Genomic DNA, 60,948 nt, shown 5'->3' with positions numbered 1-60,948 from the left:
TTTCGGTGCCGAGTCAGATCTATTTGGTTTTCGAATTAATTTAGGGTCGTCATTTCATGTCAAATTCGGGTTACAAGTCAGACCAATCAGGTTGATTTTTCGAGTTCGGACCAATTTTGCCACGCGCGTCTAATGAACGGGAAACAAACCGGTCTACTCCACGCATATTTTTTATTTCTTATACTGTAGTATTGTTGCATTATTGATTGTTTTTTGAAGGTGGGTTGAACTTTATATCATGTCAATTGTCCCAAACTCCCAATAATACACCTCCTATATAAATATGAGTGCAGAAGATGTATAGCACATCCACATGCATGTACTCCATCATCAAGAGCTAAACCAATTGAACAATGGAGTCTCTTATTTTCCAATACCCTATTTTCATAACTTTTATAGCCACCTTATTATTAGCCTACGTCATAAAATCCATGCAAAACCCTAGCTCATCAAAATTACCACCATGCCCTCCAAAGTTACCCTTCATAGGCAACCTCCACCTCCTCTCTTCCAAAAATACCCTCCCCCACCGCCGCCTCACCGAGTTGTCTAAGAAGTACGGCCGAGTCATGATGCTACAACTCGGCCAAGTACCGACGATCGTTGTCGCATCGGCCGAGATGGCGAGGGAGGTGATGAAAACTCATGACGCGGTGTTTTGTAACCGGCCTGAGCTCATGGTGGGCAAGGAAGTGTTCTATGATTGTAAGGACATAGGGTTGGCACCCTACGGCGAGTATTGGAGGCAAGTGAGGAAGATTTCGACGCTCGAGTTGTTTACCTTGAAACGAGTTGACTCGTTCCGGTTCATTAGGGAGGAGGAGACTTCAAATATGGTGAAGGCAATTGGGAAGGAAGTTGGGGGTGTTGTTAATCTTAGCAACAAGTTCTTTGTCCTTGCTTGCGATGTTATGTGTAGGTATGTATTAATATCGTTTTAATTTAATTTTTCTCTTCCAGTAATTACTATATTCGTTCCTAAAAGTTCTTTACACCTTATAATACACTACAAAAAATTGTACCATTAATGACGGAAAATCCCGTCGCTAAAGGCCAATAATCGTTGATTAATGACGGGATTTCCTGTCGCGAACCCGTCATAAAAAGGGACCGTCATTAATGGAGAATCCCGTCGTTAACCCGTCATAAAAGACATTTATGACGGTTGTTCAATTCCCGTCTTTGTTTGGTTGTTAGCCCCGTCGCAAAAAGGCTTTTGCGACGGGATTTTTGACCCGTCGTACTTAGGTTGTCGTTAAAGATACAAATTCTTGTAGTGATATGTGGTCAAAGTATAAAAAAAATTCACTGTAAATTTCCGCTATTATATATTTCCTCTGTTCTTATTTATTTATATATATGACACAATCGAATTATAAGACACCTCTATTTATATGACACAATTATTTAATCACATTTGTCAATACACGATTTCAAACATTAATATATTCAATTATGGATTAGAAAAAGTTATAAAAAAATTGATATTTAAAAAATATTTATTGAGACGAATCTAACAAGACCTCGCACGACTATGTTTTTTCTTAAGTATAAATCACAAAGGGAAGTCAAAGAAGGTTGTGTGAATAATGTTCAAAACTCAATTGTATCATGTAAATAAGAATGGAGTACTTGTTAGAATGAAGTACATCGAAGTGTTATCACGTAGAATTAATTTGTTAGATTGGTATCGGTATGCATTTTCAGAATACTTTTTTTATAATTTGTTTACATACGTAATTGGATATATTAGTAGTTAAATATTGCATCGAAAAAAAAAAAATATATATGTCCAAATTATACACTCAAGAAATTGTACCATTAACGACGGGAAATTCCGTCGCGAAAGGCCAATAATCGTTGATTAACGACGGGATTTTCTGTCGCGGACCCGTCATAAAAGGGGGTCGTCGTTAATGGAAAATCTCGTCATTAATCTGTTATACAAGACATTTGCGACGGTTGTTCAAGTCTTTGTTTGGTTATTCGCGTCGCAAAAGACTTTTGCGACGGGATTTTTGATCCGTCGTTATTAGGTTGTCATAAAAGATACAAATTCTTGTAGTGATAAGTGTAAAAAACTACTCCCCCGTCCCAGATTAGTTGTTACACTTTTCTTTTTCGCCCGTCCCAGATTAGTTGTTAAACTTCTAAATTAGGAATGAACCCATAGTTATTATATTGTCTCTCTCTTCCCCTAATTTTTTTGTCCCCACACTCTCTCTCATTCAATTAAAGAAATACTCCACTAACTCCTATCACATCTACTTTTTCAATAAAATAATAATTAATAAATTAACAATCAATTATCACCTAAAACTTTGTGCAAAAGTAAGTGTAACTACTAATCTGAGATGAAGGGAGTATAAGGAACAAAGGTAGTAGGTAGATAGCCCTTTATTTGTTGTTGCATACGTATAAATGTTGAATACATTTCCTCAATGAGTTTTACGTACTATGTATAAAGTATTATTTTAGGAATGGAGGACAAAATTACGTATCGGCCATGTTCATGTTTAAGATTTTCCCCTTTAAGCTTAATATGATATAATCATATACTAGACAAATATGTGTCCTAAGTAATGCCACACACTAACTTAATTGGACTTTTTTTTAGGAAAAATTGAAAAGCCACTGATTTGGAAATTTTAAAATAGTAATGATTGTTTCTTTTCTATTTTGAGATAGAATAGCAATGATTATTTTTCACTTTTAAGAGAATTGAAATTAGTAGTAATATATATTGCATGATTGGTTTTTTGTTTAATTTAGATTGATTATTGTAGGGTATAAAAGCTAGTTGCATTATTTAAATGGCAGGGTATGGGGAGATTCCATATTAAAGTATAAGCCCTAAAGGAACAAATATTATTGTATAAATTAGCATATGATCCCGTTCTTAATGGTTGTTTATTAGCTTTTGGATCCGTACGATGAACGATATTTATATATTAGGTTTGTGACTTTGAGCAAATAAAGCTAAATAATCTTTTAATTTATTAATTTCAGATACATACATACATAATATAAAACTAAATTTAAAATAAGTAATGTTGGTCATTGATGGACTTGGTAAATTACTAATGTGTATGATAATTGATACTGTAAGCATGAAGTGATAATTGGTTTTATATGGGGAAATGGTTAGTAATCTTCCGTTTGCTTCAATGAAAAGAATATGATCCTCCTTTCCTTCAGCTCACCCATCGAACCTCTCTCCCCCCAAAAATCTTCCTCCATCATAGCACCATGAGTCACATCACCAGGTAAAACTATCTTTGGCCAGCCATCATCTTTAGGAAGAGATACCATATATCATTGTTGTCAATTTATATTCCTTCCATCTCCTCCCACTCAAGAGTTTCTAAAATGGCTTCAGCGGTCCAATTTGACAACCAAAACTCTGGCTTTGGAGACATGGAGGTTGAATTAAAAAAACCCAATACCTAAGTTGATGGAGTTTGTCGCCTCTGGTATCTGCAGATCCATGTTCACTCTATCTCTTTCTGCTTGTGGCAGTGGGCAATTGAAATGGTTGGTGCCTAGGCAGTGGCATCAAGAGTGATAATGGTTAATTTTGAGGGGTAACTGTGGGGGTATAAAAATTCCATCGTAATGGTTAATACGTACAATGAGGTTCGAACTCCAGACCTCAAGTATGGATGATAACTCTCATTACCATCTTAACTAACAACTAATTGTGGTTTATTTCTTCACATTAATTTATAAATGAATGTTAACATGAAGTCTAAAACAACTACATTTTTATGTGACTTTTTATTTTTTATTGACTATTTTAGAAAAATAATACTTCAATAATTAAAGAATTATGACAACTATGAATAAACATGATGTCATAAATATCATAAGCATCAACTATAGAAATGCATACTTTGCATGGCTGCATATATCTAATTTGGTATTTATTAATTTGAATCACTTAATTCCACTAGAAAGCAAATTATACAAATTGTAAGATGGTTTAATTGAAAAATTATTTCCCATTATAAACGACATAGTGTGTTTGTGTAGTTGACGAACTAGATGGATGCTTTTCACTTTATGGTATACATGTATTTTATCAAATATTAAGCTCAAGAAAAATCTAAAATTTTAACTTTTCAATGTAGCAATCGGGGCATCGCCCGGGCCACACACTAGTTTTTTCAATGGAAATGAGAGCCTTTAGAGGAGTGACACCTGTACTTCAATGGAAAGGGAGAGCCTTTAGAGGAGTGACACGTGTACTTTGTGGTTAGAGTTTTTAAATACTAGGTATAGATTAATCAAAACTATAAAAATATGAAACAACATAAAGTTGCCATTTTCGTTTTCTACACGGATACCAAAATGTTCAAGAGTCTTTTTTATATTTGTTTTAGGAAAACTCCTCATAAGTTTGTTTATACTCCCTCCGTTTCTTTTTGTTGTATCCGTTTCCTTTTTAGTCGTTTCATAATGTTGTATCCACTTAGAATCTTTTCTATTTTTGGACATATATTTTTTCCTAAAATACCCTTACATTTCAATCTAATTACCATAATACCTAAATATTCTACCCATATTCCCACCTAATTTTCCCCACCCATAATATTTAATTAATTTACTTCCCCAACCAAAATTATTTAATTACTTTCCACTTCCCCAAAACCCCCCATCTCTCTCCTCTCACTCCTCTCGTCCCTCACACGTCTCTCACTCTTTCTTTTTCCGAGATTCATTTTTTCTCTCTCCTCCAAAACTCCATTTCACTCCTCCTCCAAAAACTCCAAAAACTCCATTACTCCTCCAAGATTCAAATACTCACACTTCTCTCTCCTCCAAAAACTCCATTAATCCTCCAAGATTGAACCCAAATTCAAAGAAATTTTCTAAGATTGAATTATCAGATTTTTTCTCTCTCCACCAAAAACCTCCGCAACCACCACCACTACCACACCTCCGCCGCCTTTGCTGCCTCCACCACCATTCTCTGAAAAAAAAACTCTATATCAAGGCTTTAGATGGTGAAATTCGACCATAAAAATTCTAGATCTAGAGTTTTCATGGTCGAATTTGACCTCTAAATCTTCAAAATCTTTGAATTTGTGTTCGTTTTTTCTGGGTTCGTTGAATTTTTGTTGAATTTTTCTTCGATTTTTTTTTGGTAAAACTCTTTTTTTCTGGGTAATTATTCTTCGATTTTTTTGGGATTTTTCTGGGTAATTCTTCGATTTTTCTAGGGTAATTTTTCTTCGATTTTTGTGGTGAAATTCGTTGAATTTTTGTTCGATTTTTCTTGGTAATTTCGGTGATTTTTTGTTCGATTTTTGTGGGTAATTTCGGTGAATTTTTATTCGATTTTTCTGGGTAATTTCGATTTTTCTGGTTGTTGAATTTTTGTTCGATTTTTCTGGGTAATTTCTGGATTTTTCTGGGTAATTTCGATTTTTCTGGGGTTGTTGAATTTTTGTTCGATTTTTTTTTTAATTTTCGGTGAATTGTTTGTTCGACTTTATGGGTTCGTTGAATTTGTTCGATTAAGGTGAAATTTTGTTGGTGATTTTTGTTCTTGAATAATGGTAATTTTTGTTGGTAATGTTCTTGAATTTTTGTTGGTAATGTTAGTTGAATTTTGTTTGGTAATGTTAGCCCAGTGAGGGAGAAGAGAACCTATAATCTGATTTATTATTATTAATAAAATATATACTTTTTCTCTTATTTCTTTATTATTTTCTCTCTCTTACACACAATCATTTCTCTTACACCCAATCATTACACTTATACCCATACAAATCAAGATTATATTTTTCTTAAAAACCCCCCAAGATTCCAAATGGATACAACATTTAGAAATGGAGGGAGTATTATTTTGGAAATTTGGTGAAACACTACCTTTAAGTTTGATGGTTTTGTAAATTGCTACCTTTTAAAGAGAAAATTATATTTATTACCTTATAAGTTTGGTTTGTTTGACTAACACTACCATTTGCCCTTTTTTATTGATGTTTTCCGTGTTTGAACTCCACTACAACGGTTATTTAGTATGGCAAATGAACAAAACGACAAATGAACAGAGATATTTAAAAGAATAGAACAAATACACGGCGGAAAACATTAACGAAAAACGTCAAATGGTAGCGTTAGTCAAACAAACCAAACTTATAAGGTAGTTAAATTTTAAAAAGTTTTTATAAGGTAGCAATTCACAAAACCACCAAACTTAAAGGTAGTGTTTCACAAAATTTCCTATTATTTTTGTGAGAATGAGCCAATACAAATTTCTATTGCATAAATTGATAATCCAATGTCCGGGGTGACATTAAAAAAATGACTTTCACTCCCTTAAATTGGAAAAAAAAAAAAAAAATCAAGTACAGTAACATTTTACATTACGACATAAAGTAGAATCAGTTTAAAAGATACTTACCGTACTCACAAACTCGTTAGGTAGTAAAACTAGGAAAAAATACTAATAAAAACAGAGAAAACTAATTAACCAATTAAGTATTAAGGAGTTTTATGTACTTTATATGCATTTTAAATTACAAGCATTTATCATATCGAGTGCATATAAAACTAGTCACAGATAAAGGATGAGGGATTTAAACCTGTAACCTCATACACATGCTCGGTTATAACTTATCAATTTTCACCAATAGGCCCTTATCGATTTAAAAAGTTAGCTTATATAATTGTGATATCAAAGGATAATTAAGCCATAGTTATCAATTCATTAGAGCATACTCCATCTGTTTCGAAATAATGGGGACAGTTTACCTTTTCACCCTTGTCAATGTAAATGTTTGTTCAATTTTTTTTTTTTTGATTCAAGTGTGGAAGCACAGCTTCAAGAAAAGAAAAGTAAAAAAAACAGAATGTAAAAGCAGACCAAAAAGAAAGAAAAACTAAGGCCTACAGACGCAACTTATGTAGGTATTAGACGAGTTGTAGAAACTCCTCTAATATCCTCCATTAAGATACGATACAAGGCTAATGGAATGTGATCAATAAAGCTGATGCGGATGTCCTGGAGAACTCCTTGGCTAGCTAGCCAATCTGCTGCACGGTTGCCTTGACGGTATACGTGGCACACCTTTATGGTCCAGTTCGGTTTTTCAATCAGTTTGCGACAGTGGTTGATAATGTGAGCACATTCACTTCTTCCCATTGCTTTGTTCTGAAGTAGTTGTACACAGGCCATGTTATCCAGCTGGATTTCTAGCTTCGTGATCTGCAATTCATAAGCTATATCCAGCCACCTAGCCAAGGCCATGAACTCCGCTTTAAAGGCCGAGCAATGACCGAAGTTAGCTGTGATTGCTAAAATAAAATTGCCACTTTCATCCCTGATTATAGCTCCACCTCCTGCCGGTCCTAGACTTCCTTTAGCCGCCCCGTCCGTATTAAGTACGAACCAACCATTAGGAGAATATTTCCAACGCACATTGTTTTCTTCTTGCTTGTTAGCAATAGCATTAATTTCTCCTAGCTCCTCCAGACTGCGACGAGTCTCCCTATAACGGACTTGAATGAAAGCTCCATAGTCAATAGGTATTTCATTATTACGCTAAAAAACTATGTTGTTTCTCCATTTCCGTATCCACCATAGAGCAATACCAAAAAGAGTGGCCCAAACAGGCATGTCAGGAGCATCAACATGGTTAAGGTTCAATTTTAGCCACTACTTCAACGGTACTTGATAAAAGAAAATCTCATCTCCAGGGCCTCCAAGTTTCCGCCATATCAATTTTAGCTAGGGGGCAGTCCCTCAGAATATGCAACTTTGAATCTTCCCTAGCATCACAAATAAAGCACTTCGGATCAGAGGTCATATTCCTCTTGAATCGATTGGCGTTTCCCATGAGGCGATCATGGAATGCCAGCCACATGAATGCTCTTATCCTCTGTTGGACCGAAGCTTTCCAAATGGAATCCCAAGTATCATCATCAATTGAGTCATTAACATTCCTCATAATGCTAATGGCCGATTTGATTGTAAACTTGCCTTTCGTACCCACCTTCCAGTATACAAGATCACCCAATTCTGGGTCATTTTTAAGCTCATGGGATTCAATCAATTTCAGTACATTCTGGGGTAGAAATGGGGCAAATGTCTCCCACTTCCACCCTACGTTATGTTCCCACATCTCCTCTATCGTAGCTCCTAGCAGCATGTCCGGAATGGGTTGCGTAACCAGATCAATCAAAGGAGTGGGAGTTGCCCATTTGTGATCCCAGAATAAGGTTGAGTTTCCATTGCCAACTGCCACCCTTGCACCTTCACATAACAACTTTGCATTCTCTGTTATTCCCGACCATACATTCGACATCCCAGGTTTGGGCACAAACATGTCGATGTCACAATGACCCTTACAATACTTCGACCGTAGTACTCTAGACCAGAGAGAGTTAGGCTCAGTTAAGACCCTCCTCCCCAGTTTGGTTAAGAATGTTGCGTTTGCTTGTTGGGCTGAACGAACACCTAAGCCACCATTTGAAAGGGGCTTCTGTAGAGTATCCCAGGCAATCAGATGCACCCTTTTATGTTCATCATCTCCTCCCAAAATAAATCTCCTAGTCTTCTTGTCAATCTCATTGCAAACACCCCTTGGGATCTTAGCTGATTGCATTGAGTAGAAGGCCATGGTGGAGATGGTTGATTTGGCTAGAGTTATACGACCCGCAAGAGAAAGATATTTCGGTTTCCAACCCAAGATACGTCTATCAATCTTTTCACAAAGATGACCAAATGTGTCTTTTGTGACTCTACTTGTTAGAGTGGGCATCCCTAAATAGAGCCCCAAGTCTGAAGTGGACTCCATTCCTAGGATATTGCTGACCTCTGCATTCAAAGTGTCACTTACATTCCTGGAGAAATAAATTCGAGATTTGGGAAGACTGATCTTTTGTCCAGAAGTCGAGCAGAATCGTTCTAGACAATCTCGAATTATATGAGCTTGATTGGGGCTTGCCTCCGCGAAAAGGACTATGTCATCAGCAAAAAAGAGGTTCGAGAGAAGCGGTCCATTTCTACTGGCACGAATTGGTTTCCATAAATTGCCAACAATGGCCTCTTCTATTGTTTGGTAGAGTCGTTCCATGCACATGACAAATATGTATGGTGATAGAGGATCACCCTGACGTATTCCCCTACTTGGTGTGAAACTCTGAGTCGGTTCACCGTTCCATATAACTTGAAGTGAGGCTATCGTGATGCATTCCATGATGACATTAACCATAAGGACAGGCAGGTTCATCTGAAGTAGCGTGTCTCGAATAAAGGACCATCTCAACCGGTCGTAGGCTTTCTCAAAATCAATTTTTATTGCCATCATTCCCTTCAACCCTTGCTTCTTACGCATTGTATGGATAACTTCCTGCATAATCACAATATTGTAAAAGCTAGATTGAGTGTTCGAGATTAAGATTGGGAGCAGTGGCTTAATCCTATTGATAATGACTTTGGTTATCATTTTGTAGGCCACGTTACAGAGGCCAAGAGGTCTGAAGTGAGCTGCTGATTCAGGATGTTCTATCTTAGGTATAAGAACCAGGTGCGTGTTGTTCAGGTTGTTGGGCATGCCTTTCCCTTCCAGCACATTTATCACCATCTCACGGACATTGTCAGCCACCAACTCCCAGGTTTTTTGGAAAAAAAGGGCTTGATAGCCATCTGGTCCTGGTGCTTTCAACGAGCCCATCTGTTATAGAACCATATCCACCTCCAAAAAAGAGTATGGTCTGGGCAGCTGATCCCAGTCTCTTCTAGTAAGCTCAGGAAAAACATCTTGTGGAACTACATATGGGTTGCCAATCCCTTCTTCAGTAAAGAGATTGGAAAAGTACTTGACAATGTGGTTTTTAATGCTATTATTATCAAATAACCACTCATCATTTCCCCTTTGATGGCTGTGATTCTGTTCTTCCATCTTCGTGTGATGGTGCTAAGTTGGAAGAAAGTTGTGTTGCGGTCTCCATGTTTGAGCCATTCAATTCGAGACTTTTGATACCACATTAACTCTTCTCTTAGAAGGATCTCATCTAGTTCCTGCCGTAGTGTCTGTTCAAGTCTCATAAGCCTGCGATCCTTTCTTTCTGACATCACCCTTTGAATGCCTGCAATCCGGGCTAGCAAAGCTCTTTTCTGTTGAAAAATATTACCAAAAAACATCCATGTTCCACAGTTGCAGATCAGCAGAAAGTTTATTTCAGTGCTACCTCAAGTGAATCGTTCTTATCCCATTTTTCATGAACAAAATCTTGGAAGTTCTCATGAGTCATCCACGCTGCTTGGAACCCGAATGGTCGGTTGATGATGTGGAGTGGTGCAAAACCATTGGGGGATATGAATAATGGGCAGTGGTCCGATTGGGTCGCTGGCAGATGTTTAACTCTTGCTGCAGAGAACCGGAGGCTCCACTTGTCATTGCACATAGCACGGTCAAGACGCGCACTTTGTCTTATTTCAGGAGTTAGCCCTCGAGCCCAAGTGTGGGAGGCTCCCGAGAACTCAACTTCCAACAACTGCATATCTTCAATCCACTCGTTAAACAGAGCTGATTTTCGAGTGGTTTCAGCACATGAGCTGCTGCGTTCAGAGGGAAAGCGGGTGTCATTAAAGTCCCCGGCCATTAGCCACGACTTGTCATGAGTCAAGGCAAATTCATTCAGTTCTGCCCATAGTTCCTTCCTTTTGGAGGGGTCAGGACTAGCATAAACAACAGTGAAGAACCAAGGTAACCCGCCTGTCTTGGTAATGTTCATGGTGATATGTTGATTATGTTTGATGATGGGTTCCACTCTGACTAAGGTCGGCTTCCAATATACCCATATTCCACCACTAAAACCCAAAGCATCAACCCTTGTGTGACTAGAGTAACCCATTATGGAGGAAATTTTTAAGGCCTGCTCACCTCCCATGTGGGTCTCAATGAGTGCAAAAACCAGGGTCTTGTTGGTTCGAAGAACCTCTTTGAGAGCTGTAACAAAGGCACTGCTTCCTGCTCCTCGTACATTCCATACCAAACAAGAAATAGGTAGCGTATCCGGGGCTAAATTTGGTTGTCTATCTTCCATTAAAACTGGTATTGAGGGGTGTATGGACAGATATGCTTGGGTGATGAATCGCAGAATGCGTTGGGTGTCAACAGGAATTAGCAGTGTCACTACCAACTTCGGTGCTGTTGGAGGTTTCTCCATCCACGTGTCTATTCTCACCTCCATCGCATTCGTCAGGGGGGTCTCTACCACTAGGTAGGGTTGCTCCATGATCCGACCTACACAAAGTGTTTTCTCCGGGGGGGTCAGGAGCTTGATGACAGAAGGGTGTTGGAGAGATGTGAGATTCATTGAGTAAGGAGCTTGGAGTGATTGACTGGTGAGGGTTAGGGTGCAATTGAGCTGGCTTGGTATTGGCTGTAAATATGATGGGGGCGTTTTCTTTACCTTGTTGAGTGTCTGTGATTTGCATAGGGCTAGCTGTAGTGATGGCATTAGGATTGACTTCATGTAGGATTCTAATTGCCCCTTGTATGGGAAGTTTCCTTTTTTCCTAGTATATTTTCACAGGAGTTTTAGTAACATTTGATCTCTGAATATTGCCTGTTGATGCTCCTACTTTGAAGGATATATTTTTGGGGGCCAAATTTGCACTTAATTTCTTACCAGTACCAAGGTCCATCGTACTGAATGTAGTACAATCTATATCTTCCCTTGTCAAATTAATTTGACTTAGGCCCGTGATTTGCTCCTCTAAAACAGGTTGTGGATTACTTAAAATAGTAAATCTTGATCCTGAATCCCTCTTTTTACTCACAGTATCTTTGGGTGTTGACTTTCTCAGGACAGTAATATTTTTGGCTTTTTTTTCCGCCGTTCTATCACCACCAGTCGTGTCTGCTCCGGCTGCCTGAACATTACTTTTCTCTGGTCTAGGATTTCTTTTGCGGAATGGGCTTTTTAACTAGCATCCATGAGCCAAACTCCTCCTTCTCTTCAGGTTTTAATTGTGGTTCCTGATTATGTAGTAGAGGGGGTTGGGATTGTTCACTGGTGTTCTTGAGTCCAGGCACACCAGAGTGTTGGTTTGAAAGACATTTCTCCTCATTGTGCCCCAATCTCCCACAATTATAGCAAATCATTTTTATACCTTCATATTGCACTCTCCATTCTGCCTTTCAACCAGAATTTAGACAGAAGTGGCTTTGAGAGGTCTATTTCCACACTGATACGTGTGAATTGTCCCCTTTCTGCTTGAGCTGTGGCCTTGTCCACTCTTAGCACTTTGCCAATCTTGGAGCCTATTTTGTTCAGAAAGTTAATGTTAAAGTACTCCACTGATAAGTTCGGGATTCGCACCCAAGCTGTTAAGACCTTGATCGGAGATTCATCCGGTATAAAATTAGGGATCCATTTTCGAATTGTCAAATAACAATCATCAATTAGCCAAGGCCCCTGCGTTAAGACAAAATTGTAATCTACTGCGCTTGTGGAACGCGCAATGAAATAATTACAACCAATGTTAGTGAGAGATAATTCCCCCCGAATACTCCATTTCTTCTTCAATTTCCTCATTAGGCCCATATAGCCCATCTTACCGTCAAACATCTTGATGATTAGGGTATTTCTCCATGGCTTTCGCATTCTTCGTTTCTCTTCTTTGGTAAGCAAAATTGTTGGGCATTTATCATCCTGCACCAATTCCTCTGGTGCGACATCATCATCAGAAACGTCATCATCATCATCTTCCTCAATTGTATGTTGTACTGGTGTGGCCATAGCATTGTGATTACCTCTGAGCATATCTCTGAAGGATGTGGGTGTTGATTGGGCAATTCGTGAATTGCCTGCATTTTCTGTCGCTGCTTCTCGGTTCAAATCTCCACCCAAAGCATCCTCCATCTGTTCATCTTGGCAATTATTCTTCTCAAAAATCAAATGTGTAATTTTACGTTTAGTCTTCTTGGTAGATCTTGTTAATTGGCCATGTTCTTCTTGAGTTTTTGGGTTTTCTTGGGTTTCTTTGTTTCCTTCCATTGAGAGCTTTTTTTTTGTATTGCATATTGTTTGTTCATTAATATCTCTAATTTTGTATTGGTAAAAATTAAAAAAAAATTAATACTCCAAAAGTATATATCGAGACGAATCAAACAAGATCTCGCACGACTATATTTTTCTTTACCCATAAATCACAAATGTGATCAAATTGAAATTTGTGAATAGTGTCAAAAGTCGAATTGTCCCTATTATTTTGAAACAGATATGAGTTAAGCTAAACAATGGGGATTCACATTTCACATTTTTCACCGTTTAGGACATATACTTTTTTTTTTCCACCCTTTATGACCTCAAACTCATTTTCCGACAAGTTAACTCACCGTTAACCACACCAACCATATGTATACATATATAAAAAGAGTTAAACTAATGTGTTGGGGTCCTAACTTTCATGTTTTTCACCTTTTAGGACCTACACTTTTTTTTCACCCTTTGGGACCTTAAACACAAATTATGTTGAGTTAACCGGCCATAGCCCAACCCATTATTCACCAAATGAGCATATTATAAACAATAAAATCAATTAGATGCATAAAATACAAATAAAGTCACAACTCTTGCATTTTTCTATTAACACCCGTTATCCATGCCTATTTTACAAAGAATTTGGGAAGTAATGTTGAAATATGATTCATCTCATTCGCCGAACACCAAAACTAGCATCAATTTATAGAGCATGCCGAAAAATAACAAGAAAATGTAGACACATATCGAGTACCTAACAACATCACCAAAACCAGATTAATTTTCACTAACTTTCTATAAGAACATGAACTCATCAAACCTAGAAATGGTGCGACCGTAAGTTCATCTAGATAATCAACACTTTGTTGGTTATATGCGACTGAAGATGGTAGATGAAGATAATTCACCAATTTGGGTGAAAATCGAAAAAATAAAATATATAACGGGTCAAATTTTCAACCGGAGAACAATGAAATTCATCAAGAATTGCTATCAACTCAATAAACATCGAAACCGTAAACTTAGTGCATGTAGGTGAGTTTGAGGGGAGCCGTTGATTTTGTTGGTTGTGTTTCTTTTTAATCCGCAACGAATTTTCGATTGATTTTGAGAAGAAAGATGAAACGGATGTTGAAGATTCTAGGGAATGGGGGGATTCCTTTAATTATCTCTAATGAGCGTTGAAAATATTATTCCATTAGTGATGAATTTGACATTAATTGTTTTGTTTGAGTTTATTTTGTTTTATTTTATTGGTGATTGATATGAGAATGAGAGTTTATGAAAGACAATTTTGAGGATCTTGGGTGATGAAAAATGGAATTGGATGAAAAATTAATTATAACTAAAGATTAATTAACATCTAATTTTAAAAAAGAAAACGATTTGAAATTATATATCCTTCTTATAAAATATTGATTTAATTTCCTTCCCTAAATAATGTTTTAATCTCCTATAATCATCATTACTAACTGGGCACAATTTCTACTTAATTTTCATTGGTTAATGGTTGACATGATTTGCATACAAACGAACCGGTACGTAGCTAACACGTGGAGGGGATTAAACATTTGACAAAGGGGACTAACCTTTTGTTTGTTTGGGTTAGTTTTGACTGGAAAGTTAATAGTAGATTAACGATGGAAATAATAATAATATAGGACCCAAAAGGTGATAAATGTAAAAGGTGACACCCAAACATTATACTTACTCAAACAGAGATAATTTTTTTTTTCTTGTCATAGCTTTTTTTTGACCTTTATATTCAGCTTTATCATTTTTTTTTCTGTTCCAAATGTTTGTTTTATTTACAGATTTATTCAGCGGCATAATGATGTAAAATCAAGTGGCCAAGATGTATACCAAAATGCCACTAGTAATATTTTATAATTTTCTTATTTTATGATTTTTTTTACCCTAAGAACTACACTAGTAATATTTTATTATTTTCATATTTTATTTTCTTTGAATATTTTAACACTTTAAGGTGTGATTTCACCAAAGTTATACTTCATTCGTTCCGGGAATATCGTACCGTGATTGACTTTTACTCCTCTAATCATTAATTTGACTCTTAATATCTATTGATATAAATCTAACATAACCCCACATGACTAAAATTTTCTTACGTACGAATCACAAAAATAGGCAAAGTCGTAGTTTGAATAGTGTAAAAAATAAATGGTGCGATATTTCTGAAACGGAGGAAGTATAAGATCCTTTCTCACAAAATGGGTTATAAAAAATCATTTTTAACAAATTTACCATATTTAATTTTTGTACATAATAGAGAGGTCATGGTCCCACCGGTCCCTCAATTTTGCCCTCCATATTTTATTGCAGCCTGATTGAGTGATTTCTACAGTTTTTTTTCTTTCTTTTAACATAGGATTTCTACAGTATTAAGGAAGGGGACAACGATTAGTGCACACTTTTATCATCTTTATGGTTACGTACCTTATCTTCTTCACTTGCTTAGCTCTCGATGATCAATTAGTGGACTATGGTGCCGACTACCGAGTGATTATGATATACTACCTTTGTTTCTGAAAGTTATTTATGCTTTGGAATATGTGTTCAAAGTATGAAAATTTTGACCGTAAATTTCACTATCGATTATATACATAAAAAAGTTACATATAAGATCTTGTTAGATTGGTTTCGGTATGTATTTTCAGAATATCAACTTTTTTATATTTTTTTCACATACGAAATTAAATATATTAGTAGTTAAATATTGCATTGGAATCTATGCAAATAGTAACTGTAAAGAACTTTATGAAACAGAGGAATTATACTTCATCCATTCTTATTTACATAACATAATTGATTTTGGCACACATATTAAGGAGAGGTAAAAGAGAAAGTTAAAGGACAAAAGTGCTCCTTAATAACAACAAACCAACCAACCATCACTTTCACCCAATCACAAAAAAATGAGGATAAATATGATAATTCACCATAGAAAACTTTCCATAATAGAATTATATCAACTAAAAAGGAATTTTCACAAAAGAAAATTGTGCCATATAAATAAAAACGAAGGAAGTAATATATATGTGTACATGCTAAAAGAACACATTTTTTTGATTAAAAAACACAGATGTATAGGTGAAAAATCATGATTTTATTTGCCAAAACAAAAATCATGATGCATAGGTAAAAAATCAAGCTTTTGTGATAAAGGAGATATTCTTTCAACAAATATTTGTGATCTTCGGGTACTTTATGCTCACTATTTACCTTTGCCCGTCATTTAAATTCCGCTCAATAATAATAATAATAATAATAATAATAATAATAATAATAACCCAGATTTTCGATCTCGTAATACATGTCCTTTTTTCGATTGAAGAACGTGTCCATTTTTTTATGGAGCCAAAGATTCATTTGTTTTTCTGCTTTGGATTTCCTACGTTTCATATATAATAGATGCATCATTTGGACTTTCCGTACTCTTTATACTAGCTTTGAGCCTTTGACCATCAATATTTTTAGTTACATATTAATAACAAAATTACAAAAATTAGATATTTTGAAAATATATAATGAGATTAACCCATAACAATTATGAACCAAAAATGTTGTCTTTATGTACGTATTAGAAGTAAATAGGGTCCATGTTGGTAATTGAATAGTGCAAAAATGCGAAATGATGCATTTATTGTGAAACAGGGAAAATAGTAGACTAAATTAAAATGGCTTTCAAAACCTCTTAGCTTTCTTTCCATGAAGTAGAAGATAGTCGTCCCGTCCCGTTATGGTGTATGGGTGAATTAGAAACAACCTCTCTGTAATTGCAGAGCAAGGTTGCATATATTCGACCCCTCTTACCCCGCTTGTTACAGGAGACTTTTTAAACGCAATGCCTAATGATAATGATGATCTTCTCGTAATAAGTTAGACAACTAACACAACATTTGGCTTTAGTGAAATAATCTATTACACCTAGATATACGTATACAAGTTTGGTTAAAAATCATGGCGTGACTAAAAATGATACCGAACAATCCCTTATCTTATTATGCAATCGTCTTGATGGTTTTGGATTTTTCAGGGCAACATTTGGCACAAAAGGAAACGAGCAAGCAGCATTAAGAGCATATACAGCAGGAGTAACACAAACTTGCACTGGATTTTGCCCAGCAGATGTTTACCCTTCGATTACATTTCTTAAAACAATTAGTAAGGCTAAATTTCAAAAGTTTACCAAGGAATCAGATCGAATACTTGATCCTATTATTGCTGATCACCAGTTTAAGAAGAAACAGGGTAAACAAGATCATGAAGATTTAGTGGATGTTCTTCTGAAATATCACAAGGACAATGTTGACAATCCTGGTGATTTTTCCATGTCAACTGATAATATCAAAGGAGTTATTGTGGTAAGTTGATAAATAGTTCTTAAAACCTATATCGAATAGCATAAGACAGGTTATGTTCACCTTATTTTTCGTATTAGGCTATGTTCTCTTTACTTAGTCCTGTCTGAATTGAATTTTCTAGCTCATGGACTAGTTTGGTCTGGTCTTATTTTTACTTATTTTTCGTATTAGGTTATGTTCTCTTCACCGGGTATGTTCTAGTCTGATTTTTATAGTTCCTGGTCTGGTTTGACTTGGTCTTATTTTTTTAGGTCTGGTCTGAATTTTTCTAATATGGCCTGGTCTGAATTTTTCTCCTCTGATCTGTTCTGAATGTTTTTTGACTTTTCTGGTTTAGTCTTTCTTATATGCTTTGATTTTAATATGAACAAGTAATAAGCAATAAAATAAGAGAAGGAGAACATAGCCTAATATTCTTACTTACCAAAAAAAAGAGAGAACATAGTCTAATACTTCATCCGTTCTTTTTAGTTGGCACGTTTTTTTGTCACGTTTGCCAATGCAATATTTCAATTATTATCTTTAATTATCAATGGGTAACAATTATAAAAAAAATGATATTATAAATTATATAATGAGACGATTATAACAAGATCTCATATGACTATATTTTTTCTTAAGTATAAATTACAATTGATAGTCAACGCAGTTTATAGGAATAGTGTTAAAACTAGATTAGGTCCCGTGCACGCACGGATATTTAAAAATTATTATTTGACCATCTTTTTTATAAAAATTTTAATTGAATTATTTATCCCTTAAATCTATTGCGTAATTAATAATCTCGAATGTACTCATTTTATCATATTTTAACATACTACGTATTATATATTTTATATGTTTAATATGATGATCTGACTAAAATATTTGATATATTTAATATGCTAATTTGACCAAAATATCGAGTAAGAATATTTTTTATTATTGATATGACAGTTTGACTAAAATTTTACCAAAATTTTAATAATGGCATATTCCATAATCCTATATTTTTTTTCCATATATAAACATTTATACAAATGGAGAGAAAATAAAAAAAGAATAAAATAAATATGTCTTTTTAGGAAAGAGTTTATGGCGGGAAAATTGTTCACCAGGAAATGACACGTGTCATTCCTGGTGTCTCTTTTAGTATATAGTAATAGATAAGTTCCGCAAATAAATTTGATACTTTCATTTAAGGTCAATTAAGTAAAAATATAGTTTACGATTTAGAAAAGTTTAAATAAGTGAAAATTAGGTGAAAGGACCTAACCTAATTAATTAATTGAATGTTTTGGTGCATAATGATTTGAAGACTCTTTTATGTAATTTATAGGAGCTTCTAGGAGGTGGAAGTGAGAATTCATCAGCAACACTAGAATGGACAATGTCCGAGTTGCTAAAGAACCCAAAAGTAATGGAGAAGGCGCAAGCCGAGGTACGACGAGTGTACCAAGAGAAAGGAGGAGTTGATGAGACGAAGCTACACGAGCTCAAGTACTTGAAACACGTAGTAAGAGAAGCCTTACGGCTCCATCCACCCGTCCCTCTTTTGGTCCCGAGAGAATCTATGGAGAGATGTCAAATTTATTCTTATGATATACCCGCCAAAACCCGGGTGGTTGTCAATGCATGGGCTATTGCAAGGGATCCCAAATATTGGCATGACCCTGAAAAATTTAGTCCCGAGAGATTTGAAGACTCTTCAATAGATTATAAAGGAAATAATTTCGAGCTGATTCCTTTTGGTGCTGGAAGGAGAAGGTGCCCCGGTATAACACTAGGGGTAGCTAATGTTGAGCTAGGGTTAGCTGCGTTGCTCTACCATTTTGATTGGAAGTTGCCTTATGGGGTTCAACCTGAAGATCTAGACATGGATGAATCTTATGGCTTGACAATGAGAAGGAAAAACAATTTGTTTGCAATTCCTACCCCCTTTTAAATAGTCGACTGTTAAGACATGATGAACACAACTTTAAGTTAAATAAAGATCTTTGATGTAATATATTATGCATTTTGTAATGATTGATTATTTGATTGGTGCATGTGTGTTGTTGTAATCCGATTTCAATGTATCATTAGAGAAAACTCTAATATATGTTAATATGTTATGGAATAAGCAAGTGCTTAGTTTTTGTTGGTTAATTTGGGACAGGCCCAACTATTTTCCCCATTTTATCTATTATTAACCTGGGGCAGGCCCAACTATTTTCCATATTTTATATATGTGGTCCTTATGAATGATCAACCTACTATTGTAAATTGTAAGTAAAGGTACACATATTAAAATTTTCTTACTTTTCTGAAATTATTTCAACTTAACTGAACTTATTTGAATTTAATTATCTGAAGTTATTAAAACTTATCAAAACTTATTTTAAATTAGTTATAAATTGTATTTAGTCAACTCCTATCTTTCTCGAATCGAACTTATCTAAACTTATCTGAAATGATTTTTCTGAAATTAACAATTGGAATGAAAGGAACATAACATAACCTAACACAAAAAGCGTAAAGGTTATTTTAAAACAAAGATAGTACATTATTAAACAAAGGTAGTGTTGTTTACCTGTTTGGTACTGTACAAGCTTTGCTTATCACTGTCTTATACTTTCTCCATTCCGGAAATACCAACCATTTTGTTTTTTACACTATTCACGCCACGACTTTGACTATTTTTTGTGATTCGTACGTAAGAAAATTGTAGTCGTGTGGGGTCATTTTATATTCGTATCGATATATATTTTCTGAATATTATTTTTTTTTTAATTTTTACGTGCATACAATTTGAGATATTAAGAGTCAATGTAATGTGTTAGAACAGTAAAAGTCAATCATGATGCGATATTTTCAGAATGGAAGAAGTATAAATATTTCCTTGTATACGCGGACGTTTTACCCCTTGATTAATATACTCCCCCCGTTTCTTTTTGTTTTTTACGTTTCCTTTTTGGGTATTTCAAAATGTTCTTTACATTTCCTTTTGAGTATCACATAAATAACTTATTATTCAATCAAAATTTGTGTCCAATTATTACTTTAACCAATCAAATTCATTGGGTCATTTAATCTCTCTCACTTTTCTATTGAGACATTAAATTTTTCTCATTTCCCAATATCAGAATTTTGATAAAAGTGAAAACATTATAAATAAACGTAATTTATCTCGTTTAAATAAAAAAAATTGAGGGATTTCAATGCAAATTAATTATTCGTTAAAACGCGTGAAAAATACCAAACGTAAAAAACAAAAAGAGACGGAGTGAGTATTATCTCGGCTCTCCAAACACCTAAGGTCCTAACTCCTAAGTATTGGATTTTTAAGAAAAAAATTATCAAAGGTGAAGTTTCTGGTCAATATCACCAACGTTGAAGAAACTATCCGATTTCTTGGGAATGTGCAAGTCTAGTTAACTAGCGCACAATCCAAACTAAAAGTCAACAACTGTAATCGTAAAGTCTTGAACGATAAATGAGTTACATTAAGGGAGTCTTATCTTAAAACTTTCTTCATATATTATGTCAGCTTTTTATTAATATTTAATTAATTAAATTTTGTTAAGACTATTTAAGACTTATTCAAATTTAGTTATTCACCCCTCAAAATCATTTAAAGCATATCAAATAATATAATATTTTAATTTATTTATTTTATTTAACTCACATATTGAGTCTTAGTTTTTTAAAACTCGATTTAAGACTTTGTTAAGACTAACCCACTTCAATGCTTCAAATTGATATGTCTGATCTTAAGACTACGTGAGTCATATGCCATACCAGCAAAATGCAAGTCTTAAGACTTGGCGCTGATGTTGCTCTAAGGCTAATTTATTCGTGGAAGACTTTTCAATGGCTACAATAAAAATGTAGCCATTGTAATTGTTTTTAATCTCAATCCTTTAATTTTTAAGACTAATCTTATTCATATGATTGTTTGACTATAATATTTTTTAAAAGTTATTTTTTGTTTTTAAAAATACAATTAGAAAAAATGTTTCTCATTGTAAAGATAAAAAAACCTTTGAGGAAACTCTGGTCTACTGGCTACTGCTATACTCCTGCAATATTTTTGCAATCTCCATTATTAGTTCCAAAATAAATTCATGATATTGTTATATTATTTCAATATTTATTTTATGTTGCAGTGAAGAAATTATCCTTATCAACATATAATTATCTCCATTAATGTCCATCCAAATCGAAGCTTGATTTATATTAACCTTTTTTATTTATCAAGCTCGATTTATATTAATCTCCTTTAATCTCGAGCACAAGAACATTTGTGAACAAATCCCAAATAAATCAAATTCTTAATTAGTCAAATCAGGACAAGAATTTCACAGTTTGAGCTCAAATATTATCAATTTTTTAAATCAAACTTAGCTTTAAGAAAGTAAAACTCTACTCAATTCGACTCGTTTTGCTTTACTAGCCTTTTTATGCATGCGTTATGTGCGTGAATTTTAGAATGTATGTACATTAAGAAATCATTATTTCTTACTCCCTCTGTATTTATTTAAGGGTTACACTTGTCTTTTCCGGCCGTATTTATTTAAGAGATACACTTACTATATATTTTTAGTAACTTATCAACCCACCATCTAATTAAGTAATCACAAATTCTTATTTACAATGGGTGTACAATAAATATTGTACACCGAAGTAAAAGTTGACTTAAAATGCTTTAAAGTTACATTTATATATGTAAAAGTTATCTATTTTTTAATGATAAATTTTTCATTTGAATAAAAAATTATTTCTTCAAAATCACTAATAATGTATAAATTAATCACTTAACCCTTTAAAATGTTTATCTCTCAACTTTTTAATTTTACAATATAAAAGTTACAGAAAAATAGGTTAAAGTTACGAAAAACTGCATAAAAGTTATCTTGGTGTACAATAAATTTATTGTACACCTTGTGCGCGCAAGACCTTTTGTTAAATAATACTTCCTCCGTCTTTTAATACTCGCAACGTTTGTTAGTTTCACGCATGCCAATGCACAACTTTGATCATTTATATCTTAAATTCTCTTTATGCAAAAATTATAAAAAGTTGATATTTTGAAAATACACATTGAGACGAATCTAACAAGATCTCACATGACTATGTTTTATCTTATATAAAAAACACTAAGAATAGTCAAAGTAGATTATATGAATAGTGGCAAAAGTCCAAACGTTGCGAGTATTAAAAGACGGAGGAAGTATATCTACACCCCCCCACCCACCACTCCTTAAAATGACATGGTCCCCACTTGTTTTTCTTATTATAATATCTACTCAACCCCACTTGTTTCATTACTTTATTTCATTCAATTCTTTTTCTTAATACCCGTGTCCGGCCAAGTGTATCTCTTAAATAAATACGGAGGGAGTATCATAGAGTGACTACCTTTTTTTTATATAATTATTTTGAACGTACCACCCGGCCTTATCAATGGCTAAATGCCATTTCAAAATTTCATAAATTAGTTAGCTAATCACGATTTTTTTATAACCAATTTTTTTTTTAACAAAGGCAAATACATTTCTACCAGGAATTGCATATTTATGGTTAGCAAAATAACATCATACTTATAAGATATTCAATAGTATTTTATAGTTAGCAAAATGCGGAGTAGGACGGTTATTTCTTAGACGTTCGTTTGAATAATAGAAAATAGTCTTATATGCACGCTATGCGTAATAATGTAAAAATTAAAAATTGCTTTATGACAACTACTCACAATTAGGTTTTAATTTGATAGCGAGTAGAGAAACAATGTAGTTGCGTGGATTATTTGGACTGTAGCATTGAGTGTCGTTTCACATTTGGAATGCAACATAGTATATTTTATTATGAATTAAAATGAAGAGAATTAAGGGGTTATGGATTAGAATGGAGAAAATTAGGAAGTTATAAATTACAATGTAGATAATTAGAGGTTATGACTTATGAGTGAAGGGAGTAAAATTATCAAAAAATTTACTCAAAAAAAACCAGCACAAGAAATTATTAAAGGAACTTATTTAGACAAATGCAAACAACATCAACTTGCAATTAAAATAATTACGGTTAATTAATTAGCAAAAACAAGAAAGTAATGAAATTCTCAAGTGATAGAAGAACAGGAATTAAATTATAGAGTTATTAGATACCTAGAAAAGTTGGATTTTGAAGGATGAGAGGAGGTCGCTCCTCCTGGATCGCAGATTGCCCCAACTTACAACTTCTAATTTTACCTTACCTCTTAATTTGTTTGATACTGCAAATTAAGAGTAGATCTACCCAAACAAACGGAGAAATTAAGCTTAACTAATTGTTAGCAGAGACTTGGAGATGGAGAGCCCAAGAACAACTTACAAAGACAGTGAAGGTGAGCATTTAGGGTTTTTAGTTTCAAAGAAGGAAAGTAGAGATTAAGAATTTTGAGAGGCAACCTGAAATTTTGAGCGGAAAATATTTGGGAAAGTGAAAATTTGGCCCGCGTATGAATTTGGAAAATGAAATAATGACCCGCGTATAAATTTTATGGGCCACAAAAATAGAGTTTCGTAGGCCATTGTGCTAGTATGTGCGACGAAAACACATTTCGTAGTCCAATTTCCAAATATGTGCGACAAAGTGCTGTTTTAGTAGCCCAATAAACAATTACGTGCGACGAAAAGATTTCGTGGCCCATTTGAGACATTGTGCCACGAAATTCATTTCCGTTGCCCCTATTTTTTAGAGTTCGACGCCCAAAGTTGTTTTTCTTGTAGTGGAATGTGGAGAGAAATGATGGATTTTGTCATCTTTTCTAAGTTATTAGAGCAACTCCAATGGTTGCATTTAGGGACTTGCTTGCAATTTCCAAAACTTTCAAGCAAGTAGCTAAACCATTGGAGCAATTTTGTTAAATTAGCTAGACAAAGCAAATTAGCTCTACCAAGCTAATTAGCTTGGAAAAAAACAACTTTTTTTTCCTAATTATTAGGAATGTAAACGTAAGAATAGAATAAAAAAAAAATTAAAAAAGAAGTTAAACAAAAATCAAGCTACTTGCTAACCATTGGAGCATGTTATAGCTAGAAAATGTTGTTGCTTGAAAAATTGATGTGGCATACCAAGCCACAATGATATTAGCTAACCATTAAAGATTCTCTTAGCAATTTAACATTAACAAACATACATTATGGAGGAGAAAATTAAGGGGTAATTGATTGAATTTTTGACTTTTTTTTATTTCTTTTATTATTTGTGTGCCATTACGGTGGGTTAGTTTGCTGTAATTAAGTATTTAGTAAAAAATAATCATTTTTAAAATATTTTGCCTTGATTTTGGTGGGTTAGGTTAGCTGTAATTAAGTATTTGGTAAAAAAATTCTTTTTTTAATTTTGACTTTTGCCAGTTGTTACCTGATGTTTCATTAGTGGCGTAATTTGTGGTTGGGTCTACGTAATCTTTACTGTGAGTAAGTTAATTTTTTTGTAGTTTTCCTTATTTACTTCTGACTTTTCCCTTATGCCGTTATTTATTGTGGCTATTGATTGATTTTTTTTTTATTGTATTTAATAATTATTGTTAATATAATTTATAGTTAGTAGGGACATGTTAGTCTTTTCTACAGGGGACACCAAAAATATATTTATTAAATTAAATAACCTCAGGTCTTCCCTTATATAATACTCCCTCCGTTTCTTTTTGTTGTATCCGTTTCCATTTTAAGCGTTTCATATTGTTGTATCCATTTAGAATCTATTCTATTTTTGGACATACATTTTATCCTAAAATACCCTTACATTTCTATCTAATTACCAAAATACCTAAAGATTCTACCCATATTCCCACCTAATTTTCCCCATCCATAATATTTAATTTTTTTCCTTCCCCATATACTCACTCTCTCACCTCCTTTATCACCCATCATTATCACTCATCTCTCTTACCTTATTTCTTTATTATTTTTTCACTCCTTTATTTATTATATTCTCTTACACCCAATCATTTCTCTTACACCCAATCATTACACTTATACCCATACAAACCAATATTCTAATTTTCTTAAAAATCACACCAAATTCCAAATGGATACATCAAAAAGAAATGGAGGGAGTAGAAAATTGTGTTCTTTTTCTCCTACATTTAATTATTTTTAATACGATTATGTAATTTTTTTCCAATTTTTCAGGGGTAATTTTCTTGGTCAATCCACCAGTGTGGTTAGACAGTGACTATTAATTACGTTGAACACTAACACATGTCACTTTTAGATCATAGAGATCGAAAATTGACATGAATTTCATGTATTTCATTTTTGCATGCAACGTCATTAGTTCTTCATTCCCATGCAATTAATAAACACAAAATAAATACCAACCCAAATACATGTAAACGTAAACCAACACTCCAAAAATAAAAATAAAATTTCAAAATGGAGATTTCTTGGCTAATATTCTTAGCAATTTTCACAATTTCCCTCTTCAAATTTCTACTTAAAAAAACACCAACAAGTAATTTACCACCCGGACCTCCAAAGTTACCCTTGATTGGCAACCTCCACCAACTAGCAAAGGGCAACATCCTCCCGCACCGCCGCTTCGCTCAGTTAGCGGCGGTGCACGGCCCTATCATGCACCTCAAACTCGGGGAAATATCCACCGTCGTGATGTCAACGGCGGAGATGGCGAGGGAGGTGATGAAAACTCACGACGCGGTGTTTTGTAATAGGCCGTCGCTTAGGGTTGGGAAAGAGCTTTTTTATGAGTTTACGGATATTGGACTTGCCCCGTTCGGTGAGTATTGGCGGCAGGTGAGGAAGATATCGGCGTTTGAGCTGTTTACGACGAAGCGGGTTGAATCTTTCCGGCCGATTAGGGAGGAGGAGGTGGCGGAGCTAATGGAGTCGTTAAGGTTAGAGGCGGGTTCGACGATTAATCTTAGCAAGAAACTTTTTGGTCTCACATTTAACATTTCGTCCAGGTACGTACGAGTTTAATTATATATTTTACTTGCATTCTAACTTAATTTTCTATATATGGTGCCGTATTTAATTTAGTGAATATCATGCAGTACAAAGTAATTTAGTTGGTTAATTAAATTTTTGGTAGGTGAAATATAAAAATTTGGGATCAAATCGATCTCATCTATATTAATAGGTGAAATATAAAAGTTTGGGATCAAATCTCGTCTATATCAATTTAATCATATTAAATAACTATTTGCATAAAAAGTATAACTATATAAAATGTTGATCTTATACCTATCACTCGTCCTATATAAATTTTGTAACGGTTTTTTCATGAAATGCCCCTGAGGTTTCACGAAATTCACCAAATACCCCTGCGTGTTTCAAAATACATAATATACCCCTATTGAAACTTAAAGTGCACCAAATACCCCTGGACTTAACGGCCGTTAGTGCTCCGTTAGCATTACTTTACCTTTATACCCTTACTCACCCAATATTCTTACATTTAACTTTCTTTTTAAAAAAAATATATTTTTATTTCTCTCTTTTTCTTCTTCTTTGTTCGATCGTCTTTGCCATCCTCAAACGACCCTCAAACAATGATCAAGATCAACTTTCACAATTCTTCTAAGATTTTGCACTATCTTCCTCATATCAACATAACTCTATGTCTCCCAAAACCCAGTGCACTATCTTCCTCCTATCATATCATCATCATCATCGATCATCGATCATCATCATCATCATGAACCCAAAAACTCTATTTTCTCTGTGAATCCGGAAATTTTGTGGGAGAGTAATTTCTCACCATTTAAATTCAAGTCGTTACATAATTTCGTTCAAATTTGGCTCAATTTCGTTCAAAATGGTTGAAATTTGATTCGATTTTGCAAGCCAAACCCTTGATTTCAAATTTGGGGGTTTTAATTTGTTATTTGTTTAATGTAATTGGGCATGTATAATTGATGTTAAAAACATATATATATATATACTCGTTTGACATGATTAATTTGAACTAGAGTAGCAATTTGTGTTGAATGGGTTTAAGTTTAGAGAAGGTGATGGGAAAGAGGAGAGAGAGGAAGGAAGATGATGTCGCTGATGGTTGCCAGGGGAGAGGGAAGGGGTTTACTTTTTCCAAGTTTATTTAATTGGGAGGAAATTGCTTGAGTTGGGGCTATGTCGGAGCGAGGTAGTTTTTGACGGACTAGGTGAGGTGGATGCAGTGGGAATAGCTACGGGTCTGATTCGTTTGAATGAGGACCACGTTCTGTACATCAAGAAGGTGAGAGTGCAGAAACTGCAGATACCTAGTTCTACCTTAACATCAGGTAGCAGTTGGTCTCCCCCTCGAGTGAACTGCATGAAAGTGAATGTGGATGCGCATATTATAGAAGGTGGAGGTGTGAGCTTTGGGGCTATAATTAGAGGCGAAAATAGACATCTCCTGGTGGCGGGAGTTAAAAGAATACATGCATGTTGGAGTCCTGAATTGGCAGAAGCGGGGGCTGCAGGCTTGGAGTCATATTAGCTAGAAGGTTGGGCTATGGCAAGAATGAACATACGAGGGAGATGGAGCTATCCTCACTCAGGTTTCATTGAATAGTATTCATGGTTTTAGCTGCTTAAATGCAAAATATTTATGGGAAATTAATTACTTGAAGATTTCAACAATTTTGATGGGTATGAACTACGAAGCATTAATTGTGCCTTGTATTTGAGCTTTAAGAAAACATAATTCACACTGATTGATAGATTTCAACTATGCATCTAGGAGAGGCACGAGTTGCAGCTATGGTTGGGGCATGAATGTGGTGGCTTTACAGTTTCTAGCGTAATAATATATCTGGTGGTCTTGGAAGTGAACTCACTGAAGGTGATTAGAGCTATTTAGACAAGGCAGGAAGGGGAAGCTCCTGTATTTTTGTTATATGATGAGATTGTTAGTGTTAGTAATCTATTCGCCTTTTTTCTCGTTCTCATATTAGAAGAACAGTTAATACAGTGGCTCATAGTATTGCAAGATGGGACACTGGCATTAACTCTTAACGTATTTGTATGAATTCTTTCCCACAAACCGTTACGAAGGTTATATCTTATGTAATCAGCTTTTTATGGAATATAATCCATGTTTATTGCTGGAAATTTGTTACAAACTGCTCATTGCCTCCTTGCTAGGAAAATTAGAAATGTAAACAAGCCGCTAGATTTAAATTATGCAGTTTAAAAGCAGTTGGGTATTTGGTGCAAACAAGTTTACAAATAGGTGTATATTGTGCAAAAAGTTTATAAATAGGTGCATTTGATGAATTATAAACATGACTTTACGGAGGACTAACGGAAAGTCAAAATAGGGGTATTTGGTGAACAATACGAAAAAATAGGGGTATATTGTGTATTTTGAAACACGCAGGGGTATTTGGTGAATTTCGTGAAACCTCAAGGGCATTTCATGAAAAAACCCATTTTGTAATATATACTAATATCTTAACTAAAATTTTGTATCAAATCCATGTGTTTTTGTGTTGAGATGTTCTCTAAATCTGGCCCCTCTTACTTTCAACTAATTTAACTTGGTATACCAATTAACGTTACTAAATTAATGAAAGTGATGGATAGCTTAGTTGGTTAGAGCTTCCGTCCCGGTTCCAAATGATCCTGGGATCGATTCTCAACTCCGTCCTTATGGCTCATTTGCACCCAAAAAAACCCGTTACTAAATTAATTTAGCTCGACATATTTTATCCAGTAATGCACCAAATTCCCAAATTTTAAACGGTTTGTTAGTGTTCCGTTAGTCATAAACTTAATTTTCATCAAATATAGATGTTCTTAAATTTATTGCACCAAATACACCTATTTAAAACTTAATTTACCAATTACCCCTATATTATTTTAAAATGATTAAAATGACCAATAAACTCACCCATCTGTTTCTGATAGAAATTTGAGGACGCACGCGGAAGTTTTGATGGACCTCAATTATATAACAAAATTGAATTGATAAAAATTGTACAACAATATTTGCGAGAGCTCATGTCTCTCACTTATCTTGTAGAACTCTTGTTTCTACCCACTACCCGTGGCGGTTATAAATTCAATATCCATACCCGCGGGTATAAACTAATATCCATATCCGCCCCACTATCCAGGTGGATATCCACTTTCACTTATACCCGCCTGTACCCGCCTAAATACCTCTATCAATCCGCCTAAAACAAATTTTCTAAATCCACAAAATAAATGAAACATAAGAACCATTTGGTAAATATCTATGGCTCCACCAATCTATCATCACCGAAAGCTCTAAAATTTCTAACAATATTAGACAACTGAGGACTTCAAGGTTGAGAAAGAAAACTATTGAATCTACAAAATGTGCAAAAACTAGACCAAAATGCTATAATCAAGGAAACTATACTTTCTTGTCCCTATTATTGGCTAGACGAAGTGCGATCTATGGAGTGGAGTTACTAACTGACAGAAATCCGAAAGAGAGAGTTTTGATTATTGAGAGATTGGTTGGGAGGGTGGTGGAAAAAACGGAATTACAAAAGTGTGAGGTTGTATTAGGGTTTCCCTAACAGATGGATGTAGTGCGGGTATTAGGCGGGTATGACTTAACATTCACCACCTACACGCTACCCATTGCGGGTATGACTTTTAGCATCTATACCCGCCTACTATCCGCCAAAGTAGTATCCATACCCGCTCCAACTGGGGTGGTGCAGTGCGGAATCCGCAAAATTTTACCCACCTGCCATCTCTACCCTAAACTTATGCACATACATCCTATTTATAGTTGTATTATGATTTCTAGATTTTTCTACTCCTCTCATCATCTAGATTTTTCTTAGGATAATTCTAGACATTTTAGTCTATATATTTCCTAAGTTTATTTTAGATTATAATTTACAATTATATTTCTAGATTTTTCTAGACAATACATTTCACTATTATATTTTTACAAGTATATTTTCTAGATTTTTCTAGATTAATATTTTAACAGCTTCATGGTTCCACTAAAATTAACGGAAAAATAATACTTCATTGAGTTTTTATTTGATTCGATTTGTTATACAGTTGCATTCAATTATCATATATCATATTTCTTAGACTTATGACATTTTTATCGGCAAGTTAAATTATTGTTAAAAATAAAAAATAAATGTGTTTCATGCATGGTGCAATGAATCAGGGTAACCTTCAATAAGAAAGGCAAAGGCAGAGAAGAATTTCACGCACTAATCGCAGGCATTGTAGAGGCTGCCTCCGGTTTCTCCATCGCAGACGTCTACCCGTCTTTCGGGACGTTGCTTCATTCAATTAGTGGGATGAAGAAAAAATTCAAAAAACTTGTTGAGCAAACCAATAGAATTCTCGATCCTATAATTGAAGAACACATGACAAAGAAGAAAGATCGAGGAAACAACGACAACGACGACTATAATGAGGACTTGGTGGATGTTCTTCTTAAGTTTCATAAGGATAATGCCCAACCCACTCAAGAGTTTTCCTTGAGTACTGATAACGTCAAGGCTGTTCTATTGGTAAGTCAGCTAGCTAATACACCGTTACGTTCATTAGACCTGATTAAAATACGGGTCGGGCCATGTTTGGGTCGCACCATCAACCTGTGATGTTGGGCCGAGCCATGCTGAATTTTAGGCTGATTTTGAGTGCCCAAAATCCGCTATTTTGGGCAAAAAGTAGTGGGTTTTCGGGTCAATCTACTTTTATAACTAAAATTGTAGTTATAAAACTGGTCAAACCCAAAAAACGGGCTTAAAAATTCTACCCTAAACCCGTTATTTTTCGGGTCGGGCTCAAGTGGATCAGGTCTACGTTCCATATAAGTTCGTTGTCGTTTAAAGTTATGCACAAACTTTTGTTTTCGTCCCATCTAAGTTACCGTTTGATTCATGCACAAACTTTTATTTTCGTCCCGTATAAGTTACTGTTTAAGGTTATGCACAAACTTTTATTTACGTTTCATATAAGTTATCTTTTAAGGTCATGCACAAACTTCTACATAAGGGGTGGTAGTATAACATTTTACATTTTGTATGTGCTTATATAGGAGGTATTTGGTGCCGGAAGCGAGACGTCATCAACGGTAATGGAATGGGCAATGTCCGAGTTACTAAAGAACCCAAAAGCAATGGAGAAGGTACAATCCGAGGTGCGACAAGCGTATCAAGAAAAAGGAACAGTTGACGAGACAACGGTACACGAGCTCAAATACTTGAAACACGTAATAAGAGAAACGTTACGACTCCATCCACCCGTCCCTCTTTTGGTCCCTAGACAGTCAATGGAGAGATGTCAAATCAGTTCTTACGATTTACCTCCCAAAACTCGAGTCATTATCAATGCATGGGCTATTGCAAGGGATCCCAAATTTTGGCCTGAACCCGAAAAATTTAATCCCAATAGATTTGAAGAATGTTCAATTAATTATAAAGGAAATACTAATTTCGAGCTGATTCCTTTTGGCGGGGGAAGGAGAAGGTGCCCCGGAATGACACTAGGGATAGCTAATGTTGAGCTACCGCTAGCCATGTTGCTCTACCATTTTGATTGGAAATTACCTCGCGGTGTTGAAAGTCCAGAATCTTTAGATCTGGATGAATCTTATGGCATAACAATGCGTAGGAAGAATGATTTGTATGTAATTCCTATCCCTTACCCTAATCAATAAGATCATTAATACATTGTGTTGAATAGATCGAGGTTCAGTGTATGTTGCATGTAAGATTGTAATCCGCCACACTGTTGATCATGTATTGACTTGGCATTGCCACTATTATTCATCATCGATTAATCTTGATTTATGAATGATATGATCAAGCTTCTAGCGTAGTCGACGATTACAATCGACTAAACTAAATAACGATATATATATATATATACATTTGGGATTTCGAACTCTTTGGTAAAATATTTAAATTGAGATATATATATATATATACATTTGGGATTTTGAACTCTTTGGTAAAATATTTAAATTGAGAAAAACTTAAAAAATATAGTATCGTTATCGAGTACCCATTTTTTGTAAAACGATATCTGTTACCTGAATTTCGGATCGGGTACCCGAATCGAAGTCATATCGGTTCGGGTACCCACTTTTTAGAATCGATACCGGTTTGGGTTTTGGATTTTCGGATTGTTTTGCTCAGCCCAGGATGTAAGTCCAATTGAAGGGTGTTTGATGGACAGAAAATTAGATTTTTCACGTGGTTGGAATTTGTTCATAAATAATCCTTATGGTGAAAAGTTGACCGGTAAAAACGATCCAACTCGAACCCGAAAATACTGGGTGTTGAACAAGATTTTGTGAGCAATAATGCAATTTTATCCGAAATCGCACAAGATTTTGGAATTGCATTGCCTGAAGAATGTCCTCCAAAAACGACATTCTTCGGACAGACACAATTACCAATACACCATTTGACCAAAAACGACATTTTTTTCACAAACCTTCAAAACACGCACCTTTCCTCTTCTTTTTCATTTTGCTGATCAACTCGTGAGCTATAAAACAATCATCCGCCAATAGTCTTCTCGGTACAAAAGCTTTTGAAGGTCTCCAACCAACTCCGACATGATGATTCTTAACATTGCAATTAGACACTAATCGGACGAAACTTGGAGGCAGAGCCTGGTCTTAGTTCCTTCGGTATGCATGGGAGCTATTAATGTTTGGTTAATCTCCTTTGATAAATGGCCACTCGCAAGAAAAGAATGGAATGTTGCACACACATCAACACCAACTGCATCCTAGTGTGAGGAGTGATAGACCGTTGCCCAGCGGACAACATATGCAAAACTTCATGTTTTAAAGTAATCTGTAATACTTACTCCCTCCATCCTTATTTCCTCATTTATTGTAAAGTCTTGTTTCAAGAAGTGGTGAGTGTGTACGGGAAAAAGATGGAAAAACTAGATGTAATAAATTAATGGGTAATACTGGGTAAAGTAGTAGAGAGATAATGGGAAAAGAGGTAAGATGGTAAAAATTGAATGCCAAAAATAGTATAAGTTAAAGTGGATAGAATAAAAAAAACACCTCTTTTGGGAAAGTGGATACATAAAAAAATGGAGAGAATTTATTTATTTATTTTGAGGGAAAAAAAATAAAATAATGGAGAGAATAGTATAGATAGATATGTTAGGTTATGATACATATAAATGAATATAAATCATGCGGAAAAACCATAAAAGCCAGGATTCCAAATTAATTGCCACATAAAAATTAGCATAATTTAGGACACATACACTTTGTAGCGTGCTCTCCCTAGCTGCGCCCGAACCGAACAAGAACAAGGCTAGGACTCCAAATGTCGTCCCTCCGTAGGTAGTCCACAGCACGTTCTGATCCGCCTTAGATTTAATTAACTAGAATTGCACATAAGGTTCTATGAATATGTTCGAATATTTTAGGCAAATATTAGACTTAGTTTTAATCCTTAAAACTTGATGTATGATTGATAATTACGTTCACATAAATTTGTGAATGCCATCACATATTTATAGAGTAGGAATATGGAATTGGAAGTCTACTGGGATTCAAGAATTCTATCTCTATTAGAATTAGAGTTCCATTAAAACTAGTAAATCAGAAAATTAAGCTAATCCTAATCACTTAAGGATTCGAAGTATGCACTGTTAGGTTATGATACATATGACAATACATAAATCATGCGGAAAAACCATAAAGCCAGGAAAGCATATTATTTACACATAATCATTTAGCATAATATAGATGCAAACACTTTGTAGCGTGCCTTCCCTAGCTGCGCCCGAACCGAACAAGAACAAGTCTTTAGGACTCCAAGTGTCGTCCCTCCGTAGATAGTCCACAGTACGTCCGGATCCGCCTCAAGATTGACCAACTAGAATCACCCTTAAGGTGCTTAGGAATTTCGGTTATTATTGTGCAAGAGTGTGGCTGAATTTTATTTCAAAAACTTATCCTTTGAATACTTCAATCGTTCATATAAATTATGACCCTAGGCCCTTATTTATAGAGGTTTGGAAAGGGAACTGGAATCCTAGTAGGATACGATTTAATTAAACTTAGAATCCTACAAGGACTCTATTTAATTAAATAATCCTAATAGGAATAGGAATTTAATCATACATCAAATCCTAATAGTTTTAGGAATTATGCATGGACACAAACACACACACGAGCATGACCCGCAAGCATGCAGGCCATGCCCGCGCACAGCCCACACGCCCACGAAGCCCATGCGAGCTACCGCAGCCCACGAGGCTGCCATGGCCTAAGCTGCGCGCTGGGCCTGCCTTGCGGTAGGCCTGCCGCAGCCTTGGGCTGTGTTGTGGCGCGCCATTGCTTGCTGGGCGATGGCCTGGCTTCGTGCTGGGCCTTCGTCCGGCAGACCTCGTCCGATGCTTATTCGTACGATACGCTTCCGATAAAATTCCCGGTTTTCGGAATTCATTTCCGATACGAACAATATTTAATATTTCCGATTCCGGAATTAATTTCCGTTTCGAACAAATATTTAATATTTCCGTTTCCGGAATTATTTTCCGATTCTGATAATATTTCCGATTTTGACAATATTTCCGTTTCCGGCAATATTTCCGATTCCGGCAATATTTTGATTTCCGATAATATTTTCCGATACGTACCACGTTTCCGTTTCCGGCAACATCTACGACTTGGATAATATTTATATTTCCGATACGATCCATATTTCCGTTTCCGGCAATATTATCGTTTCCGGAGTATTCATTTCTTGCTTGTGACGATCTCAGCTCCCACTGAAACCAAGATCCGTCGATTCCGAATATCCATAGATAGAGTATTTAATGCCATTAAATACTTGGTCTGTTTACGTACTATTTGTGTGACCCTACCGGTTCAGTCAAGAGTAAGCTGTGGATTAATATCATTAATTCCACTTGAACTGAAGCAGCCTCTAGCTAGGCATTCAGCTCACTTGATCTCACTGAATTATTAACTTGTTAATTAATACTGAACCGCACTTATTAGACTTAACATAGAATGCATACTTGGACCAAGGGCATTATTTCCTTCAGTCTCCCACTTGTCCTTAGGGACAAGTGTGCATTTCCTAATTCCTTTGTCGCTCGATGCTTGCTCTTTAACATAAGGTAAGAGTTGTCATCCTTATTATGTCCAGAGGTGTTCCTCGGTTTCAGAGTTCAACTGATCAAATAAACAGATAATCATAGCCTATGATTCATCCGAGCACGGCCATGCATTTCACAGTTTCTAGCTCTCCGAGTGGCCTTGTACAACTTTTAAGCATCTCATCCCGATTTATGGGAGGACAATCCCAATCTTGCGATCTTGAGATTAGACTTCGTTTGATAGGTGATTACCTGAGCGTTGCCTTTATAGCCTCCTTTTACGGTGCGACGGTTGGTCAACGTCAAAGCAACCAGTTCTCAAACAAGTAATCTCAAATCACTCAGGTATTGAGGATTTAGTGTCTAATAATTTTAATGAAATTTACTTATGACAGATTTTCATCTCTTACAGTAAAGTTTCATAGGTCTTGTCCGATACTAGTCTTCCCAAAGTAAGTATCTATGCAAATGATTATGACATTGCCATGTCCACATAGTTCAAGAAACAGAACTACTAGTCATCTTGCATTCCAGTCGTCTAACGTTTTCTATGCGTCCAATTTTATAGAAAACTCCGACCAGGGACCATTTTCAACCTTTGACATTCAAGTTCACTTGATAGACATTTCTTAGTCACAGGACTGGTCCTGACAGTCTATCTTGAATATATTGTCAAATTGAAGGGACTCATCATTTAATACTAAACCAAGATTAAATGGAATATGAAAATACATTTCATATATGATAAATGTTCAACCCCAATGTTTTACAACCATGGGCCTCAAACCCATCTTTAAAACAGTTCATGGAATTCAAAGCTATGCTTGATTTCCAGTGCTACAACGTGAGTGTTGCTTCTCACTTGTTGCATAGGTTTAGTTATCACGCTTTGCCAATCTTAACATCCTTTTCATCGAATGTTCTTCGAGATATGATGATAAGAACTTTTGAGTATGTTTATTTTGTGATCTAGTCTTTCTTGCTACATTAGTGGTTCTACGCATTTTGCAATGAAGAACCATCAAGTCAGCAGACATGTGATCTTCCCAAGTTCAATGAAGAACTCATTAATATAAACAACTCTGTTTTATTGCTTCTTAGGCAATAAGTACTTTTACTTCAACTGTTTAGGTTGCTAGTGATGCTTTGTTTGGAATTACTTATCCAAGCAGTTCACAGATATGTGGAAGACTCTCCAACTATATCTTAGAACATAGAAATTATTATTTTAATTTCCCACGCAACAACTCATGGTCTTCAATCCATGTTGCCATTTCAAAACACGATGCTCTTTAGCTCGTCCTTGTCAATGGTTAACTCCAAAGGGTCTTGCTTGATCCTTTGCCAGTGTTTATGCGTGTAGCATCAATATTTAGCATATATTTATTTCCTTGAATCAAGAACTATTCCTATGTACCTTTTCAAGTACCATAAGTGTTCTTGATCTCAATCTAGTTGATCTTCACTTAGATCAATAGAGATTGGTATATGTTCGTCATGCCTAAAGTCATACGATACGTTTTTGGCGATCCTCATATTATATCATACATGATAAATTCTTTTGCAGAATAATTCCCAATTGAATTTTATTCATGTAACTTTAGCTCATCTAGTTTCAGTAGATACTAAATCCAGCTAAATTCTTTGACATATAATATAGGTTAAGAATATTACTTAGATCCTTTGATGTTTAACTTAGTGAATGCTTATACATAGTTCAAACATTCATTACTTAGATTATTCACATGGGTCGAATATCTCCAATGGAGTCTTTCGTGTTTGATTTAGTAAATGCCATTACTTAATCCAAAACAATATTATAAGATCTTTGTAAATAGATCTTAGTACCCAGTATGAACTAAGTTTCGCCTTGGTCCGTCATTGATGAATAATTTCAAATCTAAGTCATTAGCATTTGAATGTTATTTCACAATAGAGAGATATGTGTGTGATACACATAGGACCAATTAAGTTTTATGTACTCCCACTAAACTTCTTATATATCTATAAGAATCATGTACATTTTATGAAACTAAAATACTTATTAGCTTCACTAAAATACAGTTCCAATTCCCAATTGCTTGCTTAAATCTGTACTTAGATTTCATAAGTTAGCATTCCTTTTCAAGCATTTATTTGGATCCACAAATCCTATGACATGCCATGTACATAGTTTTCTTCCAACATTTGATTGAGGAATACGTTTTGTCATCCAATTGTCATATGTACCAATATGCAATCATTGCTTGAGTTATAGACTTGAGCATTACGATTATGCATGAGGTTTCAACACAATCCATGCCATGAATTTGCTTGTAACCTTTAGCAACTAATCTAGCTTTGTGTGTGAACACAATTCCATGTTTGATGGTTTTTATCCTTAAAACAAACTTGCAACCAATAGGTGTGAAACTATTCTTGCAAATCAACAAAATTTCAATTTTGTCATCAAAACATTGGTTATGTTTTATGGCCTTTAACCATCTAAAACATTTGAGTCTATATATGGCCTCTAACCATTTTAGGGAATCTGGGTTTCGTCATAGCTTTCTTACAGGTCACAAACTCATTAATAGTTTGACTGCAAGTTGTAGGTTTCTTCACTATTAATAGAAGAATCTCATAGTTTCATTGATCTGAACTCTATGCCTACTTGGGTATCAAACAATAGAATATCAACAGGCACTTTGAGAGTCCTTTGAATATTCTGTTCTCCTTGAAGCACTTGTAAAGTCTTCTAAGAGATGTCTATTCTTTAAAGCCACTTCTAAAGTCCTTAAAGAATACGTGTTCGGATTTTCTAAAGAACTTTGAAAATCCTCCGGAATGTCCGTCTATGTTTGTTGTTCGCCTCGAAGACTTTCGAGGTCTATTTTCTCCCACTTGTCATTTTGGAAACGAATCTCCAAAAGGACATCATTTCGAGCAAACAAACATTATGTTCTCAAAAATTCGTGGTAGAAACAATACCCTTGTGTCTCATTTGAATAAATCACAATGAAACATATATCTATACTTGGGCCTTAGTTTGTCGAATGACAAACACTAAGCTCCCACTGAGTTTTGCAACTCTCTAGATATATTTTATGAAAAGTTATTCTGAAATTACTTTTCAATAGCTTTGACGAATTTGGTTTAGTTTGGTGGTAGTTGAGCATTTTGTTTTAGAAATTATAGGAAAAGTCTTTATGATTCATCATTGATCGAATCAAGTACTAATTGACTTCGATCATTCCAACGTAGATATGCCATATCTTATGGAGCTTGATGGTGAAATTACAACATACAATCATTGATGATCATATTTGGTCTCAAGTAATCATCAACATGATCTAACCTAGATCTTTATGATTCCTTGCCAAGTGGATTTTATACTTCTGAATCTTTGAACTAGCCAAACAGATTCAACTTATATCACATTTGAGTAAATAAACCTATATTCACTCAAATCCATGTGAAATAATAAAGTCATAAAAATCTTTCTTTAGCTTTGATCTCTATTGTCTAGGCGTTCTAACAATAGTTCATATCTTTTGTTACTTTCAACAAGTAAGACTAGTTGTCTTAAAATGATCTAGAAATCAATCAACTTTCAAAAGTCCATCAAAATAGAGCTTTTGAATGTTAACTTGTTGATATGGTCTAAGCAACAATGCCAAAGATTAGTGGAACTCAAATCAAGGGGTTGATTTGAACCTAGTAAAGTTCTTTAAAGAGTTGTTTGTTTTAATCAAGCATATTGACACAACCTGTAATTGACCATTTCATTCAAATAAACAAACAAACATTGTTTTTGTTTTTCTTGAATGTGAGTCTTTCTGTGTTTGAAAACAGAAATTTAGGTATGTTGATTATGGAACAAAATAGCCATTAAGTTCCAGCCTTTGAAAGGACTTAAAACAAACTAGATGACCCTACAACTAATGTAGCATTGCCATGCTTCATTTCCCACTTGTAGGTCATTAGTGTATCCTAGCTTCCATTGTTTGAGTTATTACCGAAGTAAGAACCTCAAGCGGTATATGATACCAAGGAAATTTGATTGCTAGGTCACTTCTCTTTAAACATAAACTTATAGGTAGAAACGGAATCGTAAATTCCTTTCATTTGTTCCTCGTTTTCCTATTTCTTGTACCCTTTCTTATAGTCTTAAGAATTGAATTCCTGTTGGATCTGGATCTTCATCAAATTCAAGGTTTTTTTTTCTTTCTAAATTTTCAACAAGACCACAATAACCAACATCCCACAACATAAAAAAAACTATATTATTGCAACAGCTCGGGTTTTTACGAACTGACCATCAAGGAAGCCCAAAATTTAAAATTTACCAAAAAAGGAACAAAAACGCTAAGGTTCGTAAGTTCACCTTCAATTGTACGATTTTGGAGACGAAATTTGAATGCGCGTGGATGAAGTCACCTATTTACACAAGAAAATCACTGATGATGTCATGAACCAGTACAATTGTGGTTGAAGCAGCAGTAATGGAGGAGAGAGGAATTGAAACACGGTACAGAGAAGATAAGGGTTAAGGGTTTTTTGAAAAAAAAAATGAAATCCTTGTTTAGGTGGCAAGTGATGATGACGTGTCCAATATTTTAGGAGGGAAACCAACTTTAGGTTGTCAACGTTTTTAACGTTGACTTTGCAGCAGGTAACCGGTCATCTAGGCTTAATAATAGTAGTAGGGTCATAAAGGTTGGATCATTTAGAAATATCGCATAGGTAGGCTTAATTAAAGAAAATCGGGTAAAGGTTGGATTAATAATTACAAATTTTCCTTGACTTTGTAGCAGGTAACCGGTCATCCAGGCTTAATAATAGTAGTTGGGTCATAAAGGTTGGATTATTTAGAAATATCGCATAGGTAGGATTAATTAAAGAAAACCGGGCTAAGGTTGGATTAATAATTACAATTTTTCCTATTTTCTATCCTATTTGGGCCATACTAGTCACTTTCAATAACCTGCAAAACAGTACATATACAATATATACCATTCACCCATTCATTATCATGAATGGCCCACATAGCTGGTTAGTAGAACATATTATGCATCACATAAACATTTGCAGCAATTAATCAAGGGTTCCAATAATCTACCAATTATTCAATCCTTATTAATTCTAATCAAGTTGTTTTAACCTTAAAGGAATTGAATGTAGACCTAATCAAGAGTTTATGACTAAAAGCTCCCACTTAAACCAATAAATTTACATGCTTTACTAATTTTAAAAATAAAATTGTATTTCCTAGTCTACCGGAAACATACAAATTTAATTAAAATTTAAAGTTCATATAAATTAATAATTGAATCCTTTAATTTATTTTCAGTTGAATTAAATAAATAAATTTAAATTTATTCAAGGTTTTAATTTTAGTAAAATAATTAGTATAAATGAAATTTATAATAATTAGATTATTCAAAATTAAATTCCGAGAAAAAAAAATTAAATTACGAATTTTAAAAATTAATTAAAATCGTTTCCGAACTGAAAATTCAAAATTAAATACAAAGTGCATCAATCGGATCAAGACGAGGCATCAACGCCCCTCGACTGACCGCAAGGCAATGCACGAGCAAGCCACACGCATACGCAGCCAGCCCAGCCACGCATGCGCGCAGCCCGCCTCACTCAACACGTCTGGTCTGCTCGCTGGGCGTGGCAGCGCGCGTTGTGGCACAACATCCATCGCTGCCCACACGCGTCTGCTCGCTCGGCTTGTGCCTTGCCCCCATCGCCCATCGCCCATCGCGCAGCACCCACGCCCAGGCATAACTGCCTTGCGCGCGCGCCATTGCTTGTTGCTCGCTGCATTCGTAACGCATGGGTTACGAGCTCCCTTGCTCGTCGTCGCATGCCCGCACTATACAACACCCCTTAAGGGTAACACGTAGCTTCCTTTGCTTTGTGCGTGCAACATTCATGAGCGAATTATATAAAATTTAAAACTTTTTGATTCAAATTTATTGACAAATTAATAAATTATATTAATTTCATAAATTTAGGGCGAAAAATCGAAAATTTATTAATCAATTAATTTTCGATTATCATGGATTCAAATCTAGGTCATAAAAATTTAAAATTTATCAAAAATTAACAATTTTTATGGTGGTTTTTAATCATGGATACCTAATTAAATCGTCAATTAATTATGAAAATCAAATCAAATTCTAAATTATTCGAATTTCAACAAATTAATTACAATTACAAATTAGGTTATATAATTAACAAGCTTAGGCATATAAACTTGTTAAACATATACAGTAGGTCAATCAAAAATTCAAGATTTAACAACAAGAAGCGCAATTATTTAATTTAACATCTTAAAAATTACAAATTTTGCGTTCGAAAAACTAAAACCTCCGAAAAGTCATAGTTAGGCTTCGAATTTGGGAATTCTGGGTTTGGCCCAAAAACAATATTTTTTTCAAAATTTTAGAATGCCTTTTACATACGGAATTGACACAAAAATCACTCGATTTCGTTAAGAAACGAAGAAACTGCCGAAAAACTGCGAACATATAATTAAATAATCGCAAATTTACAATTAATTACAATTACGAAATTAATCACTCCTTTTAATTCATTGCAAATTTATAAAATTTAACCATGTTAACTAATTATTATGGAATTAATTAGAGGCTCGTGATACCACTGTTAGGTTATGATACATATAAATGAATATAAATCATGCGGAAAAACCATAAAAGCCAGGATTCCAAATTAATTGCCACATAACAATTAGCGTAATTTAGGACACATACACTTTGTAGCGTGCCCTCCCTAGCTGCGCCCGAACCGAACAAGAACAAGCCTAGGACTCCAAATGTCGTCCCTCCGTAGATAGTCCACAGCACGTTCGGATCCGCCTTAGATTTAATTAACTAGAATTGCACCTAAGGTTCTATGAATATGTTCGAATGTTTTAGGCAAATATTAGACTTAGTTTTAATCCTTATAACTTGATGTATGATTGAAAATTATGTTCACATAAATTTGTGAATGCCATCACATATTTATAGAGTAGGAATATGGAATTGGAAGTCTACTAGGATTCAAGAATTCTATCTCTATTAGAATTAGAGTTCCATTAAAACTAGTAAATTAGAAAATTAATCTAATCCTAATCACTTAAGGATTTGAAGTATGCACAAATTCCAACACGCACACGAGCACGGCCCACATGCGAGCAGGCCATGCCCGCGCGCACGCAAAGCCCGCAGCAGGCATCGCATCCCACACGAGCTCGCTGCCATGTGCTCGCAGCCTTGGCGCTGGGCCTGGCCTTGCGCTGGGCCAGGCGTTGCCTTGGGCTGCTGTGATGCGCGCTGGGCTTGCTGGACGCGGGCCTGGCTTCGCGCTGGGCCTTCGTCTAGCAAGCTCGTCCGATGCTTAATTCGTACGACGCGCTTCCGATTAATTTTCCGATTCCGGAATTCATTTCCGGTACGAACAATATTTAACATTTCCGATTCCGGAATTAATATTCGTTTCGAACAAATTTAATATTTCCGATTCCGGAATTATTTTCCGATTCTGACATTATTTCCGTTTCCGCAATATTTCCGATTCCGACAATATTTCCATTTCCGATAATATTTTCCGATACGTACCATGTTTCCGTTTCCGGCAACATCTACGACTTGGATAATATTTATATTTCCGATACGATCCATATTTTCGTTTCCGGCAATATCATCGTTTCCGGAGTATTCATAATTTTCCTTTGACGAATTCAGCTCCCACTGGAACTGAGATCCGTCGATTCCGAATATCCGTAGATGGAGTATTTAAATCCTTTAAATACTTGATCCGTTCACGTACTATTTGTGTGAACCTACGGGTTCAGTCAAGAGTAAGATGTGGATTAATATTATTAATTCCACTTGAACTGAAGCGGCCTCTAGCTAGGCATACAGTTCACTTGATCTCACTGAATTTTTAACTTGTATAATTAACACTGAACCGCATTTATTAGACTCACCATTAAATGCATACTTGGACCAAGGGCATTATTTCCTTCAAGATAATGTCATGAGAAATAAATGTAGGTGGGGCATGGATGAAGTAATAGGGAAATAACTAGTTAGTGGCTCAGACGATGCCCCATAGTGTTTCATATATTTTGAGTTTTTTTTTTTTATTTACTCATTTCAAAGTTACTTATAAGTTTCTTTATATATGCAGTTTGAGAATAATATGAATTTCATTATACATGCAGTTTAAGAATAAAAATGGTTAACCAACATTCGCTAAACTAAATTTTTGACTAATTTATATTATTTGTGTAAAACTTTAATTTTGTTACTACTCTGTACTTATCACCAACAAAAACACAACCAAGACAGTGTTAGAAGTCAACAGCTACTGTAAGGCTGGCAATGCATGAAAGGTTACAAACCAGGAAAAGGCTACAACATCTTCACATTGTGGGTGGATTCTGATAAATGTACAATATGTGATGCTGCTAGCGACACACATAACCATCTACCGTTTGAATGCAAGTATAGTGCTGAGTGCACTACTACATTTCTAGTCAGATGCAACGCCTAAAATCGTTGCAGTAGGCATGAAAACCCGTTGCATTAGACCTAATGCGACGCCAAATGACCCTTGCATCCGGTGGCGTTGCATTAGGTCTAATGCAACGTTCAGTTACCTAATGCGACGGTAAATTGATACCGTTGCATTAGATTTCCATCTAATGCGACGGGTCTCAGGTTGGGTGTCGCATTAGTTATTTAGCTAATGCGACGGTTAATTTAGCTAATGCGACGGTTGATTTAGCTAATGCGATGGGTAATTTTAGCTAATGCGACGGGTACCTATAATGGCTTAATCAAATAATGCAACGCCTCTTCCCTAATGCAACGGTAATTTTTTTGTCAAAAAAAGCTTTTGGGCACCTAATGCAACGACTATAATAATAATAATAATAATAATAATAATAATAATAATAATAATAATAATAATAATAATAATAATAATAATAATAATTTAAGAATGGAGGCGAATAACAAAAGATTTTCATTGACTTAAAGAGTAACATTACAATATATATTAGTGCCTATATAGGACACATGCATTACATTGTCCACTAATTAATTAATTTAGTGTTTTTAATGACAAAAGTACATAAAATTAAAATCCATAGAAACAAATTCAACGTTACTAGAAACCCCAAAATGACCTAAAACAAACAAGCGCCTCGACCGTCTCATTGTTAGATCTACATTTCTTCTCCATTTAGCTCACCATGCTCCTGCAAGTTTAAATCACGAATGGGCACAAATTAAAGATGGTAAAAGGTTAAATCCAAAAAGTGTTGAATGTGGGGCAATTAGAAGATTAAAGATGGTGAATAATTAATAATTCTCAAAAAACGGAGCAAGATTGTAATAATAAGGGTTAAGCTGACAGAAAGCAAATAAATCTTTTTCCTGTTAACAACCAAAACAAAAAGAAAGCAAAGCAGAAAACAGAGCAAGAATGTTTGACTTCTGATAAACAAAACTTCAAGCCTTACAAAATGCAGTCCAAAACACTTATGTCCAAAGTGTTCAGATTGAATACTACAATCATGTGGATACAAGAATTGGAATGAATTTGTCAACCTCTTAGTTTGAGATCATTGATTGCGTTGGTTCTGTAACAGTATGGTTAAATTAAGCACATGATATATATGAAGTCCAAAATGTAAAACTGCATAAACAAAAAAAACTACCATAATTGTATTTCAAAAGAGGGAGGCCAGAATAAGAGTCATATAGAGCATATTATTCGCAGGATATGAAAAGGATATGAGAAATACAGACTATTAGACTACTCTTAGCCGAAAAGCCAAAATATGTGGTCATTGAACTTAATTTTTTCTTGATCTGATTGTTTGCAGACCTAAGCCCTGTAAGCACTACTGTCATTTTGTGTAAATCTGTGTTTTTTGTTTTCAGTAATAGAACAGTTGAATGCTTAAAGAAGTTTGCTTGCCCTTTCCCTCGTCTGCAATTGACTGTAAATCTGACACATGTTTGAACAGTAGGAACTAGGAACTCCTTTGATTGATAATCCAGTAAAACCGTTATAAATTAAGCACAAACCCCATTTCATCTGCATGTGTGGTCTTCAATGTGTACAGAGCATAATGTAAGGATAAATAGGAAAGAGTAGTGAGTCCAGTGACCCAATACGCTTTTGGAAGATCATAAATAAAACTACTGGTTGATGTGATGATTATTCTTCACTGTTTAGGGACTTTGGTTTGTTTCATATGGGATTAGGGGGCACTATTCTTCACTGAAGATTCTTTGCTGAAAAACCCAGTTAATTAACCCTTGAGATCTTTTTGGGGGGAGGGTTGATGCATATTCTCTAAATCTAGTTCCAAGTACCATGAAAATTTAAACCACAGCTAAACAATGTTTACATATAGTACAGTTGTAAGTGTTCCTAATATTCACTGCAGTTATTGTGTTTAAGGTTGAACTATTTCTCTAATATGCAAGGGAAGGAGCTCAATCAACTATATAGATCCCAGCGTCTCATTTCTTTTGACAACCATGTTTCACTAGATGGCAAATCCCTAGTCCTACCTGATCAAGAATGTTTTGAGCAAGAATATTTGACTTCCGTCCTCATTCCTGTTTGGACATCAGTTGAAACAAGTTCCAACATAGTTTAGCCAATAGAAAACTAATACTATCTGTGTGCATTGTACCATCAGTTGAAACAAGTTCCATCATTCACCAAATCTACCTGTGTGCAAGTCGTATTTACCTACTGTTTCTTCACCAACGACATCCAGAAGCGAGATCTTGGGAATACTTCTCTACCATCTACTGTAGACACCTACTTTTGTCCCCATTCCCGAAAGGGAAAGGTTCGATGATGAAAGCATAAATCTCCACTTGACAACGCATCTCCTATAAAATAAACGAATCTCAATTCCCCTTTTCATTTCACCCGAAACCTGATATTTATAGAAAACTGCTATTTATGGAAACCTGCTAAAAATAGTAATTGCCGTAAAAGGTAGCTTCTAAAAGTGGCAAATCATAAAGGATAGAAACCTGTCAGAATTAGGTGTTGCATTCCAACATAAATCCTAAATGAGATAGAAAACTGCGAGAATCCTATTCCTAATATGATTCGGAAATAAGAGTTACGTATTAATTAAAATCCTAACGAGCCTAGAGTTCGTAACGGGCCCAGACGCATCCCGTCGCAAGGTTAATACGCACTAAAAGACTCGATTAAGTCTCAAACTCTACGGATTTCAGGAATCCGAATCTGACTAAAGAAAACAGCCCAGACCCTATTTTCAACGCCTGGCTTTGGGCGCCGAAATCTTCGGCGCCCAGGCCTGGGCGCTGAAAATACCTGGGTACGTGTTTTTTCCTAATTCTTTATGGATTAGAACTCTGCAATTCTATCTTTCCACGAACTCTTCCCTATAAATACAGCCCTAAATTCGACACACAACACACAACACAATTATATTCTGAGTATTGACTCCAACCCTTAGCCTAAGCCTCACGCTGCGAAACTGTTCACGCGTTCTGTCCTAATCGATCCATAAATCGAACAGAACGTATCCTGTCCCATAATTGAGATTCGTTAAATAAAAAGGAGAAATAGCAGAGTCAAAGTGGTTAGTTTTCTGAGAACCGTGACGCACCTCTCAAGGGTGCGTCGTAATGTGCCCCTTCTCGATGATTTAATTGCTTTCCTCGCCCTTTTTATAAACTGTTAAACTAACTAAATCTGATTGTTCTATCACGCCTAACAAATATAATATTTTTGGGAAATTGGATTATCATGCTAGGTCCCTTAATGCTATTTAAATCAGATAAACACGATCGATCTAGTATTATATGTTGCATATTGCTAAAATCGACTCGGATTAGTTTAATAGTTAACGCATGTCCCTTCAATTATTTATGCTGAGCTAGTAAGGATATCCTGCCTCTGGAGTTATCGACGAGCGAAGTACTCCTCTCGGTAGTTACAGTCCCCCAAACCCTCAATCTCTACCTTGCGGGTGTATGTTGAGAGATCCCCACACCAGGGATCACAAGGGAACCTACGGCCGTCGTGGTCAAACATAATTGCAGTCCCTTTATGTCACGATAACCGGGTTTTGTCAGTTTTTCTCATTGTCGTTAAAAACTGAATGGCGACTCCTATATTACTAGTCAATTGGGTGTAAACTCACAGGAAATCCAATTACACTTGATTGGATAAAAAGAATCGTCACACCCACGAGGGACGAGGTCACGCATTAGCCTCGTGCTTTTTCGACCCCCTCACAGTGGCGACTCAACTGGGGATAGTGAAGGAAATACTCGTGCTTGTAGGTAATCAAAATAGCCGAAGGGTGAAACGATCCTACCCCGCGTTTATTTCTCCATCAAGTTGGGACGACCTGAAAATCAGCATATTAATGTGAACGGGCAGAACAGCATAACGAATCTCGGCTCCCTCGGGAGTTGGGACTAAGGATACCTTTTTTTGCCAATAGGGGGGTGCACACGCCGGGCATGTTGCCCACTCGGTACTTGTGCAGGTAGTACACCTATCCCGAACCCAATCGCTCGCTCATTAGGTCCCTCTCGCCTGCATGCCCCCTTGGCTTGCACTTGCGGGTTGGCCTCTTGAGCGAAATTCGTCTGCTGAAGACACTACCTCGACCGGGGCATGTGTTGGATCTACGATAGAAGCGGTACCAAGCCAGGCGCAAATACTACCCATAGAAGCCTATCATAAACTACGTGACATATTTAATTTTCAAATCCATGTCTGTAATGTAGTTATGTGTAGCGAACTATGTGACTATGTTATGATTGTGCGTACGAATAATGCTAGACAAATAATGCTAGAAAACCAACGACCTTAAAAATTGCCCAAACATTCATGAACCAATTGGCCAAAGAGTTATACCAACATACGTGTTCCGCAAGCCCGAACAATCGCCACAAAAATAAGCGACGCTCGGGATGGCCTGTAACGAATCCCACAAACGCTGCACAACGCGTAAAGGACGTTATAAGGCAAGCACGCAAAACTAAAGTCGCAAAAACAAAAGTATACGCAAACAGAAAACGAGAACCAGCCAGGGACGCATTTTCAACGCCCCTGGCTGGGCGCCAAAATTTCTCACGCCCACTGCTGGGCGCTGAAGTTGCTGCCTGGCCTTTTGGTCAGGCACAGCAGCCTAGGTGCCCGCGCATGAAAAAATATACGTAGCAAAAAAAAACTTTTCGTAAAAATTGCTGCAGGGGCGCATGAAAAGGCACTCGACTCTAAAAGCGACTAAAAAAAAAAAATAACTCTTTGTGTCGTTGTTAGGCCTCCTACGACGACAATGCTCGGCACCAAAACCGAGCATGCTAATTAAACGACCTTGAATGTCACATGGGAAAAATATTCAAAAAATAATGTTCGAATAAAGTCTTCAAGAAAAAAATAAATGTTCAAATAAATCCGAGTCTAGACTAGGCTATTCCAAAATACAATCCAAATCCTAAGTCTTAGTTGTCTTATCCATAGAATCGGTCCTAATACTTGGTATTGTTCTGCAAGCTAAAAGGTTAAACCGTATTGAGTCTCCCTTCCTAACATTTAAATCAATAAGCACCCATATGTAATTGTCATCCCTTGCTAAGAGTCTACGGCCTCAATACTCTCTCTCACCCATAAAAAGAATATGTTATGTATTTGCAAAATGGAAACAGTCACATTCTGAAAATCATTCCCCCATAGTCGCACAACCCCCAAAGTGAACCTAAGGTATCAATACCATTGGCAAAGAAAAAATTAATGGCCTCAAGGCTTATAATCACATTGGGTCACGACCATCGTAGTCTTCTCGAGCCACTCACTCCTTTAAATACTCCTAAGTACGGACTAAAAGATTTTCCATGAACGCAACATGACCAACCATGAAAATACCCAAATCTGCATGCCATAAGGCTACCATTGGGGTAAAGCAATACACACTAAGAGAGAAGCCGCACTAATGATTCTAGTCTTGCAAAAATAAAAATTCGATCTCCCCAACTAACTACCTTGCCAACATTAAGCAAAATGGCGCATGACAAATGAACACCCAAGGGTTAAAATCTAAAGTGTCAACCAACGAAAGTTATGGTCCAATTAGCCTAAGTCTGAGAGTCGCTTGGTCAAGTGTTATAGGCTTACGCCACGTCATTATTTTGAGTCTAGGCCACCTCCTTATATTCATACCCGGGTTATAATCAGAAAGATTAATGAAAGTTCGAGTCTAAATCACAACTTGCAATTAAATCCCGTAAAACCGGAATCTGAAAAGCAAAAAAATTATTTTCGATGTAATTCTTTCGTTAAATTTCAATAAGGTAGAAGCAACATTTTGAATTCACGCTATTTGCACATTTTAAGAAACGACTAAATACGCTTGCAAAGTAAGACCATTTAAAAGGTCCACCCTAGGCCTACTCAAGTTAAAGGTCCACTATAGGCCTACCAAACGAGGCCCACTCAGTCTCGCCTCGTGACTCAAAGACCACAACCATCTACCTTTTAGCCCAAACAAAAAATTGATTGAAGGATTTATGTTGGGGAGAAATCCCATGCAAAAAGGGAAAAATAGAAAGAGAAAAGGGAGAGCGAAAAGAGCGAGCCATGAAATACTTAGCCTGTACCTCCCAAAGTGCGAAACTTACCCAAGTAAACGAAGGAAAAGAATTGAGTCAAGCAATCCAAATCATAAGATTCTACGATGTCTACCCTTTCCTATCCTTATGCTCTTAGACGCCTTCGCTCTGGGGTCCCTGTTCAGCTCATTTAACCCATCCATGTTCTCATCGCCATAACCCAAGAAACCATTACCTCGACTCTTATTCCTGAACTTGTTGTCATCTGCAAACCACGCACGGCCATTGACACGTGCGTCATACCCATTATTTCCAAAACCTGCTCTTACACCACCATTAGCATAATAACCACATAACTTGTGTGGATACATCCTGTTGATATACCCTTGAGCCGTCCCCATGCTACTCATTGGCCTCGGTTGATGTAAGCTCATGACCCTAGGTTGAGGCTGCAAATTGTGAGTCCTAGCAGATGTAATCCTCATGCTCGACCAATACCTATACAAATTATCCTATCTCATTCAACCCATCTTTCAAACCGTCTTGAGTCATGAATAAAAAAAGAAAACAAATGATAAGTAGAAAAAATATAATAATAAAAAAGAAACTTTGCAAAGCGCCTCTAAAGTTAGTCTAAAAAGAAAAAGAAGCATTTAGCGCACAAAAAAAAAGATCCGCCCAGAAACATTTTCAGCGCCCACAACTGGGCGCCGAAAACTTCGACGCCCCAGCCTGGGCGCTGAAAACTTCGACGCCCCAGCCTGGGCGCTGAATCTCTCTGCTTGCTAAAATTTTGTCCATAAGTGCTCGTCATTTTATCCGCACATGCACGGAAAAATAAAGAACACTTGGAGGGGTACAGCACGTATTCAGATATACGTACCACCAAAAAATACATGTACTCAAAAAAAATATATATAAAACAAATTTTGGCAGCAGATTTAAATAATAATAAACTTCACTTATTCTACCATTTCAAATAATATGTTTCCACCTCGGAACGTACTTGTTTAAAATCGGCATTCTAAGAAACCATTTTCTAGGCTAAGAACTACGCAAGACCTGATTCCAAATTAAAAATATTTAAGGCGGATACGTAGGCAATCCATGATTCGGTCCAACCAATTTGCAAAAATGTTAAAGCCTATAGAAAAACAAGAATAAGAAATAGAGTCCCTTATCGAAATTTAATTACTTGCAATCCAAGTTGAAAGAAAAATTTAAGTCAAAGGAAGAATCCAAGTCATCAAGATGCCAAAATTAATGAGCACACATCGAAAAATAATAAGGGCACGTACCCTTGCCAGAAGGAGCACTCACACTCCTAGGCACTTAGCCAAGACTCAAAAAAAATCGCTTTGCCTCAATTGAATGGAGGCTAGCGCAAGCATCCATGACCTCTAAAGTACTCGACTTGACCCTCCCTAAAGCGAACTAACTCACCTAAAGACTTTCTTTTACCACTAGACATAGTCGTTCGCTTAAAGACCTTCTTTCACCACTAGACACAGTCATAATCGCCAACAAGTAGTAAAGGCAGTAAACTTGCAAAAAAGAGGATTGTTCTACGGCATCGCCCCATCGTTCCTTCGAACTCAGGGCACCCGCTCATGGTAATTCAAATGCTTGCTAATCCCCTTTGGAAAAAAAATCAGACATTGTCAATAGGACTTGGCACTTAACCAAGGCTCACCCTACTCAGACATGTAGCACGGGCATCTAAAATCGAAATCTAAAAGCATCATTAATGGGAAGACATAATAGCAACTGGGGGCTAAAAAATTGAAATGAAAGAGCTAGGGAAAGAACTAGGTATACCTTGACCTTTTGTGCAGACATACACCAAGTAAATCTAAGTCAATTTGAAAACGGTTTATATTCCCGCAATTCTGGAAAAGATGGCCCTAAAAGCATATGCCAAACGGGCACAAGTAATACCTTGACGCCTGCACCCTGGTTTCCAGCAAATCCTTAGACAGCACTCCAAAAATCGTAACAGTATTTTGATTCATTCATGTAATCTTGTACGAACCCTTCTATAAGTCAACCTACTTAGGACACCTCGGATTGTACACAGTAGGACTCGGATTTTAAATAATTTTTAAATAATTTTCAAAGACTTTTTCGAACATAATAAAGTGTCGTTGGTTTAAGCTAAGTATGCGTTTATCTCAATGTTGCAAGTAAGTCAAAAGATTTCCAAATATATGGGTAAAGAAAGGCACCTAGCTTTTGGACAAGGCACACTTCAACATGTGACTACCTTGACCATGGCAATGTCGCACAATACGACATTTACAAGAGAAGCAGCAAAATCACTACTCGAACGTACCTCGCACTAAACGAGTCTGGTTCAAACTATTCATGATCCATGTCACCATGAATGCATAAAAACGTATGCAAAGCATTATAGCACCAAGCCAATCCCGTAGGTACAATTGGGGGCTTGAGAAAAACACTCTAAAAATGCTCGAAATGACGATTTTATCGCAAATTCTCGACGCTAATGCTATACATACATCATAGGGGCACAATCCTAAGCTTTGATCGTGTAAAACGAACCTTAGAATGGCTACAACCCCTCCCAAATTCTAAGCGCTACTTAGAATATATAAAGTCGCCCCACTAACAAGGGTAACTGAAAATCGCGAGTCACCAAAACTCCGATCAAACTACTGCACATAACTCTCGCCCTACAAGCGCCCGTTACACAGTCTAAGTCGTTCCAAAGCAAAAGCGAAAGAAAAAAAAATCAAGAAAGAAAAAAAACTGTCAAAATTCTGCCCAGAAATCAATTTCAACGCCGAGAGCTGGGCGCTGATATCTTTAACGCCCCAGCCTGGGCGCTGAATCTTTCTGCTAGTCACGTTTTGCCCAGATATAAAAATAAGAAAGAAACACCTATGAATCCTCGCATCGAACGAAGTAATAAGCCGTGCAAACCCACGCAGAAGGTGCTACACTTGTTCAAGCACCTGAACGAGGCGTGATGAAGTACTCCAATGCAAAATATAATAATGATATCCCAACACCTAGAGGAATGTTCTAAGACACGCTGTTAGGCCACACAAGCCTACGTCGCACCATAAGTTCAACCATCCCACAGTACAAGTCTAAAAAAGCGGAAGGCATATCGCACTAATGCGGGCACGACCAAGAGCATGTGTAAAAGAGGCAAAGACTGCTTATCGCCCAAATTCAAAATGCAAGCCCCACGACTCCTACATTAAGGAATAAAGGTAGCGAAATATTGCCACGGAAGGGATAGCTTGCACCTACACGAGCGGAACCCCAAGGCATCTTTCTCGAAAGAACCTACAAAAATCGTACGCCAAAAGGAAGCATCCCAACATGCATACTTGGGAGCTCCAAGCTACGAAACGACCATAGCAAAATAAAAAAAATCTCGAAGCAAATGTTTGAACAATCGAAAGGGCACGATGTTCAAGCCCACCTCGTGAATGGGCCTGAACCCTATCAAGCTTCTAATCAAACTATTCAAAATCAGTCATTGCTCAAAAAAAATATGATTCAAACAAGCTGATTAATGGACCGCACACAACGGCCATTCTATGAACGCTCGTTCGCACATACAAATCATCTTTTCTAAGTATCGAAAATTTACGAACGCGTTCAAAAGGAAAAAAAAAGAAAACGAACGAACGAACAAGAGGCCAACGGTGTCATCAAGAAAGCTCGCCAGGAATTATTTTCAGCGCCCAGCGCTGGGCGCCGAAATCTTTAACGCCTAGGCTTGGGCGCAAAAAATGATCCCAGACCCTCTCTGACTTCTATAGGGCCCTGCCATATTCACTTGACTTGAAAATTGCCGATTTCTTTACTGAAAGTCGCACCTCACGACTTTGTTAAGAGTAGCACACCACTACAAAGATCGCTCGCACTTACGAGCACAATCCAAAACACGGTCAAGGACATTACAGAATGAGTATCCCCAAGGAACCTCTTTGACAAGAAATGACCGTCAAGCACGAGTGCTTGGGGGCTCGAAAGAAAATATGTTATGCAAAGTTAAAAACAATATCCCCGGACTACGCTGTACGAAGTCCCGTGTTTGGATGTCTCAAAAATAAAACCGGTTTACGACCTCAAGACAAAGGTCGCCGTTGATACTTATACATAGTCCCCTAATCAAGGACCCAGGTAGTGGAAAAATTAAGCCGTAAGGACTAGCTCAAAACCATGAAGGAAGATGACCACAAGACAATGGTCCGTCTGAACACGTTGTCAACCCACCTTCAGGTTGCAACTAAATCCGAGCATCGCTCGAAAGAATTCGCTCCTACAAGAATAAATAAAAAGAAATTCTCAAAAGAAATCACAAGAAAAAAAAAATGAAATAGGGACTTGCCCACCTCAATCGGGCAAGATCGCGGCACGCGAATCCCAAATCGAAAAGACGAATTCAGGTTCGCTCACCTCCAGCGAGCGGGGCGTCCACCCTTAGCGGACAGGGTTCGCCCACCTTCAGCGGGCGGGGTCTGCGTCACTAGCCGCGCAGGTCCTCAGTTTTCGAAAAATAGAATCTTCTAAAACAAAATAAAACAGGCTCGCCATCTTCAGCCGGCGTGGTCTACGGCGCAAACCAAGTAGGTCCTTATTTTCAAAAAAAATGAACACAAAACAAATTTCAAAATAGATTCGTCCACTTCTATCAGACGGGGTGTCCACCCTTAGCGGACAGGCTCGCCGTCTTTAGCCGGCGGGGTCTACGTCACAAACCGCGTAGGTCCTTATCTTCAAAATTTCAAAAACAGATTCGTCCACTTCTATCGGACGGGGTGTCCACCCTTAGCGGACAGGCTCGCCATCTTTAGCCGGCGGGGTCTGCATCACTAACCGTGCAGGTCCTTAGTCGCTGCAGCGATAACTTTTTCTGGTTTTCCCTTTTCCAAAAATTAAAAGGATTGGTTTTCCGTTTTTTCCAAAAAAGAGCGATGTGCTGGATTTTCCTTCGTTTTACGTCCCATAAAAACAAGGGGGTTTTCTCATTTAGCTAGCCCTGAAAATGAGAATCTTTAAAAACATTTTTACCTCGTGGTTGGGCTTGGCCAGGCCCAATTACACTTTATAGCTTTAATTTCGAAAATATCTGTAGCTACTCCCAATGACAAAGTGAGGGAGTTTCTACGCCTCTTTAGATACTTCCAATGACAAAGTGAGGGAGTATTCTATACTATCCGTTGACTAATCCCAATGACACGTGAGGGATATGTCGACATTTCAAGTGATGACCCTTAAGTCAAATGTTATCACTCGGGGGCTCGTGAGACCCTCGCAAAACAGGTCACATACACCATGGCTTGTGTGACGCACTCCGTCTAGTACTTTGACCATCGTCTTACTCCAAGACTCAGTCAAAGTGGGGGCTAACTGTAGACACCTACTTTTGTCCCCATTCCCGAAAGGGAAAGGTTCGATGATGAAAGCATAAATCTCCACTTGACAACGCATCTCCTATAAAATAAACGAATTTCAATTCCCCTTTACATTTCACCCGAAACCTGATATTTATAGAAAACTGCTATTTATGGAAACCTGCTAAAAATAGTAATTGCCGTAAAAGGTAGCTTCTAAAAGTGGCAAATCATAAAGGATAGAAACCTGTCAGAATTAGGTGTTGCATTCCAACATAAATCCTAAATGAGATAGAAAACTGCGAGAATCCTATTCCTAATATGATTCGGAAATAAGAGTTACGTATTAATTAAAATCCTAACGAGCCTAGAGTTCGTAACGGGCCCAGACGCATCCCGTCGCAAGGTTAATACGCACTAAAAGACTCGATTAAGTCTCAAACTCTACGGATTTCAGGAATCCGAATCTGACCAAAGAAAACAGCCCAAACCCTATTTTCAACGCCTGGCTCTGGGCGCCGAAATCTTCGGCGCCCAGGCCTGGGCGCTGAAAATACCTGGGTACGTGTTTTTTCCTAATTCTTTATGGATTAGAACTCTGCAATTCTATCTTTCCATGAACTCTTCCCTATAAATACAGCCCTAAATTCGACACACAACACACAACACAATTATATTCTGAGTATTGACTCCAACCCTTAGCCTAAGCCTCACGCTGCGAAACTGTTCACGCGTTCTGTCCTAATCGATCCATAAATCGAACAGAACGTATCCTGTCCCATAATTGAGATTCGTTAAATAAAAAGGAGAAATAGCAGAGTCAAAGTGGTTAGTTTTCTGAGAACCGTGACGCACCTCTCAAGGGTGCGTCGTAATGTGCCCCTTCTCGATGATTTAATTGCTTTCCTCGCCCTTTTTATGAACTGTTAAACTAACTAAATCTGATTGTTCTATCACGCCTAACAAATATAATATTTTTGGGAAATTGGATTATCATGCTAGGTCCCTTAATGCTATTTAAATCAGATAAACACGATCGATCTAGTATTATATGTTGCATATTGCTAAAATCGACTCGGATTAGTTTAATAGTTAACGCATGTCCCTTCAATTATTTATGCTGAGCTAGTAAGGATATCCTGCCTCTGGAGTTATCGACGAGCGAAGTACTCCTCTCGGTAGTTACAGTCCCCCAAACCCTCAATCTCTACCTTGCGGGTGTATGTTGAGAGATCCCCACACCAGGGATCACAAGGGAACCTACGGCCGTCGTGGTCAAACATAATTGCAGTCCCTTTATGTCACGATAACCGGGTTTTGTCAGTTTTTCTCATTGTCGTTAAAAACTGAATGGCGACTCCTATATTACTAGTCAATTGGGTGTAAACTCACAGGAAATCCAATTACACTTGATTGGATAAAAAGAATCGTCACACCCACGAGGGACGAGGTCACGCATTAGCCTCGTGCTTTTTCGACCCCCTCACAGTGGCGACTCAACTGGGGATAGTGAAGGAAATACTCGTGCTTGTAGGTAATCAAAATAGCTGAAGGGTGAAACGATCCTACCCCGCGTTTATTTCCCCATCAAGTTGGGACGACCTGAAAATCAGCATATTAATGTGAACGGGCAGAACAGCATAACGAATCTCGGCTCCCTCGGGAGTTGGGACTAAGGATACCTTTTTTCGCCAATAGGGGGGGTGCACACGCCGCGCATGTTTCCCACTCGGTACTTGTGCAGGTAGTACACCTATCCCGAACCCAATCGCTCGCTCATTAGGTCCCTCTCGCCTGCATGCCCCCTTGGCTTGCACTTGCGGGTTGGCCTCTTGAGCGAAATTCTTCTGCTGAAGACACTACCTCGACCGGGGCATGTGTTGGATCTACGATAGAAGCGGTACCAAGCCAGGCGCAAATACTACCCATAGAAGCCTATCATAAACTACGTGACATATTTAATTTTCAAATCCATGTCTGTAATGTAGTTATGTGTAGCGAACTATGTGACTATGTTATGATTGTGCGTACGAATAATGCTAGACAAATAATGCTAGAAAACCAACGACCTTAAAAATTGCCCAAACATTCATGAACCAATTGGCCAAAGAGTTATACCAACATACGTGTTCCGCAAGCCCGAACAATCGCCACAAAAATAAGCGACGCTCGGGATGGCCTGTAACGAATCCCACAAACGCTGCACAACGCGTAAAGGACGTTATAAGGCAAGCACGCAAAACTAAAGTCGCAAAAACAAAAGTATACGCAAACAGAAAACGAGAACCAGCCAGGGACGCATTTTCAACGCCCCTGGCTGGGCGCCAAAATTTCTCACGCCCACTGCTGGGCGCTGAAGTTGCTGCCTGGCCTTTTGGTCAGGCACAGCAGCCTCGGTGCCCGCGCATGAAAAAATATACGTAGCAAAAAAAAACTTTTCGTAAAAATTGCTGCAGGGGCGCATGAAAAGGCACTCGACTCTAAAAGCGACTAAAAAAAAAAAAATAACTCTTTGTGTCGTTGTTAGGCCTCCTACGACGACAATGCTCGGCACCAAAACCGAGCATGCTAATTAAACGACCTTGAATGTCACATGGGAAAAATATTCAAAAAATAATGTTCGAATAAAGTCTTCAAGAAAAAAATAAATGTTCAAATAAATCCGAGTCTAGACTAGGCTATTCCAAAATACAATCCAAATCCTAAGTCTTAGTTGTCTTATCCATAGAATCGGTCCTAATACTTGGTATTGTTCTGCAAGCTAAAAGGTTAAACCGTATTGAGTCTCCCTTCCTAACATTTAAATCAATAAGCACCCATATGTAATTGTCATCCCTTGCTAAGAGTCTACGGCCTCAATACTCTCTCTCACCCATAAAAAGAATATGTTATGTATTTGCAAAATGGAAACAGTCACATTCTGAAAATCATTCCCCCATAGTCGCACAACCCCCAAAGTGAACCTAAGGTATCAATACCATTGGCAAAGAAAAAATTAATGGCCTCAAGGCTTATAATCACATTGGGTCACGACCATCGTAGTCTTCTCGAGCCACTCACTCCTTTAAATACTCCTAAGTACGGACTAAAAGATTTTCCATGAACGCAACATGACCAACCATGAAAATACCCAAATCTGCATGCCATAAGGCTACCATTGGGGTAAAGCAATACACACTAAGAGAGAAGCCGCACTAATGATTCTAGTCTTGCAAAAATAAAAATTCGATCTCCCCAACTAACTACCTTGCCAACATTAAGCAAAATGGCGCATGACAAATGAACACCCAAGGGTTAAAATCTAAAGTGTCAACCAACGAAAGTTATGGTCCAATTAGCCTAAGTCTGAGAGTCGCTTGGTCAAGTGTTATAGGGTTACGCCACGTCATTATTTTGAGTCTAGGCCACCTCCTTATATTCATACCCGGGTTATAATCAGAAAGATTAATGAAAGTTCGAGTCTAAATCACAACTTGCAATTAAATCCCGTAAAACCGGAATCTGAAAAGCAAAAAAATTATTTTCGATGTAATTCTTTCGTTAAATTTCAATAAGGTAGAAGCAACATTTTGAATTCACGCTATTTGCACATTTTAAGAAACGACTAAATACGCTTGCAAAGTAAGACCATTTAAAAGGTCCACCCTAGGCCTACTCAAGTTAAAGGTCCACTATAGGCCTACCAAACGAGGCCCACTCAGTCTCGCCTCGTGACTCAAAGACCACAACCATCTACCTTTTAGCCCAAACAAAAAATTGATTGAAGGATTTATGTTGGGGAGAAATCCCATGCAAAAAGGGAAAAATAGAAAGAGAAAAGGGAGAGCGAAAAGAGCGAGCCATGAAATACTTAGCCCGTACCTCCCAAAGTGCGAAACTTACCCAAGTAAACGAAGGAAAAGAATTGAGTCAACCAATCCAAATCATAAGATTCTACGATGTCTACCCTTTCCTATCCTTATGCTCTTAGACGCCTTCGCTCTGGGGTCCCTGTTCAGCTCATTTAACCCATCCATGTTCTCATCGCCATAACCCAAGAAACCATTACCTCGACTCTTATTCCTGAACTTGTTGTCAACTGCAAACCACGCACGGCCATTGACACGTGCGTCATACCCATTATTTCCAAAACCTGCTCTTACACCACCATTAGCATAATAACCACATAACTTGTGTGGATACATCCTGTTGATATACCCTTGAGCCGTCCCCATGCTACTCATTGGCCTCGGTTGATGTAAGCTCATGACCCTAGGTTGAGGCTGCAAATTGTGAGTCCTAGCAGATGTAATCCTAATGCTCGACCAATACCTATACAAATTATCCTATCTCATTCAACCCATCTTTCAAACCGTCTTGAGTCACGAATAAAAAAAGAAAACAAATGATAAGTACAAAAAATATAATAATAAAAAAGAAACTTTGCAAAGGGCCTCTAAAGTTAGTCTAAAAAGAAAAAGAAGCATTTAGCGCACAAAAAAAAAGATCCGCCCAGAAACATTTTCAGCGCCCACATCTGGGCGCCGAAAACTTCGACGCCCCAGCCTGGGCGCTGAATCTCTCTGCTTGCTAAAATTTTGTCCATAAGTGCTCGTCATTTTATCCGCACATGCACGGAAAAATAACGAACACTTGGAGGGGTACAGCACGTATTCAGATATACGTACCACCAAAAAATACATGTACTCAAAAAAAATATATATATAAAACAAATTTTGGCAGCAGATTTAAATAATAATAAACTTCACTTATTCTACCATTTCAAATAATATGTTTCCACCTCGGAACGTACTTGTTTAAAATCGGCATTCTAAGAAACCATTTTCTAGGCTAAGAACTACGCAAGACCTGATTCCAACTTAAAAATATTTCAGGCGGATACGTAGGCAATCCATGATTCGGTCCAACCAATTTGCAAAAATGTTAAAGCCTATAGAAAAACAAGAATAAGAAATAGAGTCCCTTATCGAAATTTAATTACTTGCAATCCAAGTTGAAAGAAAAATTTAAGTCAAAGGAAGAATCCAAGTCATCAAGATGCCAAAATTAATGAGCACACATCGAAAAATAATAAGGGCACGTACCCTTGCCAGAAGGAGCACTCACACTCCTAGGCACTTAGCCAAGACTCAAAAAAAATCGCTTTGCCTCAATTGAATGGAGGCTAGCGCAAGCATCCATGACCTCTAAAGTACTCGACTTGACCCTCCCTAAAGCGAACTAACTCACCTAAAGACTTTCTTTTACCACTAGACATAGTCGTTCGCTTAAAGACCTTCTTTCACCACTAGACACAGTCATAATCGCCAACAAGTAGTAAAGGCAGTAAACTTGCAAAAAAGAGGATTGTTCTACGGCATCGCCCCATCGTTCCTTCGAACTCAGGGCACCCGCTCATGGTAATTCAAATGCTTGCTAATCCCCTTTGAAAAAAAAATCAGACATTGTCAATAGGACTTGGCACTTAACCAAGGCTCACCCTACTCAGACATGTAGCACGGGCATC

At 36.7% G+C, this 60,948-nt stretch overlaps 2 protein-coding genes across 2 annotated transcripts; both read left to right on the top strand.

The window, feature by feature from the left end:
* The first annotated feature begins 273 nt into the window (after positions 1 to 273).
* LOC110778884 (desmethyl-deoxy-podophyllotoxin synthase-like) lies at positions 274 to 19,488 on the top strand. Its single transcript, XM_021983427.2, has 3 exons — positions 274 to 919; positions 17,060 to 17,387; positions 18,706 to 19,488. Exons 1-3 carry the CDS (start codon positions 354 to 356, stop codon positions 19,309 to 19,311), a joined length of 1,500 nt encoding a protein of 499 aa, XP_021839119.1. The 5' UTR covers positions 274 to 353; the 3' UTR covers positions 19,312 to 19,488.
* Positions 19,489 to 25,768: 6,280 nt separating this feature from the next.
* On the top strand, positions 25,769 to 32,189 carry LOC110800892 (desmethyl-deoxy-podophyllotoxin synthase-like). The gene is made up of 3 exons (XM_022006218.2): positions 25,769 to 26,316; positions 30,504 to 30,855; positions 31,386 to 32,189. Exons 1-3 carry the CDS (start codon positions 25,769 to 25,771, stop codon positions 32,004 to 32,006), a joined length of 1,521 nt encoding a protein of 506 aa, XP_021861910.2. The 3' UTR covers positions 32,007 to 32,189.
* The last annotated feature ends 28,759 nt before the right edge of the window (positions 32,190 to 60,948 follow it).

This window comes from Spinacia oleracea, chromosome 2 (assembly GCF_020520425.1).
Source record: "Spinacia oleracea cultivar Varoflay chromosome 2, BTI_SOV_V1, whole genome shotgun sequence".
Lineage (NCBI taxonomy): Eukaryota > Viridiplantae > Streptophyta > Magnoliopsida > Caryophyllales > Amaranthaceae > Spinacia > Spinacia oleracea.
Note: the sequence above shows the minus strand (reverse complement) of the source record. Positions and strands in the feature narration are given on the sequence as shown.

Coding starts and splice junctions, on each gene's coding strand:
- LOC110778884 (XM_021983427.2), top strand. CDS start 354: ATGGAGTCTCTTATTTTCCAATACCCTATTTTCATAACTTTTATAGCC. Junction 920..17,059: donor GCTTGCGATGTTATGTGTAG/GTATGTATTAAT, acceptor TGGATTTTTCAG/GGCAACATTTGGCACAAAAG. Junction 17,388..18,705: donor ATATCAAAGGAGTTATTGTG/GTAAGTTGATAA, acceptor TGTAATTTATAG/GAGCTTCTAGGAGGTGGAAG.
- LOC110800892 (XM_022006218.2), top strand. CDS start 25,769: ATGGAGATTTCTTGGCTAATATTCTTAGCAATTTTCACAATTTCCCTC. Junction 26,317..30,503: donor ACATTTAACATTTCGTCCAG/GTACGTACGAGT, acceptor GCAATGAATCAG/GGTAACCTTCAATAAGAAAG. Junction 30,856..31,385: donor ACGTCAAGGCTGTTCTATTG/GTAAGTCAGCTA, acceptor GTGCTTATATAG/GAGGTATTTGGTGCCGGAAG.